At 44.0% G+C, this 72,089-nt stretch overlaps 1 pseudogene; it reads right to left on the bottom strand.

The window, feature by feature from the left end:
• Positions 1–55,188: 55,188 nt before the first annotated feature.
• Positions 55,189–55,367, bottom strand: LOC139233268 (U2 spliceosomal RNA; annotated as a pseudogene).
• Between the last annotated feature and the right edge of the window lie 16,722 nt (positions 55,368–72,089).

Genomic DNA, 72,089 nt, shown 5'->3' with positions numbered 1-72,089 from the left:
CAAATTGCTCAGTTTTTAAATAATGCTTCCATTTATAGAATCGTAATCATGTCACACGAATCACTTTTTGTTTTATTTTTGTTCCGTGCAGTTATGTGTGTAAAGGTCTACTACTTAGCCCATGTTAAAATAAAATGTCTGTCCTGAATCAACTACAGCATCGATGTCTAACCTAAAAAAACAGGTGCTGTTAGTTTTTAAGCAATGTTTCTTTCCAACATCGTTGGGGGGGTTGGGGGCGGGGGTTGGATAAGAATATCCTAGTTCGCACTTACACCGGTTTCTACAACGATCTTGTCAATGGCAGCTTACACCTAAATTACCTGAGAATCACATTAGCATACGCTGGAACGTAAAAACCAGCATAAACCAGCGGAAAGCAATGTAAACAATTAGGGCACGAGGAAAGCCTAGAACATATGCCATCTTCATTCTTTGTCAATTTTCATATCAAAATAGTAATGTTTGAAGCCATCAAACTATCATTTATGCACGTTAAGCACAGCGTCTTTTTAAAAAAAGAATGCAATTGTGGAAATCTTTCTCTTTTTAATGTAATAGATTCTGATGCTATTTTAAAAAAGCATTCAAAGATATAGAAAATGCAGTGTGGGTCTCCCAAGGAGAAATAAAAAGTGACTGAGTACTGTTGCGACTAAACTTTTGGGTGTAAATTTACACCGGTTCAGAACTGGAGTAAATGCAGGAAACTAGTGTTCTCTGGTCTTTTTCATTGGGGGATGGGAAGCAAGTGGAATAATGGGCTAAGTGGGTTGTTTGGCAGACAAAACTCAGGAGTGGCGCTAAGGATGAAGGAAATTTGCACGGCATAAACTGGTTGTGTGCAAATTTCCTTAGTGGGGCAAATGGCGCAACTGCACTCGTATACCAGAACCTTCAAGGAAATTCCAGGCTTATCCCGGGAGTGGAGGTCACAACTCCAGAGCACTGCCAGGTGGCCTAATCTGAATGGTGCTGGGTGAAGTCGTGGGAGGTGGATCGCTGCCCACGTTATCAGCTGCAACAACTCTGTTAACTGGAACCTCTGAATAATAATATTCCCCATTACTTTTCCAGGTTTCGAAAATATTTTTTAAATAAAGGCATGTCACACGTTAAAGAGTGAAACGTCATAATCTTTGTGCAAAAGAAAATAACCAGTACGTACTTTATTGGGATTAGAAAAAGGATGGACCCCAGTGTGCGGAAAGTTTGAATAATTAAAATAGTTGTAGACTTTTCGGGGGGGGGGGGCGGGGTTTCCTCTATTCTCCCTGTTTAGGGGAACAGTAGCAGAGTGGTTACATTACTGGACCAGTAATCCAGCAGGTCTGGACTAATGATCCGAAACATGGGTTCAAATCCCACCACGGCAGCTGTGGAATTTAAAATTCTAAATAATTAAATAAATCTGGAATAAAAAGCTAGTATCAGTAATGGCGACCATGAAACTACCGGATTGTCATAAAAATCCAACAGGTTCCCTAATGTCCTTAGGGAAGGAAATCTGCCGTCCTTGCCTGGTCTGGCCTATATGTGACTTCAGGCACACAGCAATGTGGTCGACTCTCAACTGCCCTTTAAAATGGCCTAGCAAGACACTCGAAGGCAGCTTCTTAAGCCAATTGGGGGTGGCCAATAAATGCTGGCCTTGCTGGGGATATGTGCAAGCACAACCCAGGTTGACATCCCATCTGAAATTCCTTCTCACATGCAATAATTTTGCTTCTGACCCCAACAGCCCTGCTGAGTTTGAAAACTCTCTAAATTTACATTGAATCACAGAGCCAAACTCACATTCTACTACTTTGGCTCAGCACTCTTTAAGCTACAGGAGCTGTCATAATTCAGGAATTGCAGATAATTAAAAGTAATTGGAAAATTCTTCTACACTTGAACCAAAATCATGGCTGGATGCATTCAGCTGAAGTCAACAGTATTATGAAGTCTGCCTTGGTAATGAACTTATTCAGCTTTTTCTGTACGTGAGTCCTCTCTTGTGAGTGATGCTATAATTCTACACACCAGTCAAACTTTGTGGCAAAATAAATGGGTCAATTACACAAGAAACTACAGCTGCAAAATCTGTTAGAAAAACTGCATATGATAATGAAAAGGTTCTGCAGTTTTAGGTCACTGAATGTCAACATGAAGTAACAATACTGGCATTTGTACGTAAATGTGTAAGAGGCACACTTAAATATTTCCAATCATCTGGAGTCTGTTTGCATCTGTATGCAATAATTAGGTTGAATAAATATCAGAGTAATTGCAAGCAGAATTTCATAAATAACATGGAAACAGTAATTGGCAGTGATGCTTCACAGTTCTCCACTGGCTCTCTCCTGATAGGGGAGTGACCAGGTGTCCTAGAATGTCACTTAACTCACTAATCCACAAGTATGAGTTTGCAACACAAGATCAGCTGGTCAGGAAGGAAAACATTTCGATGTACCATTATTGATGCACAATTTTGAAAACAAAATATTTTATTCCAATTTTGCTGATGTATTCTAAAACTGGGATCTTATGGATTTAGAAATAAATCATTCACTTTTTCTGGAATATATGTAGGGGTAAACCATGCGACATGTCAGCATTATTTATTAATTGTACCACCTAGCACAGTAACAGATATTTCCCATGGCAAAAATGGTATAAACGATGAACATATTGAATATATTTGAGGCTCTATTATTTTGGGATGTACTGGTTATGTTATCCATGTAGATAGTTTGGTTCTGGTGAGGCTGACATTATACCAATATATCGAGGGGAACCACAAATATATGAAAATCAGTTCTTACTAAAATTGACTCACTCTCTGAAGCCATGCTACTTTGAACAAGGAAATGCCTCACTGCTTTAAAAAAAAAATTGAAGAGCATATTAGTACATTGAAAAATTCCAGTGGGTAATAGTTTGAGACCTTGTTGTTTTATCAGATCTGACCCAACCTATTCCTATGTCTATGACTCATTGGGCCCAAGTTTCCACATGATTTGCGCCTGATTTTTAGGAGCAACTGGTGGAGAACGGACTATTTTAGAAATCGCAAATCTCCACATTTTTTTTTCTGCAGTTCTAGTCAGGTAGAACAGTTCTAGTTTAGAACAGAATTTTTTCTTCAAAAGGGGGTGTGTCTGGCCACTGACGCCTGATTTGAAAGTTTCCACAGTGAAAATGTACTCCAAACTAAAGTAGAATGGAGCCAGTGAAGATTTTTGTAGAACTGAAAAAACCTGTTCTACACATTAAAAAATCAGGCGCAGGTTACAAATCAGGCGTCCAGAACGAGGTGGGGGGGGAGGGAACTCATTAAATTCGACAATAAATCCTTATTTATACTTCTACAAATATTATACAAATGAATCCAACCTGAATAAACATTTATAAGCCAAGAAAAGATTAAATAAATCATCTTCCTACTTGTGTGAAAGTGCTTCAGCCAGGGAGAATTCTGCAGCCGTTCGTGCGGCTGAGCGGGAGGGGGAGAGAGGGTGAGGGGAGGGAGGGAGAGAGAGAGAGAGAGGGAGGGGGGGGGGGGGGAGGGAGAGAGAGGGGGGGAGAGAGGGGGGGAGGGAGAAGGGAGGGAGAGAAGGGGGGGGAAGGGGGGGAAGGGAGGGGGGGAAGGGAGGGAGAGAGAAGGAGGGGGGGGAGGGAGGGAGAGGGAAGGGAGGGAGGGAGAGGGGAGAGAGGAGGGGGGGAGGGAGGGAGAGGGGAGAGAGAAGGGGGGGGAGCGGGGGTCGGGAGGGAGAGGGGAGGGGGAGCGGGGGTCGGGAGGGAGAGGGGAGGGGGAGCGGGGGTCGGGTCGGGGGGAGCGAGTGTCGGGTCGGGAGCGGGTGTCGGGTCTCGGGTCGGTGCGGGGGGGGGAGGGGGAGCGGGTCTCTGGTCGGTGAGGAGGAGCGGGGCGGGGCGGGGGGGGAAAGCGGGTGTCGGGTCGGGTCTGGTCGGCGGCGGGGGGGGGGGGGGGGGGGGGGTGAGCAGGGGCTGGCCGTGGGAGGAGCCTCATTCACGCAGCCCCAGTGAGGCCATTCAGCCAGGGCTAGGGGCTGCGTGCTTCGGGCCCCTCCCACACAGTTTGGCGCCTGGAGCTACTGCACTTGCGTGCCCACTGTAGCGCGCATGTGCAGAGGTCCCAGCACTGTTTTCAGCGCAGGGACCTGGCTGCGCTCCCCCACAGCTCGTGCTAGCTGCGCCGAGGGCCACAGGACCTGTAAGTAGGTGGAGAATACAGAGGATTTTTTTCGGCGCGAAAAACGGGCGCCCAGCTCGGAGGAGCGCCTGTTTTTTTTCTTGTGGAAACTTGGGCCCATTATGACTACTTTTGAATATTAAAAACCCTGTCCATCAAGGTAAGTTTATTTTTTAACACTATTAAAACATATTTTTTTTAAGTTTAAAAAAAAAAATTTAAAACATTTAATTTAATTCAATTTCCATTTTAAATAAATGAGGTTTTTTTAATCTATGTATTGTCTTTTCTTTGTTTTAGGGAATATTCCCATTCATAGTAATGGGAGCTCCATATCAATGAGAAAATACTTTATTTCGATTGGTGGTCCGGCCCACGTGATCCCAAGATGCGCTTACGCTCCTGGGATCATGTAGGCCTCTGTGCTGGGCTGCGCATCCACCCTCTGAGCCGAAGTGTTTGTTCCTCTGGGACCACCAGGTATTTTTGAAATTTTATTTGCAGTTGGATGCATCAGCACACGGGGAGCCTCCGACCCCAATTTCTGGGCCAATTAGTTAAAAGTAAGAACATTAGACGAATGGACTGCAAGTTAAATGTACATTCAGTGTCTTTAACATGTTAACTTTAACTATCTCTAAATGATCCCAGTTTCAGATTTTGGCATACATTCACCTTATTGGAAAACTAAAATGGAGTTAAATTTTATTTTTGTTATTTTTCTGTCGTGCAGCATTTGATGGAATTTTATTCAATATTGGCTTGTACTAGCTAGTTCTGAGCAGCTGTTTACCAAATTAATTTTCTAATTAACTGTTACTCTGCTGAAAAAATGGAGTTTCACACAACTAGCACAAGAAATCCAGGAATTAAAATAATGAATGAATTGTTAACGACAATTGATAAATATAGTTCTGGCTATGGACACCTGATGATGCGCCTTACCAATTTTTAAATAGAGAATAAACGTAGATGGGTGACTAAGATCTCAACTTGTGAGAGACCATAATTTGTCAATTCTTGGTTTGTCATGAATAGAATAAGATTAGAAGTTAAGGATAAGAAAAGGCCACATACCCATCCCGATAGTGCACTAACTCTCCCTTTATAGATTCTAACTATTGGAACTGTTACTAATGTTTTTGTCTCTACTCAAATAATGTCTGGGATAATCTGTGGATGAAGAACTGCATAGCAAATATCTGTTTTAAATTTACTTTTCACTAAATTTAAATGCAAGTCCTTGTTCATTTATTGTGAAGTGATGATCTGGATTTACTTCAAAGAATCAATCCTCTCTCTCCTCCACATACCCACCTTGTTGACTGGATTTTGTGTTTCTCTTATCTTTCTCTATAGCCCATTCTATTTCCATTTAGGGATCAGTATTATGGCTCTTTTCTGAACATTTTCCAATGCATGCTTATCTGTTTTTCTGGCATGTCATTTAGGATTGAATAAGTGCTCTATGTAATGTGATCAGTATATTGTAATCCATAGCCTAACCTCTGTAGCCTTGTCTGCTCTGTACTGTATTTCTTCATCGTCTTTTGGTTTCTTAATTATGTCATCGCATTGTTAGCATAAGAAATCCTAACTCTTTAATTGTTAGTTACTTGGGTGAGTTTAGTCATACTTAAAATGCAGGCGCTACATTTGCTTGCTTCCTGTTCTGTGGAATCCCACTAGTGCGCAATAATTTTTCCACAGTTGTAAACAGTGCTCCACAGACTACTCTGAAGTATCTATAGCATTATCATAGAATGTTGCAGCATGGATTCAAGCCATTCAGCCCATCAAGTCTCTGCTGTTAGTTTTTGCCACAAGACAACCGGTCCAGTTCCACTCTCCTCACTCTCCATATCCTCTTTCAACCAATTCTGATTTAACTTTTCTTCAATTACTGATTTTCTGATTTTAACTTAATTAATGATTCTATATATTTAATTTTGTTAAAATATAATTCTTGATTATACTGATTCTAATATTGTAGAATACTTATTTTATTTTAGTATTTACGATGTAAATTGAATTTCTTTTTCGCCTGTGTTTATTTGCATGTGCATTTTGGTTGCCACTTCAGACCCAAGCTATTGACTTTTTACACTTCCTTCTCCTGCTTTTAGTCTCTTTCCCTCACTGGTCAGTATCTTTTTTTTCTCTTGTAACACTGCTGTGAGGCGCCTTGGGACATTTTACTACGTTAAAGGCCTTGCATAAATAAAAAATGTTATTCTAAAAGAATTGATGAACCCTACTTCAACAATGGTTCGTGGTGGCGAATTCTAAATTCTAATCATCCGATATGTAAAGAAACTTTTAAAACTCCCATTGGATTCTTTTCATGTTTATCTTCAATTTGTGCCCTCTCACTAATGTCCTGCTGAGCAATCCATTATTTTTGCCTTCTCACAGTCCTTCATAACCTTGAAGGCCTCTCATAAGGTCAACACTTGACCTCCGCTCCAGTGGAAGAAGGCTCCAACTCCTCAGGTGGTCTTTGTTACCCCTATTTTCCTTGTAATGCTGCAGCTTTACCACTGCTTTTATGACGTTCCTATATCAGGAGTGCTCAGTACTGCACAGTATACTGAACCAGGCTCTTGTATTCTAGCTAAAGGATTCCAACTTTTATCATGTCTACTTGAAAGCAATAAAGAAAGGAAAAATAGATTACGAAAGTAAACTTGCGCAAAACATAAAAACAGATAGTAAAAACGGAAAAGAGTGACTAAAGTAAATGTTGGTCCCTTAGAAGATGAGAAGGGGGATTTAATAATGGGAAATGTGGAAATGGCTGAGACCTTAAACAATTATTTTGCTTCGGTCTTCACAGTGGAAGACACAAAAGCCATGCCAAAAATTGCTGGTCACGGGAATGTGGGAAAGGAGGACCTTGAGATAATCACTATCACTAGGGGGGTAGTGCTGGACAGGCTAATGGGACTCAAGGTAGACAAGTCCCCTGGTCCTGATGAAATGCATCCCAGGGTAATAAAAGAGATGGCGGAAGTTATAGCAGATGCATTCGTTATAATCTACCAAAATTCTCTGGACTCTGGGGAGGTACCAGCAGATTGGAAAGCAGCTAATGTAACGCCTCTGTTTAAAAAAAAAAAGGGGGCAGACAAAAGGCAGATAACTATCGGCCGGTTAGTTTAACATCTGTAGTGAAAAAAATGCTTGAAGCTATCATTAAGGAAGAAATAGCAGGACATCTAGATAGGAATGGTGCAATCAAGCAGATGCAACATGGATTCATGAAGGGGAAATCATGTTTAACTAATTTACTGGAATTCTTTGAGGATATAACGAGCATGATGGATAGAGGTGTACCGATGGATGTGGTGTATTTAGATTTCCAAAAGGCATTCGATAAGGTGCCACACAAAAGGTTACTGCAGAAAATAAAGGTACGCGGAGTCAGAGGAAATGTATTAGCGTGGATAGAGAATTGGCTGGCTAACAGAAAGCAGAGAGTTGGGATAAATGGGTCCTTTTCGGGTTGGAAATCGGTGGTTAGTGGTGTGCCACAGGGATCGGTATTGGGACCACAACTGTTTCCAATATACATAGATGACCTGGAAGAGGGGACAGAGTGTAGTGTAACAAAATTTGCAGATGACACAAAGATTAGTGGGAAAGCGGGTTGTGTAGAGGACACAGAGAGGCTGCAAAGAGATTTAGATAGGTTAAGCGAATGGGCTAAGGTTTGGCAGATGGAATACAATGTCGGAAAATGTGAGGTCATCCACCTTGGGGGGGGGAAAAAAGTGAAAGGGAATATTATTTGAATGGGGAGAAATTACAACATGCTGCGGTGCAGAGGGACCTTGGAGGTCCTTGTGCATGAATCCCAAAAAGTTAGTTTGCAGGTGCAGCAGGTAATCAGGAAGGCGAATGGAATGTTGACCATGATTGCGAGAGGGATGGAGTACAAAAGCAGGGAGGTCCTGCTGCAACTGTACAGCGTATTGGTGAGGCCGCACCTGGAGTACTGCGTGCAGTTTTTGTCACCTTACTTAAGGAAGGATATACTAGCTTTGGAGGGGATACAGAGATGATTCACTAGGCTGATTCCGGAGTTGAGGGGGTTACCTTATGATGATAGATTGAGTAGACTGGGTCTTTACTCGGAGTTCAGAAGGATGAGGGGTGATCTTATAGAAACATTTAAAATAATGAAAGGGATAGACAAGATAGAGGCAGAGAGGTTGTTTCCACTGGTTGGGGAGACTAGAACTAGGGGGCGCACAGCCTCAAAATACAGGGGAGCCAATTTAAAACCGAGTTGAGAAGGAATTTCTTCTCCCAGAGGGTTGTGAATCTGTGGAATTCTCTGCCCAAGGAAGCAGTTGAGGCTAGCTCATTGAATGTATTCAAATCACAGATAGATAGATTTTTAACCAATAAGGGAATTAAGGGTTACGGGGAGCGGGCGGGTAAGTGGAGCTGAGTCCACGGCCAGATCAGCCATGATCTTGTTGAATGGCGGAGCAGGCTCGAGGGGCTAGATGGCCGACTCCTGTTCCTAATTCTTATGTTCTTATGTACTACCACTTTTAGTAGCATATATATTTGCACACCAAAGTTCCCTTGCTCCTTCACGGTATTTAAAATCTTACCTTTTAAGGTGCATTTCCTTTCCCTATTCTTGCTTACAAAATGTATTTCTACATTGATCTGCCCATTCTACTGTATGTACTCTTGCAGTCTTTCACAATTTGTATTCTCCCCAGTTTGATGTGTAAACTGTGATACTATTCCCTCAATTCCCAGGTTCAGACCATTTATATGTATATAATAAATAACAACCCCAACACAGACCCCTGTAGATTAAGTCTTTCTAGTCTGAGAGATTTTGCCACCCTGCCCACGCTCATGAAATTCCTAGCTTAACTTGGGACTATTCTGTCTTTTAGCTTTAGAATGATGTGCTTCACAGGTCATAAATAAAAGAAGGAAAAAAGTAAAAGTATTTTCCATTAAATGATATGTTGACGCTCCAGACAACTGATTGCTTTCTTGAAAAGTGTTAAAATGAGTGATTTTTGTAACATATTTTGAGTTAGTCAGTTGAAACTAAATGTTATGCTAGCTCCAAAATAAATTGTACTGTACAATCATCCAATTTGTCAATGTTATTGTATGGGGAGAGAGGGGGGAGAATTATCTTACCAATTAAAATATCTACAAAAGGCAATGCGTGTGGTCTTGTTAAAAAATATGAATAAGGTAGATTTAAGGCAAAGGCTGAAAAAGCAGTTCAGACTGCAATGTTTTCAGTTTGTAATATTGCTGGTGACATACTTGACTTTTTAAGTCTGTTAGGATTTATCTCCTACTGCATGAACAGTGCCATACTATGAATCTTTTGAGGTGTAAGGAGATTGAAATGTCTGTTAATGACAAATATATGAAGCAAAACTGGCATTTTGCTGTAATAAAATACACACACATGCTGAATCAAATATGAATTCCTGCACAGCAAATAGTTCATGAAACTAAATAAATATCATTTGAACTATCCAGGGTTCCTCTTCAATTTCATCTGTATTCTTTGAGAATCAAAATTCAATTAAATAGTGCAATTTTTAGTTTGTTTTGGAAATTGTTCTGCTGTGGTTGGAACGTTAAGTTTTGAGTCCATCAGAATCCCTAGAATTCTTTCAGCTTTACCTTAACCTATTCACCACCACTCACAGTTACCTGGGTTGCTATTTTCCCCGATTTGCAGTACCTCACACTTGTCTGCAATACTTGCATGTTTCATATTTCCCAACCTACTCCTAGCATCAACTACACCTCCAAGTTTGACCAATTGACTTTCAAGTCATTGATGTAAATTAGAAATTGAGGTGGTCCCAATACTGATTCCCCGTGCTCAGCACATTTTCAGTGACTTGCTCATAATGACTGTTAATGGTGCGCAAATCTCCCCCAATCGTAATACTCTGGGATAAATAGCATCTATCCCTGGAGATTTCTTTGTTATGAATTATCATCTGCCTAGGACGTTCTCATCAACAGCATTAATGCTACTTGGGGAGGAAATGTTGCTCATGTCTTCCCATGTGAATTCCTAGAAGTAGTAATCATTCAGAATATTAACCAACTTTTTTAGTATCTTATTCTCATTTCTTCTCTAACTGCCCTCAGCTGTTATACTATTGAAATAATTCTTACTGTTACATGTTTTGCATCTACAGCTGTTTTTCGGTTCGCTTTGCTCCTCTGACTATCCTTTTGTCTGGTTCAGCGGTGCTGTTTTTTGAAGTGTCTGAGGCAAGGTATTGTCCCCATTCGTCAAGAATAACGCTGTCAATGCTAACTCAATAAAATAGCAACCGTCTCCATGACCCAGAGGCTCCAGCAATATGGCTGAGAGGAGGGTTTTTAAACCTTGGTTATTTAAATGCAACACCTTAACATTAATCACACTCAAAACTCCTAAAACGTGACCATGTTAAACATACTCCTACAATCATCCCAGTGAACTACTTCACCTTCCTCCGTGGAGCATTTGTGGTGTTTTTCCTTTTTATTTTGCTTCGGGTCATTTTTAATCCATTTAGAGTCCTGCTTGTTTCGCCTATATTTGCTGATCCTAAATATGTACTTCTCGTGCACGCGCAACGTATTTAAATGTGTTTCACTTGTCCTCCACTGAAGGGTTGTTGAACAAATTTTCTCCCATCCCAACAGTAAATTTGCCTAAGCATTCCTCAAATTTAGCTCTTTTAAAATGATATACCTAGATTCTGATCTTTGAGCCTAATAATGTGTCAATCTCATGAACGTTATTGGCCTATAATTTCAAAGGTGCAAAATTACAAAAAAAAATGACTACATACTCTGATATTGAAACTGTGAGACCGAAAAAGCAATTTTAACCGACCTCGTCTGGCGGAGACAGAGCGGGGCGCCGTTAAAATGGAACGGTTCAATTTCCCACTGATTTTAATGCCGATTGTTTTGACGGTGGGTGAGGCGCCCGTCAGACTCTGGCAGGACTCTCAATAAATTCAAATCGGCATTCCATGTCGTACAAGGGGCCCCAATGGCATTTTAACACTCTCCTGAACGGCCCACTAAGTTTAAAACAAAAAAAACTTTCTTAGTGGGGCCTGGAGAAGTCCAGGCTGGGCTCCCTCCCCTGACACCATATCCTCCGGACACTCTTCTGCCGAACTTAGCTTGCTCTGGGCCATTTCCTAATGCCGGCAGGACTTTCCAATTCATATCCTCCGCCAGACAACTGCCACGTTCCGCCAGAAACGGCCAAGCAACTGACCGACGGGACCCAGCATTTAAAATCTGCCAGGCCATTTGTTCCCGTCGTGAGTTAAAATCGGCTCTAAAGATTTTTTTTCTCTCCATTCCCTCACAGATGCACAGAAACGCACTGGGGGATTCACGAGGTTCTATATACTGTACAATAGTAAGGTTTATTTGAGTTAATGTTTCCATATGAGCAACCATTTAGTTCAAGAGCCATTCCTGGAATTTCTTGTTCATTCTACCAAAATCAGTGGTTGTGATAAAACCACTAAATCTTTCACGAACAATGCTGCATCTCTCAATATTTTGTACTAAGCTGCTCCCCAGCATTTGTGAGCTGTGAGGAGGATGCTAAGAGGCTGAAGGGTGACTTGGACAAGTTAGGTGAGTGGGCAAATGCATGGCAGATGCAGTATAATGTGGATAAATGTGAGGCAAAAACATGAAGGCAGAATATTATCTGAATGACGGCAGATTAGGAAAAGGGGAGGTGCAACCTGATCTGGGTGTCATGGTACATCAGTTATTGAAAGTTGGCATGCAGGTACAGCAGGCGGTGAAGAAGGCAAATGGCATGTTGGCCTTCATAGCGAGGGGTTTTGAGTACAGGGCCTTGGTGAGGCCTCACCTGGAATATTGTGTACAGTTTTGGTCTCCTAATCTGAGGAAGGACATTCTTGCTATTGAGGAAGTGCATCGAAGGTTCACCAGACTGATTCCCGGGATGGCAGGACTGACATATGAGGAGAGACTGGATCGACTGGGCCTGTATTTACTGGAGTTTAGAAGAATGAGAGGGGGTCTCCTAGAAACATATAAAATTCTGACGGGACTGGACAGGTTAGATGCAGGAAGAATATTCCCGATGTTGGGGAAGTCCAGAACCGGGGTCACAGTCTAAGGATAAGGGGTAAGCCATTTAGGACTGAGATGAGGAGAAACTTCTTCACTCAGGGTTGTTAACCTGTGGAATTCTCTACCGCAGAGAGTTGTTGATGCTAGTTCGTTAGATATATTCAAGAGGGAGTTAGATGTGGCCCTTATGGCTAAAGGGATCAAGGGGTATGGAGAGAAAGCAGGAAAGGGGTACTGAGGTGAATGATCAGCCATAATCTTATTGAATGTGGTGCAGGCTCGATGTGCCAAATGGCCTACACCTGCACCTATTTTCTATGTTTCTATGTCTCCTACCTTACAATCTATCACAGACCTTCTCTTTTGTTCTTGCCTCCTCTGCCCTCGTTCCTGCCTCTGCACCTGCTTAAACTCTGTTACAGCCTTAACTTATTTCAGTTCTGATGGACAGTCATCAACCTGAACCGTTAACTCTGTTTCGTTCTCCACAGATGCTGCCTGACCTGCTGAGTACTTCCAGCATTTCCTGTTTTTAACCACTCTTTCTTACCTCAGTCACTTTAGCGACAACTATCTTGGAGCCATATAATTCCAACAATCCATGCAGCTATCTCAAAATACAATTCTATTTCACTGGATTGTGTTACAGCAAAGGTACACTTTGCAACCATTTTACCACAATGAAAATAATTTAAATGGACCCGTCTCAATTTCCAATAGCATATTCTGGGAACAGTGCCCTGTAAAATTGGCAAAATGACCATTGAGATTTATAAGGGAAATACTGCAAACTGCCTGAGGATACCCATATAATAGAGTTCAGCTGTTGAATTGATTGCTGGTAAGTAAACTAGTTAATACAGGCTTTTAAGCAAGTAAGTCATAAAGTCAATCCTGGCTCAGGTAAGAAGCACAGTGAGTTGTAAACAGACCCTTCATATTTGTGTAAAGGCTGTAAGGTAAGCAGTGTTGTAAACGTGGAGCTGACTTGTCTGGAGATCAGTGCTACGGTACTGACTTATTGGGGATGATTGACACAAAACGGGGCAAGCCCTTCTGACACATGAATCACTCAAAGACAGAGGATTTATTTGTCTTTGGTAGAAGTAGCAGTTTTTCTTAGTCTCAGTTAATCAGACTTTATTTCCTCTGTTCTCTGTAAGAACCTTTACTTAGCAGACGCAAGAGGAATCCATCCCAGTACAAGGTACCTTTAAGGACAGATTGTCAGAGGTTTGAAACTAAATTGTGGCTACACCAACCTGTTAACTTAATGTCACTTAATTGTAAGTAGCCTGAGGTTTAGATAGCTTAGGAACCAATTTAGATATCGTCACTTGGTTGAGTCGGAACTGAAGATCCAAGTGAAACATATTGCTGCCACAAAGGGGTTAATTATCTCAATACTCCAGCATCTGCATCGCCGCCTGTGAGGATGAGGCTATGTATGCTTTGAACCATGATAATCACACATAGACTTGAGCTATTTGATAGCCTAGCTGTTCACAGCTGTTAACCTATCAGCTATCTAAGGCATTACTCAATGTAATCTCAGCAATTCATAACTTCAGCCTCTAGGCAATACCATAGTTAATACTCAGCATCGGTTGGTGCTGATTTACAGTGATACACCGAGTTGTGTGTGTAAGCTTTGCTATTCGCTTTGTTAAATAACTCTTGCCCATTAGTGATTTGCTACTCAACTGCTAGATAACATTTTTGCATGCCTCTTAAGCGTTTGCTGACCCAACTTCAAGTTATTGTGATTTGTAACCAATAAGTAGTGTTTAGTATATGACTTGTGATCTGGCTTCTTGATGATTTGTCAAGAAAGAGTTAATACGCTCATTCAGAAGCTTGATGGTAATCTAATTGAGGGTTAATAAATTAAATTCATTTTGGTCAAACTTGTTAATTTAAGATGGTTCGGCAAGCCAAGTCAGACATCGATCAACCCTAGACCGATGCTGGGAGGTAAAACCCCAAGACAGTTCTTAGTAAGGAGTTAAATGAGAGAATTAAGGATTCGTCTGTTTTCTCGGTATATATTTGTCAAGATACCGAAAGTCAGCTTTCTTACAATATCTCCTTTACGGCTCACCATAAAGGGGAGGCAGGGACTCAACTATACAGCACTCCGATAACTCCAAAGATACTCCATTTATTTGAATGCGGCACATTATTAGCTTGCTCAATGGGTAAATGCTTCGCCTTACTAACCAAAATAGTCTCAGAATCCATCTCTGCTCAATGCGAGGTACTAGGTAGGGTAGTGAGGGGATGTGGTAATTAGCTCTGGTATATTTTGGTTAGGAAGAGGGAAAAAAATGAAGATTGATCCCTATTCAGTGACTCCTGCTGAAAACAATGTTGAGAGAACAAGATCAGGTTCAAATGTGATAACATAAGAACATAAGAATTAGGAACAGGAGTAGGCCATCTAGCCCCTCGAGCCTGCTCCGCCATTCAACAAGATCATGGCTGATCTGGCTGTGGACTCAGCTCCACTTACCCGCCCGCTCCCCATAACCCTTAATTCCCTTTTGGTTAAAAATCTATCTCTCTGTGATTTGAACACAATGAGCTAGCCTCAACTGCTTCCTTGGGCAGAGAATTCCACAGATTCACAACCCTCTGGGAGAAGAAATTGGTTCCCCCGTATTTTGAGGCTGTGCCTCCTAGTTCTAGTCTCCCCGACCAGTGGAAACAACCTCTCTGCCTCTATCTTGTCTATCCCTTTCATTATTTTAAATGTTTCTATAAGATCACCCTCATCCTTCTGAACTCCAACGAGTAAATCTATCATCATAAGGTAACCCCCTCATCTCCGGTATCAGCCTAGTGAATCGTCTCTGTACCCCCTCCAAAGCTAGTATATCCTTCCTTAAGTAAGGTGACCAAAACTGCACACAGTACTCCAGGTGCGGCCTCACCAATACCCTGTACAGTTGCAGCAGGACCTCCCTGCTTTTGTACTCCATCCCTCTCGCAATGAAGGTCAACATTCCATTCGCCTTCCTGATTACCTGCTGCTCCTGTAAACTAACTTTTGGGGATTCATGCACAAGGACCCCCAGGTCCCTCTGCACCGCAGCATGTTATAATTTCTCCCCATTCAAATAATATTCCCTTTTACTGTTTTTTTCCCCCAACGTGGATGACCTCACATTTTCCGACATTATATTCCATCTGCCAAACCTTAACCCATTCGCTTAACCTATCTAAATCTCTTTGCAGCCTCTCTGTGTCCTCTACACAACCCGCTTTCCCACTAATCTTTGTGTCATCTGCAAATTTTGTTACACTACACTCTGTCCCCTCTTCCAGATCATCTATGTATATTGTAAACAGTTGTGGTTCCAGCACCGATCCCTGTGGCACACCACTAACCACCGATTTCCAACCCAAAAAGGACCCATTAATCCCGACTCTCTGCTTTCTGTTAGCCAGCCAATTCTCGATTCATGCCAATACATTTCCTCTGACTCCACGTACCTTTATCTTCTGCAGTAACTTTTTGTGTAACACCTTATCGAATTCCTTATTTTAAATCTAAATAGACCACATCCATCGGTACACCTCTATCCATCATGCTCGTTATATCCTCAAAGAATTCCAGTAAATTAGTTAAACATGATTTCCCCTTCATGAATCCATGTTGCGTCGGCTTGATTGCACTATTCCTATCTAGATGTCCCGCTATTTCTTCCTTGATGATAGCTTCAAGCATTTTCTCCACTACAGATGTTAAACTAACCGGCATATAGTTACCTGCCTTTTGTCTGCCCCCTTTTTTAAACAGAGGCGTTACATTAGCTGCTTTCCAATCCGCTGGTACCTCCCCTGAGTCCAGAGAATTTTGGTAGATTAAAACGAATGAATCAGCTATAACTTCCGCCATCTCTTTTAATACCCTGGGATGCATTTCATCAGGACCAGGGGACTTGTCTACCTTGAGTCCCATTAGCCTGTCCAGCACTACCCCCCTAGTGATAGTGATTATCTCAAGGTCCTCCCTTCCCACATTCCCGTTACCAGCAATTTCTGGCATGGTTTTTGTGTCTTCCACTGTGAAGACCGAAGTAAAATAATTGTTTAAGGTCTCAGCCATTTCCACATTTCCCATTATTACATCCGCCTTCTCATTTTCTAAGGGACCAACATTTACTTTAGTCACTCTTTTCTGTTTTATATGTCGGTAAAAGCTTTTACTATCTGTTTTTACGTTTTGCGCAAGTTTACTTTCGTAATCTATCTTTCCTTTCTTTATTGCTTTCTTAGTCATTCTTTGCTGTCGTTTAAAATTTCCCAATCTTCTAGTTTCCCACTAACCTTGGCCACCTTATACGCATTGGTTTTTAATTTGATACTCTCCTTTATTTCCTTGGTTATCCACGGCTGGTTATCCCTTCTCTTACTGCCCTTTTTTTTTCACTGGAATATATTTTTGTTGAGTACTATGAAAGAGCTCCTTAAAAGTCCTCCACTCTTCCTCAATTGTGCCACCGTTTAGTCTGTGTTCCCAGTCTACTTTAGCCAACTCTGCCCTCATCCCACTGTAGTCCCCTTTGTTTAAGCATAGTAAGCTCGTTTGAGACACTACTTCCTCACCCTCAATCTGTATTACAAATTCAACCATACTGTGATCACTCATTCCGAGAGGATCTTTTACTTCGGAGATCGTTTATTATTCCTGTCTCATTACATAGGACCAGATCTAAGATAGCTTGCTCCCTTGTAGGTTCTGTAACATACTGTTCTAAGAAACAATCCCGTATGCATTCTATGAATTCCTCCTCAAGGCTACCCCGTGCGATTTGATTTGACCAATCGATATGTAGGTTAAAATCTCCCATGATTACTGCCGTTCCTTTTTCACATGCCTCCATTATTCCCTTGATTATTGTCCGCCCCACCGTGAAGTTATTATTTGGAGGCCTATAAACTACGCCCACCAGTGACTTTCCTGTTACTATCTCTAATCTCCACCCACAATGATTCAACATTTTGTTCATTAGAGCCAATATCGTCTCTCACAACTGCCCTGATATCATCCTTTATTAACAGAGCTACCCCACCTCCTTTCCCTTCTTGTCTATCTTTCTGAATTGTCAGATACCCCTGTATGTTTAATTCCCAGTCTTGGCCATCTGCAACCACGTTTCTGTAATGGCCACCAAATCATACCCATTTGTAATGATTTGTGCCGTCAACTCATTTACTTTATTTCGAATGCTGCGTGCGTTTAGGTAGAGTGTTTTAATAGTTTTTAAACCATGATTTTTAGTTTTGACCCCTCCTGCAGCCCCTTTATAGTCATACATATTGTCCCTTCCTATCACCTTGTGGTTTACACTTACCTCAGTGCTACTCTGCTCTGTTACCTCCTGCCTTTTGCATTCTTTCTTGGAGTCCTGTTCATCTGAGCTCTCACCCACTCTAACTAGCTCAGAGCCCTCTCCTGGGTTCCAAATACTCCTCGCATTGAGGCACCGAGCTTTCAGGCTTGTCTTTTTATTACACTTTGTCCTTTTAGAATTTTGCTGTACTGTGGCCCTTTTTGTTTTTTGCCTTGGGTTTCTCTGCCCTCCACTTTTACTCATCTCCTTTCTGTCTTTTGCTTCTATCTCCATTTTGTTTCCCTCTGTCTCCCTGCATTGGTTCCCATCCCCCTGCCATATTAGTTTAACTCCTCCCCAACAGCACTAGCAAACACTCCCCCTAGGACATTGGTTCAGGTCCTGCCTAGGTGCAGACCGTCCGGTTTGTACTGGTCCCACCTCCCCCAGAACCGGTTCCAATGCCCCAGGAATTTGAATCCCTCCCTGCTGCACCACTGCTCAAGCCACGTATTCATCTGAGCTATCCTGCGATTCCTACTCTGACTAGCACGTGGCACTGGTAGCAATCCCGAGATTACTACTACCCTCTCCTGTCAAATAGTTTAGGCTCACATATGAAGAAAGGACACTAGGGTGCAGTATTGACGGTATAGTAACGATGACACTGTTACTGACTTCAGAAGAAAATTGGGGCAACATAATGCTGTATCTGGAATGCTGCAATATGCCATGCAACATTTCTCTACTCAAATATATAACTTAAAGCTGTACTTATAACAGATTTTATATCCAAATAATTATTTTTCATTTAAAATTTAGGACAATTTACCACAAAGAGGAAGTGGGTGCTACATTGGCAGTAAATCACACACAGCCTTTTCTTCCCAGAACCACCTTTACATCGGAGTGCCAGACATCCATGTAAATTAGAATAACTACATCCATCAGTAGCAGAAATTATAACTATGTTGACATTTTAAATGGTTTGACAAACTGCTCTGGCTTGTACAACAGTATAGATGGAACTGAAATCAATTAATTTAAAAGGGGTGAGGTATAATATTTGAAAAAAAGTGGTAGAATTAAACCCCTAGAAGCAGTCAAGTCCTTCAGGAAATGATCATGCCTAGCAGAAGGTGACAACAACAACAACAGACCTTTAATGTAGTAAAATGTCCCAAGGCCCTTCACAGGAGCGTTCTCATACAACATTTGACACCGAGCCAACAAGGATATAATAGGGCAGATGAACAAAAGCTTGGTCAAAATGGTAAGTTTTAAGGAGCATCTTAAAGAAGGAAAAAAAGAGGTGGAGAGGTTTAGGGAGAGCTTAAGGCCTTGGCAGCTGAAGGCACGGCCACTGATGGTGCGATTAAAATGAGGGATTTTCAATAGGCCAGAATTAGAGGAGCGTAGATATCTCTGGGGGAGGGGGCGAGTTTGTGGGGCTGGAGGAGATTGCAGAGATAAGGAGGAGCGAGGTCATCGAGGGATATGAGAATTTTAAAATCGAGGCATTGCCTAACCAGGAGCCAATGTAGCCAGCGAGCACAGGGTTGATGGGTGAGTGGGACTTGGTGCGAGTTAGGACACAGGTAGCAGGGTTTTAGTGCGCTCAAGTTTACAAGGGGGGTGGGGGCAGGTAGAACATGGGAGGCCAGCCAAGAGTGCATTGGAATAGTCACGTCTAGAGGTAACAAAGGCATGGATGGGGGTTTCAGCAGCAGATGAGCTGAGGCGGAGCAGAGTCGAGCAATGTTCCGGAGGTGGAAATAGGCAGGCGGGCTGAATGCTGTGTGCAGTATCTACGGACCAAGAATGGATGAGGTGGACGATGGCATACTATAAGGAGCCTGGCAAGGTAAAACTACTGCCTTGCCACACATGTCTTCCAAGAGCTTAATACGTCAAATCACAAACGTAAGACACTGACTGATATCCAGACTGGGTACTTTGCAGTCAGCACTGACCTGCTGTACTTTGGGAAATGCAGCAGTGTGGTGACATTGGACAGCTGTGTTAGTTCAGTAGGAGAGGAGAAGCAAGTTCAAAGCATGCTGCTCCAGCCACCAGTGTGATCTGTGAGCAGCACACCAGCTGATATTCTTGCGGCTCATTGCCAGCCCATAGTGCAACAACAGTTTAAATAAGTTCCCTCCCTATGCCAATATTTGCCTGCAGCTATGCTTGTAACTGGCATCCCACTGACTGACATATAGGAAGTTGAGGGAACTGTCCTCAGTTATTGATAGACAAGTATGCCAAGTCTGCATGTACAGTCGGAGATCTGCTGATGTACAGTCGGAGATCTGCTGATCTCCAGCATCGTTTTTTCACCTTGCACCACTTTCAATAGTAGGAAACAACATTTATTTCCACCGAAGTTATTCAGTGTCATCTTAGTTTAGTCAGTATTCTGAATCATAAAAGGGTATGGTTTCAGGCTCAACTCCAGTACTTGAACAAATAATCTCAGCTGATACTTTGGTGCAGTATTGTGTGTGTTGCAAATGCCGTCCTTTGGATGAGGTGTTCAAACAAAGTTTTGGTTTAAGTGCTGACAGTTCTCCTGGTGTCCTGGTCAACACCACCCAAAAGAGATTAACTGGTCGCTTATCACATTACTGTTTGTGGACCTTAAACAAAAAATGGTTTTGCTTACATAATACCAGTGGCCTTCAATGTAATTTATTCGATGAGGAGCACTTTGGGACGTAATAAAGTTCTACATAAATGCAATTCCTTTCTCTTGTCTTTCATAACTATGGAGTGACTTTTCTTTTATCTTGTAATTTCTGTGTTCTTGAGTGACATCAAAATAAGGTAAACCATTGCACAATAAATCCTACTTTTCTGACTGAAATACAGGCACACAATTTCAGAATGATCCTGTTTAGTTATGTCTCGACCACTGCAAGCCTGGGACAATGAAATATAAAACTATCATGGATATTTCCCTTTGTCGCTTGAAGCTAAAGAAAATCATAATTCATTTGAATATCAAATTACTTTGCAGTGAAATAAAACTTTTAGGGCAAAATACTTTTGTATTAAAAGAGCTCGATATACATTTTACAACTTGTAAAAATCTCACACCACAGCATGTGGCCGCTGAATCATGACGATCTAGATAACTGCTCAGTGCATGAATAGAAAGTGTTGGAATTGTATTATCTCATTAATGAGGAAACTTTTGTTGGCCTGTGAAATCGCCAGATTGCATGTTCTAAATAAGGTTCAAAACTCATTTACATCCTTCTTCTGAATACATAATTGCTGCAGGAATCGATGGATCTGTCATTTTGTTCCTCTTTGTAGTAACTATTTATCAGTACAGTAGTTACAATTGAAGGTACAGATTCAAGTAGACAAGCAACTATAAAAATTACAAACAGAAAATGCTGGAAATACCCAGCCGGTCAGGCAACATCTGTGGAGAGAGAAAGAGAGTTAACATTTCAGGTCGGTGACCCTTTTGTCAGAGCTGGAGAAAGTTAGAGACGTAACAGGTTTTTAAACAAGTGTAGGGGCAGGGAAGGGGGGACGGGAGGAAAGGTCTGCGATAGGGTGGGAGGCAGGAATGATTAAGAGACAAACGGGATGATGGTGTGAGGCAAAAGGAGATGGTAATGGGACAAGTTAAGAAGCAAAAGATGAGTCTAGATAGGGTGTAAATGGAGATGGCAGAGTTGTCAGCAGCTGCCGTGGGAAAGAGAAAAAACTGGGCAGAGGTTATGGTCTGAAATTGTTGAACTCGATGTTGAGTCCAGAAGGCTGTAACGTGCCTAAACGAAAGATGAGGTGCTGTTCCTTGAGCTTCCGTTGAGCTTCATTGGAACAGTGCAGGAGGCCGAGGTCGGAGTGGGAGTGGAGCGAAGAATTAAAGTGACAGGCGACCGGAAGCTCGGACTGAACGGAGATGTTCTGCAAAGCGGTCGCCCAATCTGCATTTGGTCTCCTCAATGTAGAGGAGACCACATTGTGAGCAGCAAATACAGTATACTAAATTAAAAGAAGTACAAGTAAATCGCTGTTTCACCTGGAAGGAGTGTTTGGGGCCCTGGACAGTGGGAAGGGAGGGGGTAATTGGGCAGGTGTTGCATCTCCTGCGTTTGCACGAGAAGGTGCTTTGGGGAAGGGAGGGGGTGCTGGGGGTGATTGAAACAGCAATTTACCGTAAGTGTGACCCCAAATTTCCGGGCACCTGTCAGTTTAATTCTCCACTCTATCTCCACTTACACCCTATCTAGACTCACCTTTTGTTTCTTAACTTGTCCCATTGCCATCTCCTTTTGCCTCGCACCATCATCCGCTTTGTCTCTAATCTGTCCTGCCTTCCACCATATCACAGACCTTCCCTTTTGTTCTTTCCTCTTTCCCTGCCCCCTACACGTGCTTAAAAACCTGTTACATCTCTAACATTTTCCAGTTCAAACGAAGGGTCATCGACCTAAAACGTTAACTCTGTTTCTCTCGCCACAGATGTTACCTGACCCGCTGGGTATTTCCAGCATTTTCTGTTTTTATTTCAGGTTCCAGCATCCACAGCATTTTGCTTTTGAACTATAAAAATGATTAGGTTTACACAATAGAACTTAGCAATATATCAAAATAAAGTTCATTTCGAGACTGCAATGTTCAACTTAAACAGATACTCAATTTGCAGCCATTCAATCTCAAATATGCACAGGAAGTGTTCCAAAGTGTTTGTCACAAGTTCACTATATTTTCCAAATACTTGCAAATTATCAACAGTACAACTTACAAAAAATGCCAGCATTCATTTTTAAAATGGATTGTGAATTTAACGGGTATGCAATGCCTACATGGGGTGTACAGATAAGACGAAGGGCCATTTAAAAAAAAAAAGACAACTTTATATAATAAGAACATAAGAAATAGGAGCAGTAGTAGGCCATACGGCCCCTCAATAAGATCATGGCTAATCCGATCATGGACTCAGGTCCACTTCCCCGCCGGCTCCCCATAACCCCTTATCACCTTATCGTTTAAGAAACTGTCTATTTCTATCTTAAATTTATTCAATGACCCAGCTTCCACTGCTCTCTGAGGCAGTGAATTCCACAGATTTACAACCCTCTGAGAGAAGAAAATTCTCCTCGTCTCTGTTTTAAATGGGCGGCCCCTTATTCTAAGATCATGCCCTCTAGTTCTAGTCTCCCCCCATCAGTGGAAACATCCTCTCTGCATCCACCTTGTCAAGCCCCCTCATAATCTTATACGTTTTGATAAGGTCACCTCTCATTCTTCTGAATTCTTTTTAAAGTAAAGTATGTCTTTGTGCCTGTTCCTATCTGGTAGGCAGAACTGTGGGACTGCCATAGATTTGGCAAAGTATCTTACATTTGCTAATGTGACAAGGTGGTAAGCATATAGGAAGATTGGAACATTAAAAGACCATTCAGTTTATTTAGCTAGCCCTCATCATTTGAATACATGATCAGAACTTATATTTTAATTTCTTTTTACCTGGCAATGAAATAATTTGCTCTATTCCATGTTGAATCTGGTACATGCCCATATCTAAAATGTTTCGGTCCTGTCTTAATTCATTGCACTGGATACTGGGCTATTCCATGTTTAAGGAGGGATATACTTGCGTTGGAGTCAGATCAGAGAAGGTTCACGAGGTTATATGAAAGGATTGACATATGAAGAAAGGTTGAACAGGTGGGGCCTATACTCATTGGAGTTTAGAAGACTGAGAGGTGATCTTACTGAAACATATAAGATTGTGAGGGGGATTGACAGGATAGATGCAGAGAGGATGTTTCCTCTCATGGAGGAATCTAGAACTAGGGGGCATAATTTCAGAATAATTAGCTGCTCATTTAAAACGGAAATGAGGAAGAATTTCTTCTTTGAGGGTCGTGAATCTTTGGAATTCTTTACCCCAGAGAGCTGTGGAGGCTGGCTAATTGAATAAATTTCAGGTGGAGATAGATATTTGAAAGATAAGGGAGTCAAGGGTTATGAGGAGCGGGTGGAGAAGTGGAGCTGAGTCCATGATCAGATCAGCCGTGATCTTATTGAATGGCGGAGCAGGCTCGAAGGGCTAGATGGCCTACACCTGCTCCTATTTCTTATGTTCTTATAAGGTCATAATTCTAAGTATAAAGGATTCACTCCTTCAATGGTTCTGGTGTCTGCGAAAAACATCAGTCAGAGATGAATAATGGAGGTGTAAGGATAGACAGATATTCTGGAGCTTCACTTAATTATCTTTGACAGCAAGAAAAAAATTAATTAGAACTTGTCCTCAGGGGATTAAATAGGTGAGATAGAATCCATAATAGGGTAGGTTGCACAAGATGTGTGGCAGCAGCCAGGCTGAACAGACTAAGTGACCATTCAATGCTTTTCCATCTATCTATGTCTGAAAAATAAAATTGGTCACGGCCGAGCAGATATTTTAAAACCTCTCTGAATATAGGAGTTGTGCTAAAGGGCTGGAGAGAGGTGCCCATCTATAAAAAAGGGGATGGTCAGGAAACCTAGATAAATGCAGACTTGGAGCCTTCACATCAGCAATGGGTAAAGCGTCCTGAAAGAAAATAGTGAACCATCAGAGAAACATATTAAGGTAAGAAGAGTCAACATGGCGTTATGGCTGATAGATCTTGTGTGGTGAGGATGAGACAAGAGGAACTCAGGAACTCAGTAACGTCCATTTGTCTTACACTTTAGAAAAATCCTTTGGTACAGTACCACAAAGGAAATTGCTTTACAAGGTAGAAAGGCATGGATAAGGAGAAAAGTTTTTGAAATGAATAATTGACATTCTGAGTCAGAGGATGCAAACGGTAGTTGGTAATGGAGCAGTACCAAAGTGGAAAGAAATGACTTAGCCGGGATCATGTCCACATTATTATTTTGATGTCTATCTGGAGGAAGGAGCAGTAACAAAACTCCAAGTTTGTGGCTGATACCAAATTGGGAAGGATGGTAAGTGAAAGGGAACAAACAGAATAGATGCAGAGGGATTTGCAGCAGTTGGAATAATTGGTCATAAATTATATATAAAATTATAAAAACCATGGATACATTTAAAATCATGAAGCTGCGGGGAAAAAAAATAGTGGGAATACAAAATAAATGGGAATAATCTACAGGAAATGAGATTGGAGATGGATCTGGAGATTTTGTGGCGGTGAAAAAGGAAAATAGAATCTCTTCCTACAGGAAGTCAATGGAGTGAAATGCAGCAGGGTGTAAAATGGGCATCCAACTCATTTTTTGCCTGGCACATTAGGTTAAAACAACCCTCATGTGTCTGTCACACTTCAAATCTCACACACTAAAGCAACTTATTTTATGTGTCACACAAGAAACAAATAGAGAAACATGGGATATCTTTGCCATCCTTTTATAAAACAGCACTGTATGAGATAAAATACAGAATTGCCCCAATTCTGTCACATAGGCAACATTTGAGGATCTGCTGTTTCTAACATGTGAGATATATCATTTGTGTGTACAGAAGTTTAAGTTAACTTACTCAGCACCCACCACTCACCCAGAGTTTTTAATATTAATTCTTGGCATATGGGCATTACTGGCAAAGCTACCATGTATTGCCCATCCCTAGTTGTGCTTGAAAGGTGGTGAGCCTCCTTCTTGAACCACTGCAGTCCTTGTGGTGAAGGTACTTCCACAGTGCTTTTAGGGAGGGAGTTCCAAGATTTTGACCCATCGACAATGAAGGAATGGCGCTATATCTCCAAGTCAGGCTGGTGTGTAACTTGGAGGTGATGGCTATAACAAGATAATGTACAGCGCCCTCTAGCTAGGAGGTATCGATATGATGTATAGCGCCCTCTAGCTAGGAGATATAAGGAGCTGTATTGAGAGAGAGGGTCTGTAAAGGAATGCCATTTTAAGATCCACATGACTGAGATCTCCCAAATAAATAGAGTTAAATTGAACTAAGAGTGTTCAAGAGACTATAAAATACATGGTGTCAGAAGTGGGATACTTCCGATCTTTCGTTGAATGCATCGAAATATTGGAACTGTAAGACTTTTTCGAGCCGATGGAAATCGACATTAAGCAATGCAGTGCAGAGCGTGCTTCCTACACATCGCGCGTGGATCCGTGAAGGGCGATAAATAGCCATAAGCTTGTAAAATAATCTAGAAGCATTAGTAAATAAATTTAAAGTGGTATGTTATTGTCGACCCTCAATTGAAAAAGTATTTCTACAAATACATAGCCACAATATTTTACTATTAGACTTGTTCTAGTCCTCTGGGTATTTGAACTGTATACATGTACGTGACAAACTCAAAGTCCTAAACTGTAGCGAGCTATCATGACCACCACGGTGCCAACTCGGTGCACATTCCTCTCCCACCTCCGTCGCAGGTGACTGGCGATTTGAAAGGTGACTGGCGATTTGAAAGCTAACTGGAAAAAATTCAAACAAACAGCTGTGGGACAGCTATGGAATTATCATGAATATTGTGGAAAAACCAGATAGAGTTAGGGGTTACAACGTTTATCACTGCCATTGGCAGCAATGCTCTAGATATCCATAATAAATTTCCCTACAAATCAGAGGAAGACCAGCAGGAAATTGAGATTATTTTGAAGCTCTGGGAAGAGCACTGTAAAGGTAAAACCAACATCGTCTATGAACGATACCAGTTTAACAACTGTGTACAAGGGGACGAGCGGTTTGACATATCTTGTGAAAGTGAGAGAGTTAGCAGCGTCGTGTGATTTCGTCAATTTGAGAGATGATTTCATCAGAGACCACATAGTCTGCGTAATATCTGATAACACTCTACGTAAGGCTAACACTCGATAAATGTGTGATGCTCTGTAAAGCTACAGAGGCCACAGTTGCGCCAATTAAATCCATGAAGCTCGCTAAAACAGACTCTGAAGATGTCAAAGCTGTCGGACAAAAACCCTGATGCACAAAGAAAGAATTCACAGACAAAGAGTTCACGAACAATTGCAGATATTGTGACAAAAGACATGAGCTGTCAAAAACTAAATGTCCAGCATATGAGAAGACCTGCACAAGTTGCGGCAAACTAATCACTTTTCTCAAAAGTGCAGACAGAGTGGATCGAGGCAGAAGTCTACACATAACCCTAACTATAAGGGCAAGCCAAAAGTTCATGCACTATATGAAGAGAGTGATGATTCTGATTTTGATGTCAAGACTGTAAAGATGCTTGGTAAAGTTAATTGCACAATCAAGGACAAAGCTGACAGAAAGTATCCTAACAAGATTATGGCTACCTTTCCATTAAAGGTCAAATGGTAAAAATGCAAATAGATTGTGGGACTACATGCAATGTGCTACCTCTTAGATACTTACCTAAAGGCTTACAGATAAAAGAATCCAAGACAATACTGTCACTATATGGCAACCATACAACCATTCCTGTGGTCGGGATGTGTAATGTGCCACTGGAAAATACAAAGAACAAGCAAAAGTACGTTGTGCCCTTTGTGATCATTGAGGGCCAAAGTGCCCCACTGACTGGGTCACGCACTGCTCAACCGCTACAAATGATAAAAGTGCAGCATCAGAATATCGCGGTGGTAAATGAACCACGCGAATCGCAAACTACCAACAAGGCAAACGTCTTGCTAGCGTCAAAAACTGATGTCAACAATGCGTATCCAGATGTGTTTAAGGGACTTGGACACATGCCAGGGACAGTTCACCTTGAACTTAATAAATCAGCGACACCAGCTATAATGTCACCCAGTCGGGTGCCAATAGCGATCAAATAAACACTAAAAGAGGAACTTGATTGTTTGGAAAAACGGCAAATCATTACTAAAGTGGTTAAACCGACGGACTGGTATCCAGTCTAGTGACTGTACAAAAACCAAATGGAACGATACGAGTATGTATCGACCCTCAACATCTGAACAATGCCATGAAACGTGGACACTATCCACTTCCTGTGATCGATGACATCTTGCCACTGATGTCAAATACAAAGCAGACTGCAAGGAGGGTTTCTTGCAATGTGAACTAGACATATTCTCCTACCTCATGACCTTCCAGACTCTATGGGAATGATATCAATATAATAGAATGCCATCTGGCATCAGTCCTGCCCCGGAAATCTTCCAGCAGAAGCTAGATCAGAACCTTAAGGGTCGAGATGGAGTCTACAAGTTTGCAGATGATATCTTGATCACTGGACGGGGTGAGACACTTAAAGAGGCAAATCACGATCATGATGCAAACTTACGCAAATTCATGCAGAGAGCGAAACATCAATTTAAACTTCGATAAGTTTGAATACAAGAGCTCTCAAGTGAAATACATGGGACACATATTGTTGAGTGATGGACTCAAAGCCGACTCAAGCAAAGTGATCGCAATCAACAAAATGCAGAAACCGCAGGATGTCGCAGGTGTATAATGATTTGTCGGCATGACAAAGTACCTCGAAAAATTCTTGCCAGATCTCAGTGAGCCTCTGTGACGGCTTACTCATTAAGACATGGACTGAAGAACAAGACAAAGTGTTTGAAGCTATCAAACAATGCGTGACAGATTCTCCGGTGCTCAGGTACTTTGACCACAAACTTGCAACCGAAGGTCAAGGAGATACTTTGAGCAAGGGTCTTCGGTTCATCCTTCTGCAACAGGGACAACCAATTGCATAAGCGAGCCGAGCGCTCACTCCAGCAGAAACGCAATATTCTCAAATCGAAAAGGAGCTGCTTGTTCAAGTCTTCAGAATGGAACGAAACCATCAATATGTATACGGTCGCAAGATCATGCTATGGACAGACCATAAGCCTTTGGTTGATATATGATGCAAGCCGTTATCTGCAGCACCAAAGCGACTGCAACGTCGGCTCAGTCGACTCAACTAATATGACGTCGAAATAAAGTATCAACCAGTAAACGAAATGTATCTCGCAGACACCCTCTTGCGATCATACCTCGAAAATGTGGAGAGATCACCGACAGAAATTGCAGTGGAATACATCCACATGGTGGACTTTCTCCCACTTTCCAAACAGGGACTGACTACCCTACAACGCGCAACTGCAAGTGACTCCACACTACAACTGGTCATCCAACAAATCACAACGGGCTGGCCAGAAATGACACATGAATGCCCGCCCGAAACGCATGCATACTTCAAAGTTCGTGACGAACTCACAAGACAGGATGGCATAGTCTTCAAAGGCTATCGCTGTGTCATACCAAGATCCCTGAGATCTGACATTCGTTAGCGACTTCATGCTGCTCACACTGGCGTGCCAGAGTATCCGTTTACTGGCCGGACAGAACAGTGACATAAAAGACTACGGGGCTGAAATTTGTCAGGGCCACCGCCTGCCGACGGCCGCCGAGATACCAGACGGTACTTTTGGCGGGGTTTTTTTTATCGCCAAGGTCCCTCGAAGGTCGGCGGGTGGCAAATCACTGACGTACGCCGCCAATCTGGGGGGCAGGGGGCGGGAGGTCTCATTCTCGGCGGCAGAGGCCCTTGCAGCCCAAGTGGCACTGAAGATGGAGTCGGGCCCACGGAGGGTCGAAGACCTGAAAAAAAAAATCATCAACAAAAAAAATAGAAACATCTGAGGACCTTCAGGGGACCCCATCCAGGTAGGTATCTATGGAGAAATAATTTAACAACATCCCACTTACCTTTTTTACAGGATCGTGACACTCGCCATTCAGGATGGATCAGCCTCCACGCAGCTGTCCATCATCGTCCTGCTGCCGGCACCAATCCGGTATCTCAGCGGGCGGGAGTCTACTTACGCGCATCAGCCGTCGGCGGGCGTTTCCCGGCGGCTCGCCCCTCCCGCCCGCTCCAGGCCATGACGAAAGTGGCACTGGGCGGATCGAGCAGAGGGATATCGGCGGTAAGTTGATCAATTTCGGGCCCTACGTTTCAAAGTGTGAAACATGTAACACCTATCAATCGAGCCAACCAAAAGAACCGTTGATAAGTCACGACCTCCCTCAGAGACCATGAGAAAGGATTGGTTGTGACATATTCACACTCAATGGCAAAGACTACGTATGCACATTGGACTACTACTCGGACTATTTCGAGATAGATAATCTACATGGAAAGAAAGATGCCACTGTCTCATCAAACACCTCAAGAAATATTTCTCTAACCACGGTATTCCAGACAAGGTTCAATCCGACAATGGACCTTCCTTCAACTCACAACAGTTCACAAACTTTGCCACACAATATGGATTCAATCACGCAACAAGCTCACCAGAATAGGCACAAAGCAACGGAAAGGTTGAGAACACGGTACAGCTCGCAAAGCGGTTAATCATGAAAAGAAAGACTGTGGTGACGTCTACATGAACTTTCTCATCTGGCGAAACACACCAACTGAAGGCCGTGATAGTTCGCCGGCACAACGCTTACTCGGTCACCGCACAAAGACAAACATCCCAATCGCAAACTAACTACTCCAACCAAGGATCGTACACAACGTCATCGTCAACAAAGAAAGGAATTGTAGTGTATGGAGAAAGAGTCAGACTGAACACCGTGAGCTCAAAGTAAAGTGTGACCGTAGTCTTTTATTGCAGTCCTCCAGAGTGCCTCTCCTACCTGTGAAGCCTCCTTAAATACCTGTGCTCCCAAGGGATTATGAGATCCCTTGGAACTCCGGGGAATGAGCCCTCTGGTGGTTGTACAGAGTATATACAAGTCCAGATACATAACATTCCCCCCCAAAGTCAATAGTGTAACTATTTACAATGTGAGTCGATCTGGGGCCCTTCTTGCCCTGGTTGATTGTCTTGGTGAATATTGCCGCCGCTGATCAGATTCCAAACGGGCATCTGTTATAAACAAAAAGACCTTTGTGCGTGTTGATGCAGGTGAGGGCCTTCAATGATTCTTCCAGTTCCTGCGTCATGTAGGCTGAGGTCAGATCCAGCTTCGTGAACGTCTTTCTTCCCGCCAGCGTTGCAAAGAAGTCGTCAGCTTTTGGAAGTGGGCATTGGTCCTGCAGGGAGAAACGATTGATAGTTACTTTGTAATCACCACAGATTCTGATGGTGCCGTCTCCCTTGAGGACTGGGACAATAGGACTGGCCCAACTTGATCGGTGAGATGATGCCCTCTTTTTGTAGCTGGTCTAGCTCGATCTCTACCCTTTCTCTCATCATGTACGGTACTGCTCTCGCCTTGTGATGGATGGGTCGCGCCCCCAGAATTAGGTGGATCTGCACTTTTGCTCCTTGGAATTTCCCGATGCCTGGTTCGAACAGCGAAGGAAATTTGTTTAAGACCTGGGCGCACGAACTCGGACACCGTCCCAGTTCCAGCATATCTTTCCCAGTCAGTTCCTGCCGAGCATCGCCCGGTACCACCCAGAATGGTAGCTTGTGTACCGCTCCATCGTAGGAGACCTTTACGGTAGCACTGCCAATTACAGGAATCAGTTCTTTCGTGTAAGTTCTTAGTTTCGTGTGAATTGGAGTTAAGACTGGCCTTGAGGCCTTGTTGCACCACAACCTTTCGAAAGTCTTTTTGCCCATGATGGATTGGCTCACGCCTGTGTCCAGCTCCATTGACACCGGGAGTCCATTTAGTTCAACATTCAGCATTATCGGGGGACAATTCGTGGTGAATGTGTGCACCCCATGTATCTCTGCCTCCTCTATCAGAGGTTCTGTTTCGTCGTAATCCTCCGTGGATCTGTCCTCCTCTGCAACGTGGTGGTTTTCAGGTTTAACAGGCCTAGCAGCTCGCCTGCACACTCGTTGGAGGTGTTCCATTGTTCCACAACCCTTGCATATGTATCCTTTGAATCGGCATGAATGGAAACGATGATCACCCCCGCAGCGCCAACAAGGTGTTAATGGCCTTGCATTCATCACCCTTGATGGTGGACTCTGAGACATCTGCGGACGTGTAGCTGCAGGTATGCGTGACCTGCCCTGTCCGTTACGATTCAAAAACAACATCACTTTGTTCACAGTACTTGTAGCAGCACTTGTGTGCTGAGAGATTTGCTTAGTATTGTCTCTGGTGGCAATGAACGCCTGGGCTATCGCTATGGCTTTACTCAAGGTTGGGGTCTCTACAGTCAAAAGTTTGCGAAGTATGGTTTTGTGACCAATGCCAAGTACGAAAAAGTCTCTGAACATATGCTCCAAATGTTCTTCAAATTCGCAATGTCCTGCAAGGCGTCTTAGCTCGGCGACATAACTTGCCACTTCCTGGCCTTCAGATCTTTTGTATGTGTAAAAATGGTATCTCGCCATCAGAACGCTTTCCTTCGGGTTCAAATGCTCTCGGACCAATGTGCACAAATCGTCGTACAATTTCTCCGTGGGTTTTGCTGGAGTGAGCAGATTCTTCATGAGGCCGTACGTTGGTGCCCCACAGACGGTGAGGAGGATCACCCTTCGTTTGGCAGCGCTCTCTTCCCCATCTAGCTCGTTGGCCACGAAGTATTGGTCGAGTCGCTCCACAAAGGTTTCCCAATCATCTCCCTCCGAGAATTTCTCCAGGTTGCCCACTGTTTTCTGCATCTTTGGGTTCGCTATCTGTATCCCATCGCCAGTTGTTGTGTATGGAGAAAGAATCAGACTGGACACTGTGAGCTCAAAGTAAAATGTGACCTTAGTCTTTTATTGCAGGTCTCCAGAGTGCCTCTCCAACCTGTGAAGCCTCCTTAAATACCTGTGCTCCCAAGGGATTATGAGATCCCTTGGGACTCTGGGGAATGAGCCCTCTGGTGGCTGTACAGAGTATATACAAGTTCAGATACATAACAGGAACCATGCCAAACAAGCACATTATTACAACAGAGGTGCTTCAGCACTTCCTACACTGCAGGAAAGAGAAACAGTGAGACTCAAACAAATGCGAGAAAGCAAAGAGTGGCAAAAAGCTCAGGTTCAGAAACAAGTCAGCATTCGATCATATCAGGTCATTACAGAAGATGGCCGTGAGTATCGCAGAAATAGGAAACATCTGAGAAAGAGCGCTGAGACATTCAACAAAACTCCAGAGATCTCAGTGACACCCACACACGATCCGCTGCCAACGCAGCCAACTAACACGCGAAACAGCACGTCAACAACAATCCGCGAAAACAGGGATTTGTTGCCTGATATTTCCCCAGCACACTGATAAAGGGACTAAAGCAATCAGTGCCCAGAATACCATTGAAACAACCCGTTAGAGGCGAAGCAACAGAATCCACACAATACCAAAATACCTGGAGCACTATGTACAGAAATAAGGAATCTTGGACATTGGACACTGGGATAAAGAATTAATGAAAGTTTGGGAGGCCCAGAGGTCCAAGAGTTCAGGAGGTCCGAGAGTTCTGGAGGTCAGGAGTCCGAGAGTTCAGGAGATCAGGAGTTCGGGAGTCCGAGAGTTCGGGAGTCCGAGAGTTCGGGAGGTCAGGAGTTCGGGAGTCCGAGAGTTCGGGAGGTCAGGAATCCAAGGAGTAGGAGGACTGGAGGTCGGCGAGGAGTTCACTTCTGGCGAAGAGCTCACCCTTCGTCCGGGCAGGTAAGTGATTGGCTGTTTGATTGGTAAGTATCTCTCTCTCTCTCTTTTATAATCAGATAAGTCTAATTAGAGGGATAGCAGGGCAGCTCAGTCCTGTGGAGTGCATGTCCTGCGGCATGTGGGAAGTCCTGGATGCTTTGTGCGACTTAGACAACCATGTGTGCAGGAGGTGTCTCCAGCTTGAACTGCTGGAGCTCCGCATTTCGGAGCTTGAGCGGTGGCTGGAGTCAATGTGGTGCATTCACGAGGATGAGAGCTACGTGGATAGCACGTTTCAGGAGGTGGTCATCCCGCAGCTTAAAAGCGTGCAGGTAAAGGGGAAGTTGGTGAACATCAGACAGAGGAAGAACGCTAGGCAGGTAGTGCAGGAGTCCCTCTGTGAGTCCATCTCGCTTTCCAACTGATATTCTCTTGGGAGTGCAGCCAGAGCCAAGTCCAAGGCACCACGGGTGGTTCAGCTGCACAGGAGGAGGGACAAAGAATAAAAGAGCTGTAGTGGTCGGGGAGAGCAGTGGCAAATGGAATTTAATTCAGAGAAGTGTGAGGTAATGCACTTGGGGAGGGCTAATAAGGAAAGGGCATACACATTAAACGGTAGGCCACTTAGAAGTGTAGATGAACAAAGGGACCTTGGAGTGCTTGTCCACAGATCCCTGAAAGTAGCAGGCCAGGTGGATAAGATGGTTTAAAGGCATACGGAATGCTTGCCTTTATTGGCCGAGGCATATAATACAAGAGCAGGAAGGTTATGCTTAAATTGTACAATACTCTGGTTAGGCCACAGGTGGAATACTGCGTGCAGTTCTGGTCGCCGTATTATAGGAAGGACGTGATTGCACTGGAGAGGGTGCAGAGGAGATTTATGAGGATGCTGCCTGGGATGGAGAATCTTAGCTATGAGGACAGATTGGATAGGCTGGGTTTGTTCTCCTTGGAAGCTGAGAGGAGACCTCATTGAGGTGTATAACATTTTGAGGGGCCTGGATATAGTGGATAGCAAGGGCCTATTTGCTTGGTGGAGGGGTCAATTATGAGGGGGCATAGTTTTAAGGTGGTTGGTGGAAGGTTTAGAGATGATTTGAGGGGGGGGGGCCTTCTTTACATAGAAGGTTGTGAGGGTCTGGAACTCACTGCCTGGAAGGGTGATAGAGGCAGAAACCCTCACCACATTTAAAAGGTGCTTGGATGGGCACATGAAGTGCCGTAACCTGCAGGGTTATGGACCTAGAGCTGGTAAGTGCGATTAGACTGGATAACCTCATGTTGGCTGGCGCAGATATAATGGTAAATACTTCAGGGAATCGAATACGGCCAGAGTGATCTCCTGGACTAGTTTAGATCACCTGGATGGGTCGGAGAGAAATTTCCCAGATTTTTTTCCCCAATTGGCCTGGATTTTTCATCTGTTTTTTTTTTTGGCCACCGCCAGGAGATCGCATGGCTCCGATTGGGGTGGAGTGTAGAATGTTTCAGTATAAGGGATGTCACAGTTGTGTGGGCCGGATGCTCTTTACCTTTCCGCCATTGTTCATAGGTTTATATGTAACCTTCACGGCTGCTGATCGAGGGCCGTGCAGCTCTTTGTCGGCCGGCGTGGACACGATGGGCCGAAATGGCCTCCTTCTACACTATAAATTTCTATGTTTCTAAGACAAGAGTTTTTTTGTTGTTTGTTAAACTTGTAGTTGTTTAACACATGTATTCATAAGATTAAGTACCCATTTATATTGAAGCTAACTTTAATTCATTTTTGTTTCTTGTGAAAGGAAAGGTGTAATGAGATAATGTATAGTGCCCTCTAGCTAGGAGGTATCGATATAATGTATAGCACCCTCTAGCTAGGAGGTATCAATATAATGTATAGTGCCCTCCAGCTAGGAGGTATCGATATAATATATAGCGCCCTCTAGCTAGGAGGTATAGGGAGCTGTATTGAGAGAGAGGATCTGTGAAGGAATGCCATCTTAAGCCCATCATGACTGTCTGAGATCTCCCAAATAGAGTTAAGTTGAACTAAGAGTGTTCAAGAGACTATAAAATACAATGGCATTCCCATGCACCTGCTGCCCTTGTCCTTCTAGATGGTGGAGGTTGCGGGTGTGAGTAGTGCTGTCAAAGAGGCCTTGGCTAGTTGTTGCAGTGAATCCTGTAGATAGTTTACACTGCAGCCAAATGATGGTGCAGGGAGCGAATGTTTAAGGTGTTGAATTTGCTGCCGCTCAAGTTGACTTCTTTCTCCTGGATGGTGTTGAGTTTCTTGAGTGTTGTTGCCACTGCAACTATTCAGGCAAGTGGAGAGTATTCCATGACACTCCTGACTTGTGCCTTGATGAAGAAAATTTTGGGGATCAGGAGATGAGCCACTCACCGCAGAATACCCAGCCTATGACCTGCTTTTGTAGCCATGATATTTATGACTGGTCCAGTTGAGTTTCTAGTCAATGGTGTTAGAGATCAAGGGTTCAAAATGTATAAAACTAACATGAAGAATAAGAATGCTGTGATTTAAATCATTGTTTTGAACTGGAGACAAAGAGTCTCCTGAGAATGATAGTAGATGCTTAGAAATGCTAATGTTTTGGTACCCTGCTGAGATGTTATAGCATTCTGCACTATGACAACCATTGTCTGCTGTGTTCAAATTAAGACTTCAGCTTTGTTTATGTGTCTTTAAGACAATTTGTTATAGAAAGACTTAGAATGGATGGAAGTTGAGAGAGTTAACATACATGTCGTAAAGGAAGTAACACTCTGAAATGAGCAGTTTTTTGGTTTGAGTTTCAGGATTGTGCCCAAGAGAATAGGAACAAGAGAGATGAAATAATTTCAAAGGAAAGCATCTTTGTGAAAGTATAAACAAAGACATGTGGCCAAAATTGTAAGACATCTTTGGGGCAGGTTCGTGAAACAAGAATCGAGACAAAGAATACCATACAGTATTGGATAGCAAGTTTTTAGGGGAACCTCTATAGGTCAAAAGATCTTGTCATTATCCTAGGTCAGGCCCACCCCTAAAAAGAGAATAAAAGTAACACTTAGCGATCTTGTCAACACAAACGGCGTGAGGGGAGAGTGAAACAGAAGTTAAGCTGGTCGAACACGCTTCGTGTGATCCCATGCTTTACCAAAGGAAGCTCTAGACAAATAGAAAGAGACTGCAAGCCAGTGAACTGGTCACGTGTGCCAGCCGTTTGTCCGGTCGATATTAACTATCTGTTACGGTCGTATGTTTTTGCTGTATAACTAATGTGTTATATTCAGTTTTAAACTCTGATTAAACGCAATATACCCACCAGATTGGTTTACAGTCGATTCTGATTATTATAGTGACCAGAGATAGCCTTAACTTGGCTATGTCTCACAATGGTGACCCTCAGGATGTCGATGGTGTGAGATTCAGTGATAGTAATGCATTGAATGTCAAGGGAAGGTGGTTAGACTCTCTTGTTGGAGGTGATCATTCCTTGGCACAAATGATGCCTCCCACTTATCAACCCATGTGGAATTACAAATAAGGTTGAACACTGCAATCATCAGCAAACAGCCCCACTTCTGATCTTATGATGAAGGGAAGGTCATTGATGAAGCAGCTGAAGATGGTTGGACCTAGGACACTGCCCTGAGGAACTCCTGCAGCAATGTCCAGGGGCTGTGATGATTGGCCTCCAACAACCACATCCATCTTCCTTTGTGCTAGGTATGACTAAAGCCACTGGGAAGTTTCCCCGCTGATCCCCTTTGACTTTAGTTTTACTAGGGCTCCTTGGTTGCACTCAATCTAATGCTGCCTTGATGTCATGGGCAGTCACTCTCGCCTCGCCTCAGGAATTCAGCTCTTTTGTCCATATTTGGACCAAGGCTGTCAAGAGGTCAGGAGCCAAGTGGTATGAATACCCAAACTGAGCATTGGTGAGCAGGATGTTGGTATGGAAGTGCTGCTCGATAACACTGATGACGACTCCTTCCATCACCTTGCTGCTGACTTGGAGTAGGATGATAGGACATTAATATTTGTTGGATTTGTCCTGCATTTTGTGAACATGGGCAATTTTCCACAAAAACAACAACTTATATTTATATAGTGCCTTTAATGTAGCAAAAGATCCCAAGGTGCTTCACAGAAGTGTTGTAAGACAAAAAAAAAAATTTGACACCAAGCCAGATAAGAAGAAATTATGGCAGATGACCAAATGCTTGGTCAAAAACGTAGGTTTTAAGAAGCGTCTTGAAGGAGGAAAGAGAGGTGGAGAGGTTTAGGCAGGGAGTTCCAGACCTTTAGGGCCTAGGCAGCTGAAGCCACGGCCTCCAATGGTTGAGCGATTATAATCAGGGATGCTCAAGAGGCCAGAATTAGAGGAGCTTAGATATGTCGGGGGTTGTGGGACTGGAGGAGATTACAGAGATAGGGAGGTGCGAGGCCATGGAGGGATATGAAAACAAGAATGAGAATTCTAAAATCGAGGCATTGCTTAGCTGGGAGCCAATGTAGGTCAGCGAGCACAGGGGTGATGGGTGAGCGGGACTTGGTGCGAGTTAGGACACGGGCTGCTGAGTTTTGGATGACCTCAAGTTTACGTAGGGTAGAATGTGGAAGGCCAGCCAGGAGTGCGTTGGAGTAGTGAAGTCTGGAGGTAACAAAGGTATGGATGAGAGTTTCAGCAGCAGATGAGTTGCAGTGGGGCGGAGATGGGCGATGTTACGGAGGTGGAAAAAGGCAGTTTTAGTTATGCCAGATATGACATCGTCTGATGGATGCCAGCGTTGTACTGGAACGGCTTGGCTAGAGGTGTGGCTAATTCTGAAGCACAGGTCATTGGCAGTACAGCCGGGATGCTGTCTGGACCAGTGGCCATTGCTGTATCCATGGAGGGCATTCAGTCATTTCTTGATATCACGTGGCGTGAATTACATTTGTGATGGTGGGGACCAAAGGAGGAGGCCAAGAAGGATAATCCATTAGGTACACCTGGCTTAAAATGCTTGCAAACGCTTCAGCCTTGTCTTACATACTCGTGTGCTGGGCTTCGCCATCATTGAGGATGGGGATGTTCATGGAGCCTCCTCCTCCCCCCATTAGTTGTTAATTGTCCACCATCATTTGTGACTAGATGTGGCAGAAGTGCAGAGCTTTAACCTGATTATTGGTTGTGGGATCGCTTAGCTCGGTCTATAACATGCTGCTTTTGCTGTTTAGTATGCATTAGTTCCTGTGTTGTAGCTTCACCTGGTGAGCATCTCTTTTCCAGGTACACCTGGTGCTGCTCCCAGCATGCTCTTTTACACACCTTTCTGAGACAGCGTGAAAGCATTGGACCATGAGGTTATAGGTTTTGGCAGAATACAATTCTGCAGCTGCTGATGGTCCACAATGCCTCAGGGATGCCCTGTCTTGAACTGCGAGATCTGTTCTTAATCTATCCCACTTACAACAACAACTTGCATTTATATAGCATCTTTAACATAGTAAAACATCCTAAGTCACTTCACAGGAGTGTTATCAGACAAAATTTGACACCGAGCCACATAAAGAGAAATTAGGACAGGTGACCAAAGAGGTAGGTTTTAAAGTGTGGCTTAAAGGAGGAAAGAGAGGTAGAAAGGTTCAGGCAGAGAAACTCCAGAGCTTAGCGCCTAAGCAGCTGAAGGTACGATCGTCAATGGCCGTCAGTGGAGCAAAAGTAAGCGAGGATGCACAAGAGGCCAGAGTTGAAGGAACGCAGAAATCTTGGAGGGTTGTCAGGCTGAAAGAGATCACAGAGACAGGGAGAGACAAGGTCATGGAGAGATTTGAACATAAGGATGGGAATTTTTTAATTGAGGCATTGTCGGAGCAGGTGCCAAGGTAAATCAGCGAGCACAGAGATGATGGGTGAACAAGACTTGGTGCAAGTTAGGATACGGCTGCAGAGTTTTGGATGAGCTCAAGTTTACGTAGGGTACAAGGTGAGTGGCCGGCCAGGAGACCATTGGAATAGTCAAGTATGGAGGTAACAAAAAGCATGGATGAGGGTTTCAGCTACAGATGAGCTGAGGCAGGGGCAGAGACGGGTGATGATATGGAGATGGAATTAGGCGGTCTTGGTGCTAAAGAGGATTTGGGATTTGGGAAGCTCAACTGAGGATCAAATAGGACACTGAGATTGCAAACAGTCTTAGCACAGTGGTAGTGCCACACAACATGATGCTGGGTGTTGTCAGGACTTGGTCTCAGAAGGACTGTGTGGTGGTCATACAGCTAGATTGTGACAGGTAGTTTGGTAAGAATGAGGTCAGATAAGTTATTCCTCTGTGTTGGTTTTCTTACCAACTGCCACAAGCCGAATCTGGCAGCTATGTCCTTCAGATCTCGGCCAGTGGTGGTACTATTGAACCACTCTTGGTTATACACATTGAAGTCTCCCACTCAGAGTATATTCTGTGTCTTTGCTACCCTCAGTGTTTCCTCCAAGTGTTGTTCATCAGCTGAGGCTGGTAGGTAATAATCAGCGGAGTATTTGCTTTTTGAACAAAATATGCACAATTCTGTTCATGTGCTGCTGATGGTCTCCCTTGTCCATGTTTGATCTGAAGCCATGAGATTTCATGGGATCTGGAGTCAATGTTGAGGACTATATCACTGTGACCTCTCCTCTGGTTGGTGTTGTCCTGTTCGTGGTACAGGGTCTACCCAGGGTTGGTGATGGAGGAGTGCGCAACGTTGACTGATATGATTCTGTCAGTATGACTTAGTCAGGTTGACAGTTTGCTGTCATTACCCACCATAAAATCCTGACCAATATTATAGATTATAGAGATAGAGAGAGATAGAGATGATCAAGTATAGAATATAATAGGTGCACTGTAGCTGGGAATGTGGATGTGTCATGTCTGGACGTTTGGGCTGATACCCTGGCATTTTAGAACATAAGAACATAAGAAATTGGAACAGGAGTAGGCCATATGGCCCCTCGAGCCTGCTCCGCCATTTAATACGATCATGGCTGATCTGATCATGGACTCAGCTCCATATCCCTGCCCGCTCCCCATAACCCCTTATCCCCTTGTAATGATGTGTGTATCGTCCCAGTACTGTAAATGTAATGTAAGCACTATGCCACACCACACAGGGCGCTGTGGTGGGAAACCCTGGAAGTACCTGCAACAAGGGCTATATAAGGCTGACCACCACACCTGAGAGGCACTCTGGAGCTGAACAATAAAGGACGAAGGTCACAACAGTTAGATTTACACCAGACCGTGTGGAGTCAGTGATTTGTGTGCTACATACACCACATTGCCACGAGGAAGCGGACGAACTCCACACAACCATGGCTACTCTGGGCTCGCTAAAGGATTTTACCGTGGGCAATGATTGGGAGGCCTTTACGGAAAGGCTCGAGTACGACTTCACAGCAAACGATCTGACGGAGGACACGAACGCAATGAGAGATAAGCGTAAGGCGATATTGCTCTCCAGTTGTGGAGATGAGGCTTACTGTCTCGTCAGGAATTTGCTGGCACCTGGGAGCGCCAGGGACAAGTCATACGAAGAGCTGACTGAACTCATTCGTGACCAGTTGAAACCGAAGGAGAGCATCCTCACGGCCAGATACAAATTTTACCATCACTGCAGACCTGAGGGCCAGGATATCACCAAATATGCTGCGGACCTCAGGAGACTCGCGGCGCCGTGTGATTTTGGCGCACACCTTGACGAGGCTTTGTGGGACGTTTTCGTCATGGGGATTGGCCACGAGGGCCTCCTTCACATGCTGCTGGCCAAGGAACCCACAGTCACTCTGACAAAGGCCATCACCATCAGCCGGGCATATAGGACCTCGACTTGCAGCACCAAGCAAATAATCCACACAGTCTCGAGCCCGGCAGGCACTGTCCACAGGATAGCACCCACCATGGCCAAAACTGCAGAACGTGGCTCTGCCCGGGGCAGAGAGCATGGACCTCGAGGTCCTGGAACTCAGAGTCCGCTGAGGGGGGCCAATCAAGCAGCACCATGCTGGCGTTGTGGAGGAAGCCATGGGGCTCACCGGTGCAGGTTTGCGGAGTACACGTGCAATACCTGCCACGTTAAAGGTCACCTTCAGCGTATGTGTAAAAGAAATCGGACTCACCATGTGGCTGAGGAGATGGGGGATGATCCACTGTTCAGCGAGGAGCAGGTAGAAGATGATGAGGTGTTGGGACTGTTTACGTGTACTGACGATTCTCCCCCAGTGATAAGGGAAGTAAAAATCAACGGAGTCCCTGTGAGTATGGAAGTGGACACGGGCTCGGGTCCGTCGTTGATGAGTTGGAGAACTTTTGATAAACTGTGGATTAACCCAGCTGCACGACCCAAGCTGGTCCCGGTCACGGCGAAGCTGCGTACCTACACCAGGGAACTCATACCTGTTCTTGGCAGAGCGATGGTGCAGGTATCCCACAGGGACGAGACGCACGGTTTACCTTTGTGGGTCGTTGCAGGCGATGGGCCGACACTCCTCGGCCGGAGGTGGATGGGGACGGTCCGTGGGAGCTGGGAAGACTTCACCACTCCACAGGCTGCTGCTCCCCGGGGTGCTGCCGTGCCCCGGATCCCCAGAGAGCAGCGCCGACCGAGCTGGAGCTGCAGCCTCAATCCACCCACAGGCAAGCCCCAGCCCCGGGCCTCACACAGAGACCCTGCAGCCCCAGCCCCCACAGGCAAGCCCCAGCCCCGGACCTCACACCGAGATCCTGCAGCCCCAGCCCCCACAAGCAAGCCCCAGCCCCGGACCTCTCACACAGATCCCGCAGCCTCAGCCCCCACAGGCAAGCAGCCCTGTACAGAGGGGCCTAGTGGGGGGGGGGAGTGAGCCGGCGGGGTGCGAGGGATCCAGGATGGCCGGCGGCTCGGAAGAGCCCCGCCGAGGAGCTGTTAGTGTCGGGCGGCGGCAGCAGCTGGAGGTCGGAGGCCGCAGGGGACGCGGCAAGTGCGGCCGCTGGAGAGGCCACGACGGCCGCAGGAGAGGCGGCAAGTCAGGTGGCAGCGGAGGGGAGCGGAGGCTGCGACGGCGGAGGGCATCCGGAGCTGCGGAGCAGAAGATGGCGGCGGCATCGTGTCGGAGCAGCAGAGCATCAAAGATGGCGGCGCCCAAGGAGAAGCCTCGTGGAATCCTCCTGCATCAAAGATGGTGCCTTAAAAAGGAAATGCACCCGGGAGTCTTAAAAGGGCCTTACCAAGAGGTGGTCCCCACAAAGGACTTCTGTAAGGCAGAGTGAGTCTAAAATGAGCTATGTTAATGTGAGTTAGTGAATTTATAATAAGAATTACTTTTTTAATGCTGAATGGCCACTGTATTTGTGTAAAATAATGGATGAAGTACAATTAATGATAACGGCTAACAAGAAAATCAAGGATCCGTTACCAGTCAATAACCAGTTAATGTACCAGATAATATGTACCATACTAACGCAGTCTGTGCCCACCTGCCTTTTGTTGGACAAGTGTGATGTCATGTAATGATGTGTGTATCGTTGTCCTGCGTCCTGGGGGGGGGGGGGGGGAAGGTGATGTTATGTAATGTGTGTATCGTCCCAGTACCGTAAATGTAATGTAAGTACTATGCCACACCACAGAGGGCGCTGCGGTGGGAAACCTGGTAGTACCTGCAACAAGGGCTATATAAGGCTGACCACCACACCTGGGAGGCACTCTGGAGCTGAACAATAAAGGACGATGGTCACAGCAGTTAGATTTACACCAGACCGTGTGGAGTCAGTGATTTGTGTGCTACATACACCACATTGGCAACGAGGAAGCGGACGAACTCCACGCAACCATGGCTACTCTGGGCTCGCTAAAGGATTTTACCGTGGGCAATGATTGGGAGGCCTTTACGGAAAGGCTCGAGTACGACTTCACAGCAAACGACCTGACGGCCCCTCGAGCCTGCTCCGCCATTTAATACGATCACGGTTGATCTGATCATGGGCTCAGCTCCATTTCCCTGCCCGCTCCCCATAACCCCTTATCTCCTTATTGTTTAAGAAACTGTCCATTTCTGTCTTAAATTTATTCAATGTCCTGGCTTCCACAGCTCTCTGAGCCAGCGAAGTCCACAGATCTATAACCCAATCCTCTATCCATGCTAATATATTACCCCCAACCCCGTGATCTTTTATCTTGTGCAGTAACCTTTTATATGGCACCTTGTCAAATGCCTTTTGGAAATCCAAATACACTACATCCACTGGTTCCCATTTATCCATCCTGTTTGTTACATCCTCAAAGAATTCTAGCAAATTTGTCAAACATGACTTCCCCTTCATAAATCCATGCTGACTCTGCCTGACCGAATTATGCTTTTCCAAATATCCTGCTACTGCTTCTTTAATAATGGACTCCAACATTTTCCCAACCACAGATGTTAGGCTAACTGGTCTATAGGTTAATGCTTTTTGTCTACCTCCTTTTTTAAATAGGGGCATTACATTTGCAGTTTTCCAATCTGCTGGGACTGTCCCAGAATCCATGAAATTTTGGTAAATTACAACCAATGCATCCACAATCCCTGCCGCTACTTCTCTTACGACCCTAGGATGCAAGCCAACAGGTCCAGGGGATTTATCCGCCTTTAGTCCCATTATCTTACTGGGTACCACCTCCTTAGTGATTGTGATTGTGTTACGTTCCTCCCCCCCTATAGTCCCTTGACTATCCACTGTTGGAATATTATTAGTGATCATCATTGGGAGATGGAGAATCTTTCTCAGAGCTTTGCCTTCTTTAAGGTTTCACTTGTAGTAGACTGGCTACCTCGGGAAATTGAGCAGAGTAAATAACAGCTACATAGCCTGCAGAGGCATGGCTTCATGGCAAAATGGCCTTTTCTTATTTCGTACATCAACAATAACTTCTATTTATATAGCGCCTTTAATGTAGTAAAACGTCCCAAGGTGCTTCACAGGAGTATCATAAGACAAAAAAATTTGACACCAAGCCCCATAAGGAGAAATTACGGCAGGCGACCAAAAGCTTGGTCAAAGAGGTAGGTTTTAAGGAGTGTCTTAAAGGAGGAAAGAGAGGTAGAAGCAGAGAGGTTGAGGCAGCCAGTTCCAGAGCTTAGGGCCTAGGGCCTAGGCAACAGAAGGCACGGCCACCAATGGTTAACCGCTAACAGAAGGAACAGCTTTTTTGTACATTTCTGTTCATGGATATTTTTTTGCTTAATGACTGCACCAGATGCAAATGCCGATATATTGTTTTGATCAGTGTTCTGAGCAATAATCCTCAGTGGAAGTCGATCCCAGCAACTTGCAAGCTGTAGAGATTTTTTAGTTCTATCAGCCAGGAATAAGCAGGTTTTTATATGAGGGTTTACATTCTCCAGTTATTTGCCCTTTCAGCCAAATATCTCATCTGGCACTGAATTACCTCAGTGTGAAAATGATACATGTATTCATTTTGGATATGTATACAAGTACTCACTGTTCAATCTATTACCAACCCAATAAAAAATAAATAGTGCTAGCTTGTTTATGATATACTTAAGGCAAGTAACTCCGTTTGCTTGTAAAACTTCTACATCAATTACATGATTCAAAAAGTTTGCGATTCTTAATGTCTCTCCAAAATGCAGCGCTAAACAGTTTCTGAAATTAACATAAAACCTATATGCAGCATATCAGAGAGCTTGTGTAGCGTGTGGAAATATGTTACAAGGTCACAGTGAAGTAATCTTGTGAACTCAAATTGTGAGAAAATCTCAAGCGGTTTGTTATCATCACAAGTTATTTTGTATGTTATCTGAACCCGTGCGATGTGTCGCTGCCTCACCAATCTGCATTACTCTTGGGAAAGAAATGTGTGGCTATATCAACGGGCCGAACAGATGTATGACCAGTGTTTTCAATAACAACCTGCCAATGAATGAGTCCATGGTTTCTGTGTATCCAGTAGTGGTTTTTACAGTTTATCTGGCAAAGCATGCAAGGTTCTGCAATGTCTTGGTAAATACTGACTTTGTGGCATTTAAACAGCTTAGCTGACCAGTTCATTGTCGAGCTTCGGAAAGGTTGAGCTTAAAAGATCTTTACAGCACTAAACCAAACTGCAGCTGTTTTCTGCGGTATGAAATTCAAGCCCGGCATCTGGAAATGTGATACTGATGTCAGGATTTGACGAGCAGTTTGATGAGTCTGTGTACAAACTGTGCAGCCCAATTTTATTTATTGTCCTCGGTTTACCATCGTGAACCCATGCTATGTGTCAGCCGTGGCTCAGTAGGTAGCACACTCGCCTGAGTCAGAAGGTTGTGGGTTCAAGCCCCACTCCAGAGGTCTGAGCACAAACAAATCTAGGCTGACACTCCAGTGCAGTGCTGAGGGAGCGCTGAAGTGTTGGAGGTGCCATCTTTCGGATGAGACGTTAAATCTTTGCTCTCTCAGGTGGACATAAAAGATCCCATGGCACTATTTCAAAGAAGAGCAGGAGAGTTATCCCCACTGCCCTGGCCAATATTTCATAATCATAGGCAGTCCCTCAAAAATCTAGAAACTCCGAAAGTGAGTTCTCAGGTGACTGAACAGTCCAATACGAGAACCACAGTCTCTGTCACAGGTGGGGCAGACAGTGGTTGAAGGAAAGGGTGGGTGGGGAGTCTGGTTTGCCGCACGCTCCTTCCGCTGCCTGCGCTTGGTTTCTGCATGCTCTCAGTGATGAGATTTCATCCCTCATTCAACATAACAAAAACAGATTATCTAGTCATAATCACATTGCTGTTTGTGGGAGCTTGCTGTGCACAAATTGGCTGCCTCGTTTCCTACATTACAACAGTGACTACCACTCCAAAAGTACTCCATTGGCTGTAAAGCGCTTTGAGACATTCGGTGGTCGTGAAAGGCGCTATATAAATCCAAGTCTTTCTTTCTCACCTCCTCTGTGCCCCCACGCATTTCGTGAAATCAAGACTTGTCATATCATTTCCTATCACTTGTCCCCAGGGCCTCAAAGCTCAATCTCTTGATCTCCCTCCATCTCCCGGCTTTGAATCCCCGACCTGAGTGGCACTGAATCACTATTTTTATTGACCTTGACACCTCTCTTACTTTTTGCAATGTTGGCTCCTTGAGTACTTTTCTCAATTAAAAAACAGCGGTAATTAGAGGGCTGCAGCCAAACTAGTACTTCATACCATTATATAAATTTCTTCATACTCTTATTTTGCATCAATGCTAACTGATCAATTAATCAGTCCCTTTTTGTTGTGTCATTTATATTGTGCCTCCAACATAGTAAAAGGTCCCATGGCACTTACAACTATAACCTTGCCCTACACAATTGCACTGTAAGTGGAGACAAGCATAACATGGACATTTTTAGAAGGTGGTAATGGGTAAACGAAAACAAAGTTTCAGATACAAAATGAACAGGATAAATTAAAAAATTATATTACAATAAATAATTAACAGTTCACAGAATTAACATGAAACGCTCAGACACATTTCAGTTGAATTGTTTGGCTCCTTGTCAAGTGTACAGTATAAAACGGTAACATTGTGAGTGAAGAGGTATTGGAAGATGGTTGGAAGAGTGTCACAGGTCACAAGAATCTTGGAGCTTTGCAACACAGAATAAGGCCATTTGGTCCATTGATCCTGTCTGAAAGAGCTTTGTCCCATTCCCCTTCCCTCGTGGATTCCATTAAATTGTTTTCATATCCCTCCAATGGTCCAATAGTCTGCAGTCTCCCTTCCCCTTGGTTCTTCCAGTGAGAATGCCCAGCTTTCACTCACCCCTCGACTGGCTGCTCCTCTCTTGGCACCGCATCCTCACCATGTTGCTCCTGCTCCCAGCTCTGCACAAAAATGCTGGTCCTCTCACCCATCGCATTCCCCGTCTCCCTCTCTCCCGCCTCGCCCCAGTTTCCACTGCCCCCATTCTCCAGTCTCTCTCCGACCCCCATTGCCTTTCCCACTGACCACTTCCCCCGGCACACATTCCCCATCCCCCACCCCACTCCACCCATTCCCTAATCTCACCATCCCCCTCTTCCCAACCCTGTCCCGACCCCCAATCTCCCTCTTCCCCATTCCCAGACTCCCGATCTCCCTCTCCCCATTCCCAACCCTCCCGATCTCCCTCTCCCCATTCCCAACCCTCCTCTTCACCATTCCCAGACCTCCAATCGCCCTCTCCCCATTCCCAGACCCCCGCTCCCCATCCACCTTCTTTACCCAGTCTCCTCACTCAGTGGCTCTGGGGTGGGGGGGGGGGGGAGTTTAAAGCACTAAACTCTGCTGCCCTGTTGGTACAATACAAACCCTGCAACAGGCACCAGCCATTGGCTTCTCCGTGGATTTTACTGGGAGGCATTGCACTGTGCAGTAGAAAAACACACAAGGTGATACAGTGCGCACTCTACCCGTTCTCTGTTATGTTGGTGAAACTGTTCTTTAAGCCCCATAGATTGGGACTTCACAAAACTTGTGAACACATCCGTACAGCAATAGAATTGTTTCACCTTCCCCAAGGAGCATCGGCAGTGGGAAGGATCCTGGATTGAAGACTTGAAGATTTGGCTTGGACATTTTTCTGCGATGCCATGTGAAATACCACATTATGTCAATGCACAACTTTAATGAACAATGATGGACCATCGCCCTGTGAGATTGCCAGCCAATTCAACAAACGGAACGCAGGAGATAAAGCTCTGCTACGGCAAAGGAAAAGGATAATGGTCACATCTTGGGGGGAAATGGACTGTGGAATGTGAACATAACCCATCCCTGAAGAAAAATTAGGATCTTAACCATAATGCTGAAATAAAAGCCACCACAAAGCAAACTTTCCAATCCAACTTTATACATCTATCCATCAAAATGACATCAAGACATCAACTCATCATTCCCTTAGTGACTTGTCTTGTGTGTGCCTTTGCCTATCCTACTGATGTCATGCAGTGCTACCCAGTTGCTGCAGCATGGCTGCTGGAAGGCTGCTGACTTTCAGTGGGGGACACTGCAGATGGCCTTGCAAGATGACCTCTAGGAGCTGGTGGCCAGGAATGTCAAATCGAGTGATGGTGTTTGTTTCTTCTTCTTCTTCACTGTCCTCTCCCTCTTCTTGGCTAACCACTGGCTGGGCAGGCTGCATTTCCTGTGTGTGAAATGAGGGAGGCACAAGGATGGAGTTGTGGTGAGGGGAGGGTGGGTAAGCAAGAGGTAGATGAGAGAGGATAATGGATGAGGATACCAGCATCTTGTACCCTTTAAGCCCCACCACTGGTCAAGGACTCAGCTATGTCCCTGCCAAGAATGGCCAGCACTGTCTCCTCCAAGGGGGTGAGGGGAGGGGAGGAATGGGAGCTGTGCCTGGTGATTGGTAGATTGTTGGTAGAGGAGGGCTTGTGTGTGGGGGGGGGGGGGGGGGCTTGTGTGTCAAACTAGTGAGGCTAGTAGTGCAGTTGGAAGGAAACGGCTTTTTAAGATGCATTCACTGACCTTGACCACTGGTCAGCGATCATGGAGTTTCTTTGGGCACTGGAGCCAGGTCACGGGGCAACACTGCTGGCATGGACGGCCTGGGTGATGTGGTCCCACCTTGTTCTTTCTGGAGGGCCTCCTCGCCCCTGTGGGTAGAGGGCCTCTCTTACAGTATTGCCCCCTCCCTGCACAAAGCTGGAATGCTGCGTGAGAGATCTTGGGTGCCTCTTCCTTGGCTTGCTGAGCTATTTGTGTTAGTGCTGAAGCACTTTTCTCATTTGTTTAAGGTGCGGAAAGCAATTCAGCTTTAAGAGCTGAAGACTCCCATTTGGGAATTCCTTTTAATATTCAGAAGGCAGTTAGCTGTAAGGGCTAAAACTGCATATTTTTACATCAATTTTTATTTTTTTTTACATTTCAGAAAGCATGGGCCTTTTAAGAAAATTACAATTTATTGCCCTTTGAAGATCCTACAATGCTTTGTGAAATCAGCCTGGCTTTCACAGACTGTTGAAGCAGCAACATCGCTGGGCATGCCACATTGGGACCTGATGCTGGAACGAACGCCAACAGGAGGGTGTTACACGGTGCGTTTAGCGCTGGGCTAATAATCATTCGTTCTCAGTGCCAATTTTTCAGTCCTGCTAGTGCCACTATTTTCGGCGGCCGTTAACTCCCGGCTGTGGTGGCATCAGCAGCTTTCATGGCGGCCACGAATTTCTCGGCCACTAAATCTAATCACTGAATTTTCATTCAGGTTTCTTTCTCAACTATCTATTTTCTCTAGCAGCGTTGCGTCCTCAGTACCAACTGCCAAATAATGGGCTTAGAATCTAACTAAATGAGCTCTTCATTTGGCAGCTTCTTCTAACCTGGGCACTATGGCCTGGGGGGAAAAAAATGATTTGCCGAAAAATCAAATTTGTGGCTTTTGACCAAGACGAGTTTTCAGGTTCAAGCATTTTGCTTCAGACAACTTGATTGATTTTACACGATCAGTCAAGTGGAAATGGGCCAGAAATTGCTGCAATGGTGAGTTTGGCGATGAACATTAATTGAACTTTTATGCTCACCATTGACATCGCACTCGATGTCTCCGCAAGATCCTACAAATCCCTTGGGCGGACAGGCGCATCAACATCAGCGTCCTCGTCCAGGCTAACATCCCCAGCATTGAAGCACTGACCACACTCGATCAGCTCTGCTGCACAGGCCACATAGTTTGCATGCCAGACACAGACTCCCAAAGCAAGTGCTCTACTTGGAACTCCTTCATGGCAAACGTAGCCAAAGGTGGGCAGCGGAAACGCTACAAGGACACCCTCAAAGCCTCCCTGATAAAGTGCGACATCCCCACTGACACCTGGGAGTCCCTGGCCCAGGACCGCCCTAAGTGGAGGAAGTGCATCCGGGAGGGCGCTGAGCACCTCGAGTCTCGTCGCTGATAGCATGCAGAAATCAAGCGCAGGCAGCGGAAAGAGCGCGCGGCAAACCTGTCCCACCCACCCCTTCCCTCAACGACTATCTGTCCCACCTGTGACAGGGTTTGTGACTCTCATATTGGACTGTTCAGCCACCAAAGAATTCACTTCAGGAGTGGAAGCAAGTCTTCCTCGATTCCAAGGGACTGCCTATAATGATGATGATGATGATGACTAGATTTGTGCCGTAAATTGCTGGGACATCGATCCGATAACGGTGCATATATCATAACTGGGACACTTGAACATCGTGCCCAATGGCTTATCACTCTGGCCAATTTAAGAAAAGGATAAAGAAACAGATGGAGAACTAGGATGAGAGATTCAAAATGAAGAGGAATAAAGAGGGAATGAGAAAAAGAAACAGAAAGGAAAAGAAAGAAAAAAAATTAGGAATGCGCAGAAGACATTGCGACCTACTTGTGTTTGGAAATTGTGTATTGGTCCGGGAGAAGGTAATGGCCCAGATTTTGCAGTCAGCAGCAAAGGATCGGACCTCTATGGGGACAGCTACCCAGATATTTTGTGAGCTTTTCAGCGGAGACATGCTCTCACGGGCGTCTGATCGAGTGTATGCTCTCTACAGGGGATCTGAGGCTTGAGAGAGCTGGGTAGAAACAGCAAGGCGCTTTAATCAATCAATCAGTTTGAAGAATCCTCAGAGACGGAAGTATAAATTAGATTTAATTCGTGTACAGAAAGTGAAATAAAGATTGAGAAAGAAAGATGGGATTAAGAGAGGAGAGACAGAAAAAGTTTTTAAAAAATAACAATAATTAAATTCTGAAGGAATGAAACTCTACACTTATACCATTAAATTTTCAGGGCCTGTGAGGTTGTTTAGCAATAATTATGACTGATCACACTGTTAAAACTCCACTTACACCTATGCACCAGCCCTAACTTTTTCTGCTGTCTTCAGTGGATCATAGGCGGTCCCTTGTATCGAGGATGACTTGCTTCCACGCCGAAAAGGGATGAGTTCACAGATATTTCAATGAAGGATCCTGAACTACATGTTGGAAGATGCCTGTGCGTGGATTTTTTTTAACGTTGCTTGGCCGTTCCACAGCAGCCACCACACGGGCTTGACAGAGCTCGGTCTTGGTTCAGTGGCAAGAATTAACAGAGACAATTGGAGGCCAGCTCTGCTGCACAGACCTAGCACGCACACATATCGCAGTGTGGGCTGGTCCGTGCTGCCCCTAGGTCCTCACCTCTCCTGGGCCCCGGTCACTTCCCTCTACAAACTCTTGCCGCTCCTTCACCCCGCCTGCTGTGCCTGCCCGCACTGCAATCAATGACCTAGCTTCGCAGCCATCGCCCTCCTGCAGCAGCACACGATGCTCCCTGCAGTGGCGCACGTCACCAGCCAATAGCACAAAGAAATCGCCACCTCGGCCTTTTCCAGATCGAGCCTTAGAGTAACAGCTAGGAAAGTACCGCAACTTCACACCCTTACATTGATTTGAATGTCGACTCCATCGGCGAGGTACTGTTATAGCGCTACTGTGGAGGAGCAGGCCAACTCGGCTCGCAACTTCTGCATTTCTACATTTAATTGTGCGTGTGTACACTCTGGAAATTGCTGTCTGATTTATTCCATAATAATGGTGATCGTTGTTAGCCTCACCATTATTCTCAACGCAAAGTGGGTATAATACAGGGTAGGTTGTCAAAAATGTACAAACATCATTGACTTATTAAGTATAGAACCAGTGGCCACATCCATCATGATCAGGAACAGTGGAACACCCAGTGGGTGTATCATTGCACTGATTTCATAGGAACATAGGAATTGCTCGATGAAAAATGGCCACAGTCCATCTAGTATGCTTTCAACCATCCAGGTAATCGCTTGATTACCAGGATGGTAGGCAAAAGTGCGGCGAATGAGGGTACGGGGCCCAGAAGAGACGAGGGCCCAGGGGCAGCACGGGCCCAGCCCACACTGCAATACGTGTGCGCACTAGGTCCGTGCAGCAGAGCAGGTCTCCAGTTCGTCTTGGGTAATCCTTGCCACTGGATCAAGACCTAGCTCGGTCAAGCCCGTGTGGTGGCTGGTGTGCAACGGCCACCACACATTAAAAAAATCCACGCACAGGCATCTTCCACCCCCTCAAATGGAGTTCAGGACTGGAACATCGGGTCCTTCATTGAAACATCTGTGAACTCTTGTGGAAGCAAGTCATCCTCGTTCGAGGGACCGCCTTTGAAAAAATGAATCGCTTGATTCAATAATAATGGAGCTGGTGACTAATCGTAGCAATCAATGTCTATCAATTGGGAACATGCAAAGTCACTTTTTTCCTCCCAAGGATGTTTTCTGAAAGAAAGTTATCTAGTTTGCACTTGATTGAGTGAGCCTTGAGAATGTCAAAACAGCTGTGCGTCCTGAAAAATATTGACCCAGAAATCCCGATCGAGGTCTTCCCATGGGTAAACTACTGACAAAAGGAAAAAAAATGCGCACTTACCTGAAGGTGCTGCACTCACTCGAACTTCCGATCCGGAGGCCTTCACTCACTGCGTTTCGGAGCACGTGCACATGCACATTAGGATGTCCGTATACTGGAGCTGGAGTCACATGGCTCTGGGCAGCCAATCAAGGTACAGTATTTTCTCATTCATAATAATAGGAACTCCGTAAGTTGGAGTGCCCATTATTATGAATGAGAAACCCCCCAAACACACAAAACACTAAGTAAAAAATAGAAAAATACACTACATATTTAAGATTCATTTAAATTAAAGTTATTAAAAAATATATATTTTCCTAACTTTTAAAAAAGTTTTAAAAATTATGCCTTAAAATAAACTTACCGTAGTGGGGAGGGTTTTTAAACAATAAAATATGTTTTCCTATGTGTTTATTTAATTTAATTTTAATGTTTATGTTTTTAAACACTTGTGCCTGTAAAAGTAGGCTATACACCTGCTTTTTCAGGCGCAAGATTTTTGAGGACATTTGTTGGGCAAGATATGCGTAAATATCAAAAATCTTGCCCTTGCAAGTGTCCTCGCTCCCGATTTGCGCGAGATCTGTCAAGCCAGAAACTTGACAGATCGGAAAAACTGTTTTTCAGCGCATGCGTATTGCATGCCGAAAACCGGCTTTTCTGACGCCTTCTCGGGTCTGTAGAAACTTCGTACGGACCCAGGACATCGGAATTCCAGGGTCATTGCCTTTTGACAACAACAGGCAAAATTGGCAGAAAAAGACTGCAAAGACAAACAAAAATTAAAAACCTCAAGGAACAATTTACTACCTGGAGTGAGACACCACAGCTTCATTGGCTCCACAGTTGAATGAAAGAAAGAAGAAAGACTTGCATTTATATAGTACCTTTCCTGACCTCAGGATGTCCCAAAGCACTTTACAGCCAATGAAGTACTTTTGAAGTGTAATGTAGAATGTTACGTCAGGATCATAAATCACGTCATCACCAGAGACCTCTACAACATTAATTACCAACCCTAAATGGCTGTGCCAATAATAATTTATAATAATGTAAATTTCATGATCACATTAAGTTCAATTGAGAGCTTCACGGCGAGAGTGAAGTTTTATTGCTTTTGGCGAGGCTAACAGTGAAGTGGCCCAAATCATCAGTCAATTTTGGAATTGGAACTCATAGCAAACCTTTTACTCTGCAAATTAGCAGATTTTTTTTTACAAATGAATAATGATGAGCGACATTACTACACTATTTTAATGACTTAACGCCCAGCCATTTCTGGCTTGTTGGATTTTCAAGCTTTTAGCTTTGTCATGAAGTTTACAGAACAATCCTTCAACAGATTGCAATGCTATTAAATAATTATATTAATGTCATGGTCAGTCCTCAGTCAGCTCACTGGTTTGCTTTTAATATTCATTAGTGATCATTTTGTGATTCAGGAGTGATCAATCTTGTGTTAACCACGCTATTTCCAAGGGAAATTACTGTCCTGAGCATTCTGTTCAGTGCAACTGTATTGCTGGTATCTACATGTTGCCCCTTGGCAACATCATTCAAAAACACAGCGTCCGTTTCCACATGTATGCTGATGACACCCAAGCTCTACCTAACTACCACTTATCTCAACCCCTCCACAGTCTCCAAATTTTTAGATTGCTTGTCCGACATCGAGTTCTGGATGAGCAGAAATTTTCCCCATTTGAATATTGGGAACACCGAGCCATTGTTTTTGGTCTCCGCCACAAACTCTGTTCCCTAGCCACTGACTCCATCCCTCTCTCCAACTCCTGTCTGAAGCTGAACCACACTGTTCGCAACCTTGATGTCATATTTGACCCTGAAATGAGCTTTCAACTACATATCCGCAGCATAAGTAAGGCCGCCTATTTCCACTCTTGCCTCAGCTCATCTGTTGCTGAAGCCCTCATCCATGCCTTTGTTACCTGTAGATGTGAATTCTAATGGCTCCTGGCTGGACTTTCACATGCTTCCCTACATAAACTAGAGGTGATCCAAACCTTGCACCAAGTCCCGCTCACCCAACACCCCTGTGCTCGCTGACCTACATTGGTTAAGCAATGCCTCGATTTCAAAATTCTCATCCTTGTTTTCAAATCCCTCCATGGCCTCACCCCTCCCTATCTCTAATCTCCTCCAGCCACCCCCCCCCCCCACGCCGAGATGTCTGCGCTCCTCTAATTCTGCCCTCTTGACCATCCCTGATTTTAATTGTTCAACCATTGGTGGCTGTGTCTTCTGTTGCCTAGGCCCTAAGCTCTGGAACTCCCTCCCTAAACCTCACCGCCTCTCTTTCCTCCTTCAAGTCGCTCCTTAAAATCTACCTCTATGACCGAGCTTTTGGTCACCTGACCTAATTTCTCCTCATGCGGCTCGGTGTCAATTTTAAAAAAAAATCTCATAATACTCCTGTGAAGCATCTTGGGACGTTTCACAACATTAAAAAGCGCTATGTAACTACAAATTATTGTTGTTGTATAAGTTAATAATTTTTTTTTTAAATCCAATTTCGTTCCAGATCAACTCTAACGCCAAAGATCACTTTGCGCCAATGTGTTTGATTTTAGGCCAAAAGGCCGAGAGGCGAAGTTGCACCGTTCCTGGAAATATTGCAATACCAGGTCGGTGCATGGAGTGGACGGGGCATGCCCCTGATCCAGCTCCCTGTCCAAAAATCAATTCAATATCATGTCCCCATAGGGGATATTAAACTGATAAGAACAGATACTACACTTGATCTTAGCCAAAAGGCCGAGAAGTTAATTGCTTAATCAGCAGTAGACCAGGACATAATTGATTGGATTAGAAATCAGTGTATTCACTGCTATTTGCAAAATTCAAGTCTCCTTTAAATTGTACTGTATGTTGAATTAAATCATAAAAACATTCTAATTGTAGAACTTAAAACAAAATCCCTTCCAATCACATGAAGTTTGAAAGACGCAGCTGAAATCTACCAAATGAATAACAGTTGCCGTTGGAATGGAGGGAGCACAGCCGACGTCCTATCAGCTGTTTTCCCACATAAACAAGGACATTGTTGTGCTGGGGACAAGGGCAACTAAAGCGACTGCAGCTAATGTTTCATCCTGTTCATGTAACTAATGCAGTCAGTGAGATGATTGATATAGGAGATGTTCATAGAAAGAAAGTGTGAACGAGGGAACAAGACTGAAGAATGTAACAAAAGCATATTCAAGCTATTTTATCGCTAAGATAAGTTGCTGATCAAGGCAGCTTGGTTTTTTTTGGCAGCCATTCCTGTGGATCACTGCCATATGTTTGTTTCAATACATAGCGCCAGCAACTAGGTATATCTCATTTGTCGGCTTCTGTACTTATTTCTACAAAGTCAGGACAGCAAACATGAACTCAAATTGTTATTTATTTGTTCATTTTTACATTTTACAGTACCCACTGTTATCACATTGTTACTTTGCAATGCTTGCATGTCATCATGGAGCAAGCGAAGGATGTTGACAAACTTTTGGGGGAACCCAAAACGGAGGAGGACACTCCATAAGCCCTCAAAATGGTTATTTTGTTGTTTTACTCAGTTGAAATACATATCATCCACACCATTTTTTTCACCAGCAATAAATGAACTGAACAGGAAGAAAATCATCTATGAGCAATTCACAATGACCACCTATTTAAGGAGCTGAAATCTCCTGTCTCCTGAACAACAAAAAGTGCATCAAGGTGCACGATATTATAACGTGTGACCAAGGTTACTGTTGTGTTGAAGTATAATTGCATGAATATAATTCATACCATCAACAATGCAATAATACTCTTTGTTGATTTGATTGAGGGATTGCCTATGATGAATACTCTGAGTTGTTAATTTAATGTGAACAAGGGAATATTGGTTGACTGTCAGCTTGGCTCAGTTGATAGCACTCATTTAAATCAGAAGGTTTATGGCTTATGGCCCACTCTGAACTTGAGCACAAAATCTAGACTGACATTTCAATGCAGTACTGAGGGAGTGCTAAACTTGCTCGGGTGTACATACAGCACTGTTCAAAGAGAACGCTAACAAAACCAGATTTGTTTGGTCATTCATTCATCTGCTATGTGTGGGACCTTGCTGTCTGCAAATTGACTGCTAAGTCTGCCTGCATATCAGTGACTGCGCTTGTTAAAACAGCAAGCCAGTCTGTAAAACATTTTGAGACGCCTTGATGTGAAAAGGGACTTGGAAGAAGGGACTGAGTGTAACGTAGCCAAGTTTGCTGACGATACAAAGATGGGAGGAAAAGCAATGTGTGAGGAGGACAAATGTAAGGGAAAATAGGAAGGCTTCTCCTCCCACGCGCAGGCCCCCTGATATAGAGGGTCAACGCTCGCCCCAACCCGCATAACAGCCCCGGAGTTAGCAGACAGAGACGAATGGCAAGGTATAATGATCTTTTATTACAAACATCCGGGAACACCTCTCATCACAGCCGCCTGTGAGTGGAGATGCTCCCAGAACAGCACAATCATACAAATTTTATACATTTCAAAAACACCCCATTCCCTGGTAAGACCTCCCTAGATCTCTAATTGGACTACCTTATCAGTGCTACTTCTCTAATTGGACTACCTTATTAGTGCTACTTTGGATTGACAGGCCAAGACCCTCATGACCACCTTAGGCCGTGACTAGAATGACTTCATTAGGTCAGAATTTGTTGATTCTCCTTGATGCCCATGAGTCTGTCTCGAGCCTCTTCGAAAGGTCTTATCAATGTCTGTTTAGGTTCTCACATCGTATCCTGTCGGAATGTTATTGAATTGATAACTTCTGGAGCCTTGGTACTGGAATGTACAAGGCCAAAGAGAGGCCTTTTACCTCCTTATGGGTCGGTGCAGGAACCAGCACTTTAACCCTTGTCCCGCTGGTACCCCTAATGTCAAATTTTTCTATTACATTTCCCCACTTTTGGCCCTTGGCTATACGCCAAGCTGGCCATATTTCCCGATAACTGTCTCCCTGTAGGCAAGTTCCAGATAGGTCCATTCACCTGGGTGGCCATCTCCCAAGCTTCGGGACCTCCTGAGACCTTTTCTGCAGAGTTATATAAGGTAAGTCCTTCCTGTAGGACTGCTTAAATTTTCAACCCTTATGGCCTTAATCATAGTGCGTGCCCTGACGTATTGTTTGGCCTGTTTAATTCATGTACAAGTTAGCCCTACCAGTACCATCAGGACCAGGTCTTGTATTACTACAAGTGCATGTGATATAATTCTTATCCATGGGTGTATCTGAATATTAAGTCCAATGTTCCACAGTTTTGAGTACCAAGGCTGGTTGGCCAGCATCACGTTAGTGTCTCTTTGTAGGTTTGTCAATTTCTTACATCAGCTGGATATTGCACCAATCGTTCCTCACTTAATTCAGGTATCTGTTTTACTTGCGGTTCCCATACTGCCTCCTTGTACCCTTCTCGGAGGGTACCCACGACCGTTCCGTGGATGATTTCCGTTGTATCGGGATGTGTGTGGTATCCATTTATGTCTATTTTTCCCATGGGCCTGAAACAGAAGATGGGGTTGGTGATGATACAGTGGGTGACTCCTCCCCTGGTCTTAATCGTCGGGTTGGCTGCTCCTGTGCTCACACACCAAATCTCCATTCCCTTGTGGAGCAGCGATTGTTTCGGAATTGTGTTCGAGAGGAGTGATACTCAGCATGTATCCGTTTGTTTAGTGGAATCTGCAATCATCATTCGTCATTTGTGGCGTACCTCGACATAAAATCACTTGATTATTTTTATAGCAATCGGTTATGTCAATGCCTTTCGTACTAATTTAACTTTAATCACCCGTCTGGCAGGCTGATGGTAACGCAACCGAGTTTGGTTTCTTACTTCACCAATATTATCGATCTGGTATAAGGGGTCTCCCTGTGTTACATCATACTGTGGTATGGACAACACAAATCCAATCATATTCACCCGCCCAGTAATACATCTGAATTTTGGCACCCATGCGTGACTATTCCTTTGTACCTCGCACGTGTTATTCATTGTTAAGTATGCTGTTCGGGATCCAATCTGTTATGTCCCCATTCTGGAGTTGCTCCAAGTTATGTTGTACTTCACTTAGTGTCCAGGCCCCATACCTGGAGTAAACTATCTCAGCTTGTAATCATTTACTTATGTTGTTCCCCATTGCGTGGATCAAATTTATTGTCTTGACATGCTTCTGTAATGTATGAGCCACCTATAACAGTTCCCCTTCCGCGCCATCTCCCAAACGCGCTTGTAGGGCTTGGGAAAAAGAGTGGGAGAGCTATAGTGATAGGGGACTCTATTGTAAGGGGAATAGATAGGAGTTTCTGTGGCCGCAACTGAGACTCCAGGATGGTATGTTGCCTCCCTGGTGCAAGGGTCAAGGATGTCTCGGAGCAGCTGCAGAGCATTCTGGAGAGGGAGGGTGAACAGCCAGTTGTCGTGATACATGTAGGTACCAACGATATAGGTAAGAAGCGGGAAGAGGTCCTACAAGTTGAATTTAGGGAGCTAGGAGTTAAATTAAAAAGTAGGACCTCAAAGGTAGTAATCTCTGGATTGTTACCAGTGCCACGTGGTAATCAGAGTAGAGGGAGCAGGATAGTTAGAATAAATATGTGGCTTGAGCAGTGGTGCAAGAGGGAGGGATTCAAATTCCTGGGACATTGGAACCAGTTCTGGGGGAAGTGGGACCTGTACAAAAGGGACTTGGGCAGGACTGGAACTGATGTCCTAGCGATAACATTTGATAATGCAGTTTGGGAGTGTTTAAACTAATATGGCAGGGGGATGGGAATCTATGCAGCGAGATAGGGCGAAGTAATATGGAGTCAGAAACAGATGATAGAAAGGTAAAAAGCAATAGTGGAAGGCCGAGTAAACAAAAGCAAGAAACAAAAAGGGCCACACTACATCATAATTCTAAAAGGACAAAGGGTGTTAAAAAAACAAGCCTCGAGGCTTTGTGTCTTAATGCAAGGAGTACCCATAATAAAGTGCATGAATTAACTGTGCAAATAGATGTTAATAGATATGATGTGATTGGGATTACAGAGACGTGGCTCCAGGATGATCAGGGCTGGGAACTCAACATCCATGGGTATTCAACATTCAGGAAGGATAGAATAAAAGGAAAAAGAGGTGGGGTAGCATTGCTGGTTAAAGAGGAGATTAATGCAATATTTAGGAAGGACATTAGCTTGGATGATGTGGAATCTATATGGGTAGAGCTGCAGAACACCAAAGGGCAAAAAACGTTAGTGGGAGTTGTGTACAGACCTCCAAACAGTAGTAGTGATGTTGGGGAGGGCATCAAACAGGAAATTAGGGGTGCATGCAATAAAGGTGCAGCAGTTATAATGGGTGACTTTAATATGCATATAGATTGGGCTAACCAAACTGGAAGCAAGGTGGAGGAGGATTTCCTGGAGTGCATAAGGGATGGTTTTCTAGACCAATATGTCGAGGAACCAACTATGGGGGAGGCCATCTTAGACTGGGTGTTGTGTATTGAGAGAGGATTAATTAGCAATCTCGTAGTGCGAGGCCCCTTGGGGAAGAGTGACCATAATATGGTGGAATTCTACATTAGGATGGAGAATGAAACAGTTAATTCAGAGACCATGGTCCAGAACTTAAAGAAGGGTAACTTTGAAGGTATGAGGCGCGAATTGGCTAGGATAGATTGCTGAATGATACTTAAGGGGTTGACAGTGGATGGGCAATGGCAGACATTTAGAGACCGCATGGATGAACTACAACAATTGTACATCCCTGTCTGGTGTAAAAATAAAAAAGGGAAGGTGGCTCAACTGTGGCTATCAAGGGAAATCAGGGATAGTATTAAATCCAAGGAAGTGGCATACAAATTGGCCAGAAATAGCAGTGAACCCGGGGACTGGGAGAAATTTAGAACTCAGCAGAGGAGGACAAAGGGTTTGATTAGGGCAGGGAAAAGAGAGTATGAGAGGAAGCTTGCAGGGAACATTAAGACGGACTGCAAAAGCTTCTATAGATATGTAAAGAAAAAAAGGTTAGTAAAGACAAACGTAGGTCCCCTGCAGTCAGAATCAGGGGAAGTCATAACGGGGAACAAAGAAATGGCAGACCAATTGAACAAGTACTTTGGTTCGGTATTCACGAAGGAGGACACAAACAACCTTCCGGATATAAAAGGGGTCAGAGGGTCTAGTAAGGAGGAGGAACTGAGGGAAATCCTTATTAGTCGGGAAATTGTGTTGGGGAAATTGATGGGATTGAAGGCCGATAATTTCCCAGGGTCTGATGGACTGCATCCCAGAGTACTTAAGGAGGTGGCCTTGGAAATAGCGGATGCATTGACAGTCATTTTCCAACATTCCATTGACTCTGGATCAGTTCCTATCGAGTGGAGGGTAGCCAATGTAACCCCACTTTTTAAAAAAGGAGGGAGAGAGAAAACAGGGAATTATAGACCGGTCAGCCTGACATCAGTAGTGGGTAAAATGATGGAATCAATTATTAAGGATGTCATATCAGCGCATTTGGAAAGAGGTGACATGATAGGTCCAAGTCAGCATGGGTTTGTGAAAGGAAAATCATGCTTGACAAATCTTCTGGAATTTTTTGAGGATGTTTCCAGTAGAGTGGACAAGGGAGAACCAGTTGATGTGGTATATTTGGACTTTCAGAAGGCTTTCGACAAGGTCCCACACAAGAGATTAATGTGCAAAGTTAAAGCACATGGGATTGGGGGTAGTGTGCTGATGTGGATTGAGAACTGGTTGTCAGACAGGAAGCAAAGAGTAGGAGTAAATGGGGACTTTTCAGAATGGCAGGCAGTGACTAGTGGGGTACCGCAAGGTTCTGTGCTGGGGCCCCAGCTGTTTACATTGTACATTAATGATTTAGACGAGGGGATTAAATGTAGTATCTCCAAATTTGCGGATGACAATAAGTTGGGTGGCAGTGTGAGCTGCGAGGAGGATGCTATGAGGCTGCAGAGTGACTTGGATAGGTTAGGTGAGTGGGCAAATGCATGGCAGATGAAGTATAATGTGGATAAATGTGAGGTTATCCACTTTGGTGGTAAAAACAGAGAGACAGACTATTATCTGAATGGTGACAGATTAGGAAAAGGGGAGGTGCAACAAGACCTGGGTGTCATGGTACATCAGTCATTGAAGGTTGGTATGCAGGTACAGCAGGCGGTTAAGAAAGCAAATGGCATGTTGGCCTTCATAGCGAGGGGATTTGAGTACAGGGGCAGGGAGGTGTTACTACAGTTGTACAGGGCCTTGGTAAGGCCACACCTGGAGTATTGTGTACATTTTTGATCTCCTAACTTGAGGAAGGACATTCTTGCTATTGAGGGAGCGCAGCGAAGGTTCACCAGACTGATTCCCGGGATGGCGGGACTGACATATCAAGAAAGACTGGATCAACTGGGCTTGTATTCACTGGAGTTCAGAAGAATGAGAGGGGATCTCATCGAAACGTTTAAAATTCTGACGGGGTTAGACAGGTTAGATGCAGGAAGAATGTTCCCAATGTTGGGGAAGTCCAGAACCAGGGGTTAAAGTCTAAGGATAAGGGGTAAGCCATTTAGGACCGAGATGAGGAGAAACCTCTTCACCCAGAGAGTGGTGAACCTGTGGAATACTGTACCAAAGAAAGTTGTTGAGGCCAATTCACTAAATATATTCAAAAAGGAGTTTGATGGAGTCCTTGCTACTCGGGGGATCAAGGGGTATGGCGAGAAAGCAGGAATGGGGTACTGAAGTTGCATGTTCAGCCATGAACTCATTGAATGGCGGTGCAGGCTCGAAGGGCCGAATCGTCTACTCCTCACCTATTTTCTATGTTTCCATGTTATCCATGTCCCTCCCAAGTAAATCCCTCAAGATTTGCGTTAAGTTGTTAACCCGGTCATCTATTGCATACAGGTCTATGGAATTCATCATCGCAACCCCTGCCGCATAACACGTGCCTAGTGTTTCCAGTATTCCCCTTTTTGTTCGACCTTGTCCTGTTCCCTTTCTGACATTAAATCTCAGGATAGTCGATTCTGGGCCTTCGAGGATCCGTTGTGTCAGGTTCTGGGAAAGACTTATAGTTTCATTCCCACAGAAGCTAGAAAGAATGATATCCGTTAGGTTTAGGTTAAGTAGTCGCTGACCCATCCCAAATTATATCCTTTCTTTAGATTCTTTTATTACTAGTCCCCTTTGGCTCCAGTTTTTATGGACGGGCTTATGGGTATGCCGTGCTACCTCCACGCACGCGTTTCAGAATGCACCTTTTGACCCCCTTCCATCCCTAGATCGTCTCTGTCCTCCGTCTCCGTCCCTCCTGGGCCTGCTACAAATGGTTCTTTGTACAGATGTCCTTCCCTTGTGATTTACAATGCCACAGCTCTAGCTTGAAGGTGGTAAATTAAAACATACTCACCCCAACAGCTGGGTCATTGTTCCGTTCAGGAAATCCGTACCCTGCTCGCAGCGCCAAATGTAAGGGAAAATGGGAAGGCTTCTGGTCCCGGATAAAATAAAGACCAAGGGAGGTCTCTGGAATATAAGGTGTATGTCTCGAAACGTGACACGGTAATAACACGGAGAAGCCGGTATTGATCGTGCGCAGCGCAAACAAGAAGGAATACAACCCAAAAAGGGGGGCGGATGGAGTGTGGAGGAAAGATAACAATGTAGTGGACCCGAAATAAAGGTCCGGCTGGGACACCAGACACACCCAAAGGAAGCCCTACCGCTGCCTCGATAACCACCCTGGGGACAACAACTCTTCCCAGCACAACCACGCAAGTCCCCCCAATAAGCCCGTCCATAAAGACTGGAGCCAAAGGGGGCCTAGTAATGAAAGAATCTAAAGAAAGGATATAATTTGGGGTGCGTCAGTGACTACTTAACCTAAACCTAATGGATATCATTCTTCCTAGCTTCTCTGGGAATGAAACTATATGTCTTTCCCAGAACCTGACACATCGGATCCTCGAAGGCCCGGAATCCACTACCCTGAGATTTAATGTCAGAAAGGGAATAGCACCAGGTTGAACAAAAAGGGGAATACTGGAAACACTAGGCACGTGTTATGCGGCAGGGGTTGCGATGATGAATTCCATAGACCTGTATGCAATAGACGACCGGGTTAACAACATAACACAAATCTTGAGGGATTTACTGGGGAAGGACATGGATAACCAAGCCCTACAAGCGCGGTTGGGAGATGGCGTGGAAGGGGAACTGTTACAGGTGGCCCATACATTACAGAAGCATGCCAAGACAATAAATTTGATCCACGCAATGGGGAACGACATAAATAAACGATTACAAGCTGAGATAGTTTACTCCGGTTATGGGGCCTGGACACTAAGTGAAGTACAACATAACTTGGACCAACTCCAGAATGGGGACAAACCAGATTGGATCCCGAGCAGCAAACTTAACAATGAATAACACATGCGAGGTATGAAGGAATAGTCACGCATGTATTCAGATGTATTACTGGGCGGGTGAATATGATTGGATTTGTGTTGTCCATACCACAGTATGATGTAACACAGGGAGACCCCTTATACCAGATCGATAATATCGGTGAAGTAAGAAACCAAACTCGGTTGCGTTACCATCAGCCTGCCAGACGGGTGATTAAAATTAAATTAGTACGAAAGGCATTGACATAACCGATTGCTATAAAAATAATCAAGTGATTTTATGCTGAGGTACGCCACAAATGACGAATGATGATTGCAGATTCCACCAAACAAACGGATGCATGCTGAGTATCACTCCTCTCGAACACAATTCCGAAACAATCGCTGCTCCACAAGGGAATGGAGATTTGGTGTGTGAGCACAGGAGCAGCCAACCCGGCGATTAAGACCAGGGGAGGAGTCACCCACTGTGTCATCACCAACCCTATCTTCTGTTTCAGGCCCATGGGAAAAATAGACATAAATGGATACCACATACATCCCGAGACAACGGAAATCATCCATGGAACGGTCACGGATGCCCTCCGAGAAGGGTAATAGGAGGCAGTATGGGAACCGCAAGAAAAACAGATATCCGAATTAGGTGAGGAACGATTGGTGCAATATCCAGCTGATGGAAGAAATAGACAAACGTACAAAGAGACACTAACGCGATGCTGGCCAACCAGCCTTGGTACTCAAAACTGTGGAACATTGGACTTAATATTCAGATCCACCCATGGATAAGAATTATATCACATGCACTTGTAGTAATACAAGACCTGGTCCTGATGGTACTGGTAGGGCTAACTTGTGCATGAATTAAACAGGCCAAACAATACGTCAGGGCACGCACTATGATTAAGACCATAAGGGATGAAAATTTAAGCAGTCCTACAGGAAGGACTTACCTTGTATAACTCTGCAGAAAAGGTCTCAGGAGGTCCCGAAGCTTGGGAGATGGCCACCCAGGTGAACGGACCTATCTGGAACTTGCCTACAGGGAGATAGTTATCGGGAAATATGGCCAGCTTGGCGTATAGCCAAGGCCAAAAGTGGGGAAATGTAATAGAAAAATTTGACATTAGGGGTACCAGCGGGACAAGGGTTAAAGTGCTGGTTCCTGCACCGACCCATAAGGAGGTAAAAGGCCTCTCTTTGGCCTTGTACATTCCAGTACCAAGGCTCCAGAAGTTATCAATTCAATAATATTCCGATAGGATACGATGTGAGAACCTAAACAGACATTGATAAGACCTTTCGAAGAGGCTCGAGGCAGACTCACGGGCATCAAGGAGAATCAACAAATTCTGACCTAATGAAGTCATTCTAGTCACGGCCTAAGGTGGTCACGAGGGTCTTGGCCTGTCAATCCAAAGTAGCACTAATAAGGTAGTCCAATTAGAGAAGTAGCACTGATAAGGTAGTCCAATTAGAGATCTAGGGAGGTCTTACCAGGGAACGGGGTGTTTTTGAAATGTATAAAATTTGTATGATTGTGCTGTTCTGGGAGCATCTCCATTCACAGGCGGCTGTGATGAGAGGTGTTCCCGGATATTCGTAATAAAAGATCGTCATACCTTGCCATTCGTCTCTGTCTGCTAACTCCGGGGCTGTTACGCTGGTTGGAGTGAGCATCGACCTTCTATATCAGGGGGCCCGCACGTGGGAGGAGAAGCCTTCCCATTTTCCCTTACAACACACAAAATCTGCAAAAGGACATAGACAGGCTAAGTGTGTGGGCAAAAACTTGGCAGATGGAGTATAAGGTTGGAAAGTGTGAGGTCATGCACTTTGGCAGAAAAAAAATCATAGAGCAAGTTATTATTTAAATGGAGAAAGATTGCAGTACAGCGGGACCTGGGGGTACTTGTGCATGAAACACAAAAAGATAGTATGCAGGTACAGCAAGTGATCAGGAAGGCCAATGGTATCTTGGACTTGATTGCAAAGGGGATGGAGTATAAAAGCAGGGACGTCTTGCAACAGCTATATAATGTATTGGCGAGGCCACATCCGGAATACTGCATACAGTTTTGGTTTCCATATTTATGAAAGGATATACTTGCTTTGGAGGCAGTTCAGAGAAGGTTCACTAGGTTGATTCTTGTTGTGCGAGGCCTCTTGGGGAAGAGTGACCATAACATGGTAGAATTCTTCATTCAGATGGAGAGAGACACAGTTAATTCAGAGACTAGGATCTTGAACTTAAAGAAAGGTAATTTTGATGGTATGAGACGTGAATTGGCTAGGATAGATCTTAAAGGGTTGATGGTGAATAGGCAATGGCAGACATTTAAAGCTCACATGGATGAACTTCAACAATTGTACATCCCTGTCTGGCGTAAAAATAAAATGGGGAAGGTGGCTCAACCATGGCTAACAAGGGAAATTAGGGATAGTGTTAAATCTAAGGACGAGGCATATAAATTGGCCAGAAAATGCAGCAAACATGAGGACTGGGAAAATTTAGAATTCAGCAGAGGGTTTAATTAGGAGGCGGAAAATAGAGCATGAGAGTAAGCTTGCAGAGATCATAAAAACTGACTGCAAAAGCTTCTATAGATACGTGAAGAGAAAAAGATTAGTGAAGACAAAAGTAGGTCCCTTGCAGTCCGAATCAGGTGAATTTATAATGGGGGAACAAAGAAATGGCAGACCAATTGAACAAATACTTTGGTTCTGTCTTCACTAAGGAAGACACAAATAACCTTCCGGAAATACTAGGGGACCGAGGGTCTAGCGAGAAGGAGGAACTGAAGGAAATCCTTATTAGTCAGGAAATTGTGTTAGGAAAATTGATGGGACGGAAGGCTGATAAATCCCCAGGGCCTGATCGTCTGCGTTCCAGAGTATTTAAGGAAGTGGCCCTAGAAATAGTGGATGCATTGATGGTCATTTTCCAACATTCTATAGACTCAGGATCAGTTCCTATGGATTGGAGGGTAGCTAATGTAACACCACTTTTTAAAAAAAATGAGGGAGAGAGAAAACAGGGAATTATAGACCAGTTAGCCTGACATCGGTAGTGGGGAAAATGTTGGAATCAATTATTAAAGATGTAATAGCAACGCATTTGGAAAGTAGTGACAGGATCGGTCCAAGTCAGCATGGATTTATGAAAGGAAAATCATGTTTGACAAATCTTCTAGAATTTTTTGAGGATGTAACTAGTAGAGTGGACAAGGGAGAACTAGTGGATGTAGTACATTTGGACTTTCAAAAGGCTTTTAACAAGGTCCCACACAAGATATTAGTGTGCAAAATTAAAGCACGTTATTGGGGTATTGTATTGACGTGGAGAGAGAACTGGTTGGCAGACAGGAAGCAAAGAGTAGGAATAAACGAGTCCTTTTCAGAATGGCAGGCAGTGACTAGTGGGGTACCGCAAGGTTCAGTGCTGGGACCGCAGCTATTTACAGTATACATTATGATTTAGACGAAGGAATTGAATGTAATATCTCCAAGTTTGCAGATGACACTAAGTGGGTGGCAATGTGAGCTGTGAGGAGGATGCTAAGAGGCTGCAGGGTGACTTGGACAAGTTAGGTGAGTGGGCAAATGCATGGCAGATGCAGTATAATGTAGATAAGTGTGAGGTTATCCACTTTGATGGCAAAAATAAGGCGGCAGAATATTATCTGAATGGTGACAGATTAGGAAAAGGGGAGGTGCAACGTGACCTGGGTGTCATGGTACATCAGGTCATTAAAAGTTGGCATGCAGGTACAGCAGGCGGTGAAGGTGGCAAATGGCATGCTGACCTTCATAACGAGAGGATTGAGTATAGGAGCAGGGAGGTCTTACTGCAGTTGCACTGGGCCTTGGTGAGGCCACACCTTGAATATTGTGTACAGTTTTGGTCTCTAATCTGAGGTAGGATATTCTTACTATTGAGGGAGTGCAGCGAAGGTTCATCAGACTGATTCCCGGGATGGCAGACTGACATATGAAGAAAGACTGGATCGACTAGGCTTATATTCACTGGAATTTAGAAGAATGAGGGGATCTCATAGAAACATAAAATTCTGACGGGATTGGACAGGTTAGATGCAGGAAGAGTGTTCCCGATGTTGGGGAAGTCCAGAACCAGGGGTCACAGTCTAAGGATAAGGGGTAAGCCTTTTAGGACCGAGATGAGGAGAAACTTCTTCACTCAGAGAATTGTGAACTTGTGGAATTCTCTACCACAGAAAGTTGTAGACGCCAGTTCATTAGATATATTCAAAAGGGAGTTAGATGAGACCCTTACAGCTAAAGGGATCAAGGGATATGGAGTGAAAGCAGGAATGGGGTACTAAAATTGCATGATCAGCCATGATCATATTGAATGATGGTGCAGGCTCGAAGGGCCGAATGGCCTACTCCTGTATCTATTTTCTATGTTTCTATGATTCCGGGGATGAGGGGGTTGACTTATGAAGAAAGGCTGAGTAGGTTGGGCCTCTACTCATTGGAATTCAGAAGAATGAGAGGCAATCTTATCGAAACGTATAAGATTATGAGGGAGCTTGACAAGGTGGATGCAGAGAGGTTGCTTCCACTAATGGGGGAGACTAGAACTAGAGTGCCATGATCTTAGAATAAGGGGCCACCCATTTAAAACTGAGATGAGGAGATATTTCTTCTCTGAGGGTTGTAAATCTGTGGAATTCACTGCCTCAGAGAGCTGTGGAAGTTGGGACAGTGAATAAATTCAAGACAGAAGTAGAGAGTTTCAAACGATAAGTGGATAAGGTGTTATGGGGAGCGGGCGGGCAAGTGGACCTGAGTCCATGATCAGATCAGCCATGATCTTATTGAATGGCGGAGCAGGCTCGCGGGGCATAATCCTGTTCCTATTTCTTATGTTCTTAAAAGCACTATATAAATTCTAAGGGGTATTCGTGTTTTGTTGGAAGGAGTATGCACCGCACAATTCTTTCAGTTGTGTGAAAGCTGCACATCCTCCGCTCATCTGTCAGACTTCCATCTTTTCCTGTGGGGAGGCTTAAGGCTCTGTTGAAACTGGAAACTTGGAACATCAATGAAGAGGTAGATCAGTTACAATCCCAAATTTAACCCCAACATGACACTTTATGTTCAAACTCTAAAGTAGTGTGCCACCAAACACTGTTTAAAAACTCTATAATTCTGCTCACACTGCTTTCTTTATTTAAAAAAAAAATCATTTTACAGTATTACTATGAGCAAAGAAATTCTTCAAGCTGCAAACATTATTGGAAATCCTCATTTAAAGTCAACTGTAATTGTTGATGAGAGGAATGAGTGTTGAAAGATGAATGTCTAAAATCTTGGCAGGAATCCAATCCAAGTTTGCTCACTCCCGTGACATTATAGGGTTTCAACAAAAGTGATGACCATCAGTTATGTTAATACCAGCTAGAGGCATGTTAGCGATACACATCTTGTAATAGTCAAGCTGAAAGCAATACCACCACTTCCATAGGATTAAATACAAATTACTTGTAGCAGAGGCTGAAAAGGATTCTGGGATTTGTTTGCCTCTCCAAGTGTGAATTTTACCAAGACTTTGTACAGTGGAACAAAGGGCAAAGAAGATATTTAGAAGAAAACAAAGTTTCCACATTTAATAAATATTTACTTGTTGAAAATAATGGATATAGATTGTGCTTAATATTTATGAAATAGAAACTTGTTTTACCCCCAAGTGTGTTAATTGTTTCTACGCAAGGACTCAAAGATACAAATTTAAGGATGCATATAGGAGATGGGCAAATAAAAACGACCGGGATCAGCTGAGAGAGAAGGCAGGAATATTCATGCAGAAAACAATTTAGCAAGACAGATAGACCAGATGATTAAAATCAAATGGACTAATTATAAGCGATGAATGTAGGGGTGGCATAGACCAAAAAAATCATGGGAAAAGGAGTAGTGTTTTTAAAAAAAGCAAAATAAGGTTAAAATGCATATATTGCAATAAATGGGAGTCCAGGAAGCAATTCTTTTACAGGAAAATCTAGACTTAATAGCAGTAACAGAATCCTGACAGAAAACTGGACAAGAATGGAAGAGAGGCACATCAGGCTGGACTGTATTAGAAACATAGAAAATAGGTGCAGGAGTAGGCCATTCGGCCCTTCGAGCCTGCACCACCATTCAATGAGTTCATGGCTGAACATGCAACTTCAGTACCCCATTCCTGCTTTCTCGCCATACCCCTTGATCCCCCTAGTAGTAAGGACTACATCTAACTCCTTTTTTAATATATTTAGTGAATTGGCCTCAACAACTTTCTGTGGTAGAGAATTCCACAGGTTCACCACTCTCTGGGTGAAGAAGTTTCTCCTCATCTCAGTCCTAAATGGCTTACCCCTTATCCTTAGACTGTGACCCCTGGTTCTGGACTTCCCCAACATTTAGGACGGATAGAAAAGATAAAAAAGGAGGCAAAGTGTAATATTGGTAAAAGAGGGAATACATGCAGTAGAGAGGGTTGATATAGACAGAGAAGGGATACAGACAGAATTACTATGGTTGGACCTCAAAGATTAATAGTGGTGCAATACATACCTCCAAATTCTGGAACGGAAATGGAAGAAGTAATCTGTAGTCAGATTACAGACAATGGGAGCGATGAGTAGCTATAACAAAATGATTGTTCTGGAATTTAAATTATCCAGTGTGAGGTGACGCATTTTAGGAGAAAATTAGCAGTAACTTTACTCTGAATGGAAGTAGATTCTATGTTATGAAATATGAGAACAGAAAAACATAAGAAATAGGAGCAGGAGTTGGCCATTTGGCCCCTTGAGCCTGCTCCGCCATTTAATAAGATCATGGCTGATCTGATCATGGACTCAGCTCCACTTCCCTGCCCATTCCCCATAACCCTTTATTCTCTTATTACTCAAAAATCTGTCTATCTCCGCCTTAAATATATTCAATGACCCAGCCTCCACAGCTCTCTGGGGCAGAGAATTTCACAGATTTACAACCCTCAGAGAAAAGAAACTCCTCCGCATCTCAGTTTTAAATGGGCGGCCCCTTATTCTGAGACTATGCCCCCCAGTTTTACTTTCCCCGATGAGTGGAAATATCCTCTTTGCATCCACCTTGTCGAGCCCCCTCATTATCTTATATGTTTCGATAAGATCATCTCATTTTTCTGAACTCCAATGAGTATAGGCCCAACCTATCTTCATAAGTCAACCAGAATCAACCTTGTGAACCTTCTCTGAACTGCCTCCAATACAAGTATATCCTTCCTTAAATACGGAGACCAAAACTGTACGCAGTACCCTAGGTGTGGCCTCACCAAGACCCTGTACAGTTGTAGCAGGACTTCTCTGTTTTTATACTCTATCCCCCTTGCAATAAAGGCCAACATTTCATTTGCCTTCCTCATTACTTGCTGTACCTGCATACTAACTTTTTGTGTTTCATGCACAAGGACTCCCAGGTCTCTCTGTACTGCAGCACTTTGCAATTTTTCTCCATTTAAATTATAATTTGCTTTTCTATTTTTTCTGCCAAAGTGGATAACCTCATATTTTCCCACAAGATACTCCATCTGCCAAATTTTTGCCCACTCACTTAGCCTTTCTATATCCCTTTGCAGATTTTTTGTGTCCTCCTCACAATCTGCTTTCCCACCCATCTTTGTATCATCAGCAAACTTGGCAACACTACACTCGGTCCCTTCATCCAAGTCATTAATGTGGAACAACTTGGGGTACAGGTTCACAGGCAGTACTTCAGATGATAACTGTAAACAAAAGTTAATAGAATTCTAGGTTTTACTTCAAAGTCAAAATGTAATAATGTACCAATATAAAACCTAAATAAGACCTCAGTCAGAGTACTGTGTGCAGTATTAGGTGTCACATTATAAAAGGATAGAGAAGGGACAATGAAGATTTACCAGGATGCTACCTTGTATGAGGAAATGCAAATACGAAGACTTACTTGAAAAATGTGTCTTTTTCCATTAGGACAATGCAGATTATGGCGATATAATAAAAACAGTTTGAAATTATGAAAGGTTGGGACATG

The sequence above is a fragment of the Pristiophorus japonicus genome, chromosome 20 (assembly GCF_044704955.1).
Source record: "Pristiophorus japonicus isolate sPriJap1 chromosome 20, sPriJap1.hap1, whole genome shotgun sequence".
In the NCBI taxonomy this organism is placed as follows: domain Eukaryota; kingdom Metazoa; phylum Chordata; class Chondrichthyes; family Pristiophoridae; genus Pristiophorus; species Pristiophorus japonicus.
Note: the sequence above shows the minus strand (reverse complement) of the source record. Positions and strands in the feature narration are given on the sequence as shown.